The sequence below is a fragment of the Rattus rattus genome, chromosome 3 (assembly GCF_011064425.1).
Source record: "Rattus rattus isolate New Zealand chromosome 3, Rrattus_CSIRO_v1, whole genome shotgun sequence".
In the NCBI taxonomy this organism is placed as follows: Eukaryota; Metazoa; Chordata; class Mammalia; order Rodentia; family Muridae; genus Rattus; species Rattus rattus.
The window spans coordinates 144,230,448-144,302,245 of NC_046156.1; the positions used below are offsets into that span (position 1 = coordinate 144,230,448).

Here is a 71,798-nt window from a genome sequence, read left to right on the forward strand (position 1 = left end):
ATTTGTTACTCATTGTGATGGATGAAGAGAGAGTGGAGTTCCTAGTGGGATGCAGCAGTTGCCTGTGAGATGCTGAGATCTTGCGCAGTTCTTTTCAAAGAAATCCAAAGCATGTGACTCACACTGAGACCCAATGAGGAAAGGCAGTGGCTGAGCTGAATGATGAATGGCTCTTAACTCATACGCTGCCTATCCATGGATGAAAGAAACCACCACACAATGTCCCTGTGTCCATGAAAATAACTCAAAGTATTGTTTGAACCTTTAGAATATTTTTTGGCTCATTTTACATTGATAGGCCTGCTTAAGTCCTTCTATATACTATATGATTTTGTGTGTGCGTGTGTGTGTGTGTGTGTGTGTGTGTGTGTGCGTGTGCACGCACGCACTCACATGCATGTGTGTTGGCATCTTATTGACTTTTAATTCTTCACAATTAAGAGTTCTTTTTTCATATTATTTTTATTGATTATTTGAGAATTTCATATAATATACCCTGATCACACCCATTTCTAGTCCTCCCAGGTCTGCTCCCTACCCTTATGACCACTGCCCTTGAAGAAGAAGGAGGGGGAGGAGGAGGAGGGACAAGTCTAATTTGTGCTGTCCTTATATTCACGGAAGCATCTTGATTATAAGTTTTAAGAGCTCTCTTCAATGGTTTTCTGTCTAGGTTGTTACTTTTTTGGGGTGGTGGGGTGGGGTAGGGGTTGTCACAAAATTCTTAAAAGGGGGGACAGTCTATGAGTATTGTAATCAGAGTCTCAAATATGCTGTGGGAGGTAAATGGAGGCCTACAGTTTGAGGACACATTCAGAGGTGAAGGAGGCTTGGCATAGTTTACATATTCTGGGCAGGCAGAGTAGGCAGACAAGAAAGTCAGTCTGTCGTTGCAGAGCACAGAGTTGTATTCATGTCAGGATGAGAAGCAGCACTGTAACTTGCCCTTTAACTGTGCCCTTTGACCATGGTTAATATTTCATCTCTCTTTAGGAACAAACCTGAGGATAATTCTTAGTTTCTATGACAACCTTGAATTTAAAGCATTTTATAAAAGTCCACAGATTTATAGAGAGATGATTTCCTAAAACATAATTCTAATGAATTCTGAGAGCTCATGTAGGATGGTCCCACTGATATGCTTAGTTGAGATTGTATCTTAGCATCCTCTCAGCCCCACAAGAGACACGCAATATTGATATGTCCAGCTTGACAATGAGGAAAACTGCATCTTGAAGTTAGAAAACTTATTCCAAAACTAAAACAAAAGTCTAGATTTAAACTAGCATTGTTCCCCAGTGCTAGACCCTGACTCTAGACTAGCATCTCCCAACACACAAACACACACACACACACACACACATGCAAACATACATGCACATACAAACACACACATATACATACACATATAAACGTGCGCATACACACAAACATACACACCCATACATACAATGTGCGCATGTATACACAAGAACACATACATAGACACACAAGCACACACACGTACATGCACACACATGTGCATGCACACACATGTGCATGAACACACTCACATGAACACACACAGACCCTGACTGACAATCAGAGATCCTGATAACACCGTGGCTCTTTAGCAGTATTCTCTCTCTTCTCAATATCAAAAGCGACAGCCAAGTAAGTCAGGTGACATGTCCGAGTCCCAGTCTTTGACCAGGGGAAACAAATGTTGCTCCCAGAAATGGCTGGACAGCTGCCATGCCTTCCTAGGAGTTTTTCTATACTAGCATTAATTCTGGCTGAGTGCACCAAACTTTACATTTTTGGTATACAAGTTACCAGTGCTCACAGCCATGGAAGAAATACCCCACAGTCAGGTCACTTCTAACCCATAGACTCCTTGGCTTCAAAGGCTCAGACCCCCCAGTACTATAGCTGGATCGTCACTCTGGCAGTCATGCGGTTTGGTGGTTTGGCTTCATACTGACTGAGAAATGCAGAACTGCATAGCCTGGGCCATGTATCAACTTCTACTACCAGTGACTGGCTAACTCAACATGGGGCCTGATAGTGAACGGGAGAGTTCCTTAACAAACCAATCTGCTCCCAAACCCAAGGTGATAGAAGTGCAGAAAGCTCACTGTATTGGAATAGTGAGAAAAAATTAGTGATTAATGGGGCCATTGTGGAGGGTTAAGGCAGGAAGATCTCAGATTCAAGGCCTTTAGGATACACAGTGAGACTCTAATGAGGAATGAATATGATCCAGCTATAGTACTGGGGGGTCTGAGCCTTTGAAGCCAAGGAGTCTGTGGGTTAGAAGTGACCTGACTGTGGGGTATTTACTTCCATGGCTGTTAGCACAGGTAACTTGTATATCAATACAATGGTATCCTTCAGATTTCCAAAGCTTTTGTCCTTATTCTTTTAAGAAGTACAACAGTCAATTTGTAGTTTTTTTCTGCACAAGTCAGTGAAGGTTTTCACACCACCCTATCAGAGCTAAGTTTTCAGGCAGATTTTAAGAGAAAATCCATGTGAAATTCAATGGTCCCTGAGTAATAATAATAATAATGATGGAATTCATAATAAGCCATATAATGAATCGATGGTCAAATGATGATCAAAGCTGTTCATAGTCCTGCCATGGTAGAACATTTACAACACTGATGAAATTTTAGATCAAGAAAATAATCTCTTTTAGGCAAATCACCAATTGTATCTGACTGCCAAGGTTGACCGGATGAACTTGGATCAAGATGAGATTCTGGGGGCAATGTATGGGTCAAACATACAAATGGAAGCCATGGGGAACCTGGACTGAAGAGAGCTTGAGGCATTGGAAGATTCACTATAAATGCCTTAAACAGAAGGTGAAGAACAGAGATCAGAAACGATCGTGACTGGATGTGGATGGTCAGACTTAAACTTTAGTAAAGTAAATAAAGTTTTGCCATACTGTAGACTTGATCCTTTTCCTTTCAACAGTTGATTACCCGTGTTAATTCTTGTCACAAGTAAGGCTTTTGAAAATCACACAGAAAGACTCAAAAGATGTGAATGAGGAAAGCATGCTCATAAACATGTCCTCTCCTGTATGTCCTGTTTCCTGCTTCATTACAACCACTCACTTCAGATAAGAAATAATCATTGTGCAGCGAATGAACAGAGTATTCATGGACTCCTATGGGTGGCATGTTTCCCTGCCGTGATATTGCACTTGTATTTAACACACTTATATCTAATGTAGCACTGTGGGGGTGTTAGCAGTGCATCATTGGCTCCTGCCTTCATGAGTCTTATACTGTAATTGGGGGAACAGCTATATAACATTCAGGGACATGTGATAGAAAGTTGCTACCAAGGCAGTTAGCAGATGGGGACCATGAGAATGCCATTGAAGGGCCAGGTGACTGTGGCCAGCCACACAGGAAAGCTCTTGATACAGTTTTGTTTTTAAAATCTTTGCATGTGCATGTGCGTGTGTATGAGTGAGATCCATGGAGCATTTGCGGAGCTGAGAGGACAACTCTGGTTGCCAGTCCTTGCTGCCTGGGATTTTCTTGTCCCCACTTGCTATCTTGCTGTACGGATTCTTGGGTCACAGACGTCAGCTCGCATCTCTAGCTGGAGATTCAAACTCAAGTCCTCACTCATGCGTGGGAATCACTTCCCCACTGAATCACTTGTGAAGCCCTAATTTATTTAGCCTCTTGGATGTATGATGAGCAATAATCTGATTCATTCTCCTTCAGAGAGTAGTCAACTAGGCATCATGCTCTTCTCAGGCCTCATTGTGGAGCCAAATATCCAAATCTTCTTTCCTCTTTCTTGCTTCAAATAAATACTTCTTGAAGTTTAAGAATGATGAAGTTAAAACTGCTTTCTTGATGCAAACCATACCTTGTAGCTTCCTTGGGCACCAGTCAGTGCATAGTCTTTTGGTTACTATGGTGATAACTAAATTCATGCTATCCCAAGGTTGCTAATTGTGCTTTCATGGGATGGTAATAAAAACAGGGAAGAAGGAGCTGTGAACCCTCCAAATAATGCAATTAGCTTTGTTCTTTGCTAGAATCTAACGCACTCTGGATCTTCTCCAAAGCGCAGGATGTCACCTCATTATTTCTAATAGAACAGCTGAGAATTGAAGGTACTTGCTGGGAACGAATAAAAGACAGGGAGGGGCTTCTACATTCCAGCCTCTTCCCCAGCATTCCAGCATCTGCTGAGCTTCCCACAGCTAAGCTGCCTCCTTTGTCTTTGCTCTTGGGAAGGAAATGATGTTAACATTTTCCAAATACATTCAAGTAGGCTGACCTTTCTGAGATTTGCACAAAATGCTGTAGAAGACATTTTTAGAATGCAGCCTGGCCATAGTGCTGATAAAAGAAAAGGATATCTTTAAAACCATTCATTTGCACAACATACTGTGTGTGTGTGTGTGTGTGTGTGTGTGTGTGTGTGTGCAGGCGAGCTCTCATAGGGGCATCTGTGTGTGAGTGTGAGGCCCAAGAACAAGTTCCAGTGTTGTTCCTTGGGAGCCATCATTTGTGAAATAGGTCTCTCACTAGCCTGGGACTCACTGATTAAGCTCAGCTGGCTAGCTGCAGGCTTCTTCCTGCCTCTGCCTCTCCAGTGTTGGGATTGCAGCCCACCCAGTACACCCAGCTCTGTTATGCAGGTTCTAGATGCTGAGCTCAGGTTCTTATGCTTGGAAGGCATAAGAAGCCACTGGGACACACGTATATCCCTTCCCTGATGCCACTCTTTTATCTTTTATCCCTTTCTGTGCCTGAAGTACTGCTTTCTTCTACACCTCTAGGCCTTCAGATCTTTCTTAAGGCAATTGAAAGGTAAAGTAGGAAGAGAGCTTACACAACATATTTTTGGTGATGAGCCCTGCTCCACTGAGCAGGCAATAAAAACAAAGACCCACGGCCAACATTAGATAGAGCTTAGCGAGTCTCGTAGAAAAGTTGGGGGAAGGACTGAAAGACCAAAAGAGGACAGAGACTCCACAGAAAGACCTATAGAGTCAACGAACCTAGACATTTGGGGGCACCCAGAGACTAAACCGCCAACCAAACAGCTTACACTGGCTGGACCTAGACCTCCTTTCCCCAACACCCTGCACATATGTAGCAGAAGTACAGCTTGGCTTTCATGCAAGTCTCACAACAACTGAACTGGGGGCTCCTTCACGTGCTCTTACAATTTCTACTAAGAACATTTAGGGAGAAAATAAACTCTGTTTTGGGGTTTTTGTTTTGTTTTGTTTTTTAATTTGATTTTTCTTGGCTATTGTATGTATTCACATTTCAAATGTTATCCCCTTCCCCTCTTCCTGCTCATATGAGGATATTCCCACTCCCACCCATCCACTCTCAACACAAAGCCCTGACATTCCTCTACACTGGGCAAACGAGCCTTCACAGGACCAAGGGCTTTTCTTCCTACTGGTGCTGGACAACGCCATCCTTTGCTACATATGAAGCTGGAGCCATGGGTCCCTCCATGTGTACTCATTGATTGGTGGTTTAGTCCCTGGGAGCTCTGGAGGGTCTGGTTGGTTGATATTGTTGTTCTTCCTATGGGGTTGCAAACCCCTTCAGCTCCTTCAGTCCTTTCTCTAACTCCTCCATTGGGATCCCTGTGCTCAGTCCGATGGTTAGCTGCAAGCATCCTCATCTGTATCAGTAGGGCTCACTCAGAGCCTCTCAGGAGACATCCACATCTGGCTCCTGTCAGCAAGCACTTCTTGGCATCAGCAATAGTGACTGCATTTGGTGGCTGCATATAGAATAGATCTCCAGGTGGGGCAGTCTATGGATGACCTTGTTTTCAGTCTCTGCTCCACTCTTTGTCCCTGTATTTCCTTCCATGAGTATTTTGTCCTCCCTTCTAAGAAGGACTAAAGCACCCACATTATGGTCTTCTTTTTGAGCTTCATATGATCTAGAAATTTTTTCTTAGGTATTCCAAGCTTTTGGACTGAAATCTATGTATCAGTGAGTGCATACCATGTGTGTTATTTTGTGAATGGGTTGCCTCATTCTGGATGATATTTTCTACTTCCGTCCATTTGCCTAAGAATGTCATGAAGTCATTGTTTTCAATAGCTGACTAGTACTCCATTGTGTAAATGTACCACATTTTCTGTATCTATTCCTCTATTGAAGGACATCTGGGTTCTTTCCATCTTCCGGCTATTATAAATGATTCTGCTATGAACATAGTGGAGCACGTGTCTTTTTTATATGTTGGGGCATCTTTTGGGTATATGCCCAAGAGCGGTATAGCTGGATCCTCAGGTAGTCAATGAGCAATTTTCTGAGGAACCTCCAGACTGATTTCCAGAATGGTTGTACCAGTCTGCAATCCCACCAACAATGGAGGAGTGTCCCTCTTTCTCCACATCCCCGCCAGCATTTGCCATCGCTGGAGGTTTTGATCTTAGCCATTCTGACTGGTGTGAGGTGGAATCTCAGGGTTCTTTTGATTTGCATTTCCCTTATGACTAAAGATGTTGAACATTTCTTTAGGTGTTTCTCAGCCATTCAGCATTCCTCAGTTGTGAATTCTTTGTTTAGCTCTGAACCCCATTTTTAATAGGGATATTTGTCTCCCTGCAGTCTAACTTCATGAGCTCTTTGTATATTTTGGATATAACCCTCTATCAGTTGTAGGATTGGTAAAGATCTTTTCCCAATCTGTTGGTTTGCCGTTTTGTCCCTAACGACGGTGTCCTTTTTGCCTTACAAGCTTTGCATTTTATGAGATCCCATTTTGTCGATTCTTGATCTTGAGCATAAGCCATTGGTGTTTTGTTCAGGAAATTTTTTCCAGTGCCCATGTGTTCAAGATTCTTCCCCACTTTTTTTTCTATTAGATTGAGTGTATCTGGTTTGATGTGGAGGTCCTTGATCCACTTGGACTTAAGCTTTGTACAGGGTGATAAGAATGCATCGATCTGCAGTCTTCTATATGCTGACCTCCAGTTAACCAGCACCATTTGCTGAAAATGCTATCTTTTTTCCTTTGGATGGTTTTGGCTTCTTTGTCAAAAATCAAGTGACCATAGGTGTGTGGGTTGATTTCTGGGTCTTCAATTCTATCCCACTGGTCTATCTGCCTGTCTCTGTACCAATACCATACAGTTTTTATCACTATGGGTCTGTAATACTGCTTGAGTTCAGGGATAGTGATTCCCCCGGAAGTCCTTTTATTGTTGAGGGTAGTTTTAGCTATCTTGGATTTTTTTGTTATTCCAGATGAATTTGAAAATTGTTCTGTCTAGCTCCTTGAAGAATTGGATTGGAATTTTGATGGGGATTGCATTGAATCAGTAGATCACTTTTGGTAAAATGGCCATTTTTACTATATTAATCCTGCCAATTCATGAGCATGGGAGATCTTTCCATCTTCTGAGATCTTCAATTTCTTTCTTCAGAGACTTGAAGTTCTTATTATACAGATCTTTCACTTGCTTGGTTAAAGTCACACCGAGGTATTTCATATTATTTGGGACTATTATGAAGGGTGTCGTTTCCCTAATTTCTTTCTCAGCTTGTTTCTCTTTTGTATAGAGGAAGGCTACTGATTTATTTGAGTTAATTTTGTACCTAGCCACTTTGCTGAAAGTGTTTATCAGGTTTAGTAGTTCTCTGGTAGAACTTTTGGGGTCACTTAAGTATACAATCATATCACCTGCAAATAGTGATATTTTGACTTCTCCCTTTCCAATCTGTATCCCTTTGATCTCCTTTTGCTGTCTAATTGCTCTGGCTAGGACTTTGAGAACTATATTGAATAAGTAGGGAGAGAGTGGGCAGCCATGTCTTGTCCCTGATTTTAGTGAGATTGCTTCAAGTTTCTCTCCATTTAGTTTAATGTTAGCTACTGGTTTGCTGTATAAGGCTTTTACTATGTTTAGGAATGGGCCTTGAATTCCTGTTCTTTCCAGGACTTTTATCATGAAGGGGTGTTGAATTTTGTCAAATGCTTTCTCTCAGCATCTAATGAAATGATCATGCAGTTTTTATCTTTCAATTTGTTTATATAGTGGGTTATGTTGATGGTTTTCTGTATATTAAACCATCCCTGCATCCCTAGGATGAAGCCTACTTGGTCATGATGGATGATTGTTTTGATGTGTTCTTAGATTCTGATTGCAAGAATTTTATTGAGTATTTTTGCGTCAATATTCAAAAGGGAAATTGGTCTGAAGTTCTTTTTCTTTGTTAGATCTTTGTGTGGTTTAGGTATAAGAGTAATTGTGGCTTCATAGAAGGAGTTTGGTAGAGCTCCATCTCTTTCAATTTTGTGGAATACTTTGGATAGTATCAGTATGAGGTCTTCTATGAAGGTCTGATAGAATTCTGCACTGAACCCGTCTGGACCTGGGCTCTTTGTTTGGGAGATTTTAATGACTGCTTCTATTTATTTAGGAATTATGACGTTGTATGAATGGTTTATCTGTTCCTGATTTAACTTAGGTACCTGGTATCTGTCTAGGAAATTGTCCATTTACTCCAGATTTTCAAGTTTTTTTTTTTTTTTTTTTGGTTTTTTTTTTTCGGAGCTGGGGACCGAACCCAGGGCCTTGCGCTTCCTAGGCAAGCGCTCTACCCCTGAGCTAAATCCCCAACCCCCAGATTTTCAAGTTTTGTTGAATATAGGCTTTTGTAGTAGGATCTGATGATTTTTTTGAATTTCCTCTGATTCTGTTGTTATGTCTCCCTTTTCATTTCTGATTTTGTTAATTTGGACACACTCTCTGTGTCCTCTGGTTAGTCTAGTTAAGGGTTTATCTATCTTGTTGATTTTTTCAAAGAACCAGCTTTTGGTTCTGTTGATTCTTTTTATAGTCCTTATTGTTTCTACTTGGCTGATTTCTGCTCTGAGTTTGATTATTTCCTGCCTTCTACTCCTCCTGGGTGTATTTGCTTCTTTTTGTTCTAGAACTTTTAGGTGTGCTGTCAAGCTGCTGATATATGCTCTCTCCTGTTTCTTTCTGCAGGCACTCAGAGCTATGAGTTTTCCTCTTAGCACAGCTTTCATTGTGTCCCATAAGTTTGGGTATGTTGTACCTTCATTTTCATTAAATTCTAAGAAGTCTTTAATTTCTTTCTTTATTTCTTCCTTGACCAGGTTATCATTGAGTAGAGCATTCTTCAACTTCCATGTATATGTGGGCGTTCTTTCCTTATTGTTATTGAAGACAAGCTTCAGCCTGTGGTGGTCTGATAGGACATGTGGGATTATTTCTCTTTTTCTGTATATGTTGAGGCCTGTTTTGTGACCAATTATATGGTCAATTTTGGAGAAAGTACCATGAGGTAGTGAGAAGGTATATCCTTTTGTTATAGAATAAAACGTTCTATACATATGTGTTAAGTCCATTTGATTCATAACTTCTGTTAGTTTGTCTATGTGTCTGTATAATTTCTGTTTCCATGATCTGTCCATTGATGAGAGTGGGGTGTTGACATGTCCTACTATTATTGTGTGAGGTGCAATGTGTGCTTTGAGCTTTAGTAAGGTTTCTTTTATGTATGTAGGTGCCCTGGTATTTGGACCATAGATATTTAAGATTGAGAGTTCATCTTGGTGGGTTTTTCCTTTGATGAATATGAAGTGTCCTTCCTTATCTTTTTTGATGACTTTTGGTTGAAAATCAATTTTATTTGATATTAGAATGGCTACTCCTGCTTGCTTCTTCAGACCATTTGGAAAGTTGTTTTTCAGCCCTTCACTCTGAGGTAGTGTCTGTTTTTGTCTCTGAGGTGTGTTTCCAGTAGGCAGCAAAATGCTGGGTCCTCATTGTGTATCCAGTTTGTTTATCTGTGTCTTTTTATTGGGGAATTGAGTTCATTGATGTTGAGAGATATTAAGGAATAGTGATTGTTGCTTCCTGTTAACTTAGTATTTGGAGGTGAGATTATGTTTGTGTGCTTCTCTTCTCCTTGTTTTTTTACAAAAAGATTAGTTTCTTGCTTTTTCCAGGGTGTAGCTTGCTTCCTGTGTTAGGCTTTACCATTTATTATCCTTTGTAGGGTTGGATTTGTAGAAAGATATTGTGTAAATTTGGTTTTGTCATGGAATATCTTGGTAAAAATATGGAACGCTTCATGAATTTGCATGTCATCCTTGTGCAGGGGCCATGCTAGTCTTCTCTGTATCGTTCCAACTTTAGTATGTGTGCTGCCGAAGCGAGCACAAGAAGTTCTGTTATTATTGAGAATAGTTTTCACTATCCTAGGTTTTTTGGTTATTCCAAATGAATTTGCGAATTGCTCTTTTTAACTCTGTGAAGAATTGAATTGGAATTTTGATGAGAATTACATTGAATCTGTACATTGCTTTCAGCAAGATGGACATTTTTCTAGAGTAATTCTACCAATCCATGATCATGGGAGATCTTTCCATCTTCTGAGATCTTCTTTGATTTCTTTCCTCAGAGACTTGAAGTCCTTGTAATATAGATCTTTCACTTGCTTGGTTAGAGTCACAACAAGGTATTTTATATTATCTGTGGCTATTATGAAGGGTGTCGTTTCCCTAATTTCTTTCTCATTCTGTTTATTCTTTGAGTAAAGGAAGGCTACTGATTTGTTTGAGTTAATTTTATACCCAGCCACTTTGCAGAAGTTGTGAATCAGTTTTAGGAGTTTCTGGTGGAATTTTTGGGGGGGTCACTTAATTATACTATCATATCATCTGTAAATAGTGATATTTTGACTTTCCTTTCCAATTTGTATCCCTTTGACCTCTTTTTGTTGTCTAACTCCTCTGGCTAGAACTTCAAGTACTATATTGAATAGGTAAGGAGAGAGTGGGCGGCCTTGTCTACTTTCTAATTTTAGTGGGATTACTTCAAATTTCTCTCGATTTAGTTTGATGTTAGCTACTGGTTTGCTGTATATGGCTTTTACTATGTTCAGGTATGGGCCTTGAATTCCTATTCTTTCCAGGACTTTTATCATGAAGGAGTGTTGAATTTTGACAAATGATTTCTCAGTATCTAATGAGATGATCATGTGGGGTATTTTTCACTTGAATTTGTTCATATAGGAGATTATGTTGATGGATTTACATATATCGAACCCCACTCGCATCCCTGGCATGAAGCCTACTTGATCATGGTGAATGATCATTTTAATATGTTCTTGGATTCAGTTTCCAAGAATTTTATTGCATATTTTTGCGTCGATATTCACAAGGGAAATTGGAGTGAAGTTCTCTTTCTATGTATGGTCTTTGTGTGGTTTAAGTACAAACATAATTGTGGCTTCCAAGAACAAATTAGTTAGTGTTCCTTCTGTTTCTATTTTGTGGAATAGTTTGAAAAGTCTTGGTATTAGGTCTTTTTTGATGGTCTGAGAGAATTCTGCACTAAACCTGTCTGATCCTGGGCTTTTTTTTTTCTCTTTAATTTGGTGACTTTTAATGACTGCTTTTATTTTTCAGGTGTTATGGGACTGTTTCAATGATTTATCTGATTCTGATTTAAGTTTGGTACCTGGTATCTGCCTAGAAAATTGTCCATATCCTCCAGATTTTCCAGTTTTGTTGAATATAGGCTTTCATAGTAGTAGGAACTGATAAATTTTAAATTTCCTCAGTTTCTGTTGTTATGTCTCACTTTTTATTTCTGATTTTGTTAATTTGGATACTGTCTCTGTGCCCTCTGCCCTCTGGTTAGTCTGGCTAAGGGTTTATCTATATTGTTGATTTTCTTCAAGAATCAGCTCCTGGTTTTTTTGATTGATTCTTTGTATAGTTCTTTTTGTTTCTACTTGGTTGATTTCATCTCTGAGTTTGATTATTTCCTTCCTTCTACTCCTGTTGGGTGTGTTTGCTTCTCTTTGTTCTATAGCTTCCAGATGTCAAGCTGCTGATATATGCTCTCTCCTGTTTCTTTCTGCAGACACTCAGAGCTATGAGTTTTCCTCTTAGCACTGCTTTTGTTGTGTCCCATAAGGTTGGGTATGTTGTGCCTTCATTTTCATTAAATTCTAAAATGTCTTTAATTTCTTTTTTTCTTCCTTGACCAAGTTATCATTGAGTAGAGCAATTTTCAGCTTCCATGTGTATGTGGGCTTTTTGTCATTTTTGTTGTTATTGAAGACCAATCTTAGTCTGTAGTGATCTGATAGGATGCACAGGATTATTTCAACCTTCTTGTGCATATTAAGACTTGTTTTGTGACTCATTATATGGTCAATTTTGCATAAGGTACCATAAGGTGCTGAGAAGGTATATTCTTTTGTTTTAGGATGAAATGTTCTATAGATATGTTTAAATCCATTTGGTTCATAACTCGTTAGTTTCTCTGTGTCCCTGTTTAGTTTTTTTCCATAATCAGAGAGTCCATTGCTAAGAGTGGGGTGTTAAAGTCTCCTACTATCATTGTGTGAGATCCACTGTATGCTTTGAGCTTTAGTAAAGTTTCTTTTACGAATGTGGCTGCCCTTGCATTTGGAGCATATTCAGCATTGAGAGTTCATCTTGGTAGAATTTTCCTTTGATGAATATGAAGTGTCCTTCCTCTTTTTTTGATAACTTTTGTTTGAAAGTTAATTTTACTGGATATTAGAATGGCTACTCCAGCTTGTTTCTTGGGACCATATGCTTTTTCCAGCCTTTTACTCTGAGGTAGTGTCTGTCTTTGTCACTGAGATGTGTTTCTTGTATGTAGCAAAATGTTGGGTCCTATTTATGTATCCAGTCTGTTAGTCTATGTATTTTATTAGGGAATCAAGTCCATTGATGTGAAAAGATATAAAAATATGGAATGCTTCACTAATTTTTGTGCCATCCTTGTACAGAGGCCATGTTAATGTTCTCTGTATTGTTCCAATTTTAGTATATGTGTTGCTGAAGAGAGCACTGTTGTCCTAGAGATAGAGCCAACAGATTAAGATAGAGGTCACCTACCCTTCCTTGGAATTCCCCTAATGTGCTTTTAATTGGACCTGCAAGTTCACTGGGGCACGTCCATCTTGGAAGATGGCAGACCCCAGCATGCTGGACTTCTGCAGAAGAAAAGGCTCTTTGCTTCTGCATACTATTTGAGTCCAGGGTATCATTCTTCAGTGAATCATGGACCCTTACAATTGATTTTGGGATGGAGCAACTCAGAGCCCTGAATCTGGGCCAGGAAAGTAGCTGAACTGGTTAGAGCCAGATCTGCTTTATCCACAGCACCAGGGCCAGTTCTTCAGCACTACTGCAGCTAAGCCACCCAATGGTAGCATCGGCCAGAGGCAAGGCCAGCTTACTGATCTTATGCCCTAAGGGCTGGCTTATGAGTACCTTCATCATCAGGGCCAGCTACACTGTGTTGCCCTGATGAAGTGCTGGGCATGCTCTCCCGAGTACTACCACCAGTGAGGGAGCAAGACCAGCTCTCTACCTCTCATGCCCTTGGTGTCAGCTCTCCCAGCTTCAGCAGGTGTCAAGGGGGAGGACATCACCCATACCACCTCACAACAGACAAGTGGTGGGGCTGGCTCACTGGCACTAGGGTCAGTTTTGTTGTGCTGTCTGGAGTTCTGGCAGACTACAGCTGGTGAAGGGCAGAGATGGCTCTCCAGCACTCCTGACCCTGTGGGTGCACATGACCCTTTGAGCAGCTTTCCTGTCTGTTGGGGTCAGCTATCACATACTCATGACCCAGCCGGGATCACCCACACCCCTGCTACCAGGAGCAACTCTACTATGCTGCCTGTGTGAGGCATGAGGTCCTCTCTTCTGAGTGCTGCTGCAGGTAAGAGTTGGAACCAGTTCTGCACATTTACGTACGTCCTTTTATAATTATTGCATTTTTGGTACAAATGTGTAAAAATTAAAGCCTGTTAAGGATGTTGAAAATGGCTCCTGTCAGTGATTTATTAAATATTTTTGTGTAACAAAAAGAATGTGATGAACTATTCTTGGGTGGTAGTGCTAACAGTAGTATAAGTGTAATTGCTGTCTGGATAATTAATATTTTCCTGTAGACTTAACATGTCTCTCAATGTAATAGTTTGCTACTGTTATTTTGGGTACATAACTTTCAAAGTAAAACATATTTTTCTATGTGGGCTATAAAGCCTACTCTCATTTGTATTTCAAATTCTCTCGAAAAGTAAGTAAATGACTTTACCTCAGTCTCTAGAGTTAACATTGTTATTTTTCTTCTGTACGCAGTTCAAGGGAACAAAAAAGATTATGAACATGTATGCATGTGTGCCTGCATGTATTTAGTGTATGTGTGCCACATGTGTGCACTTACGTAAGGAAGCTAAAATGGTGTCATCAGAGACATGAGCCACTCCTTGTGGGTGCTGGGAACTGAACCTGAGCCCTTGGCAAGAAAATCAAGTGCTTTTTCCTCCTTCTTTCTCCATATTTTGGGTAACTCTTCCTACCCCTACCTACCTCAGTTAACCTAATAAACTCAGGGGTTTGTCTTCTGGGTGACTAGATGTCGTGTTAATAGACACTTCTGTCTTACCAATTCTGCAGACCACTCCTGTAGTGATTTGAACATGAAATGTCCCATAAAGACTCATGTTTTTGAACACTTGGTTTGCTGATAGTGATTCAATTTCATAATGCTATGGAAGTTTTAAGAGGGTCTTTCTGGAAGAAGCTTATTACTACCGGCTGATTTTGAGGTATTATGGTGTAGCTCCACTTCCTGTCCTGGCCCTGAGCCTTCCTGTGTGGGGTTTAAATGAGATCTCGCTGGCTCCCAACTACCAGGCTGGTTCCACACGTCTGCTACCATGCCTTTCCCATCATGACAAAGAACGGTGGTGCTTCCCCTCCAGAACTGTAGGTTAATATAAACTCTTGCCCCACTGGAAGTGGCTTTCTGTCAGAGTTTTCTACATAGCAGCAGAAAAGTCATGCTGACCGACCATAACCTTCATTATCAAACAGTCTGAAAACAACTTTCAATTAGTGCTTTTATTGAGCAAAACTTATGTTGGTGATATTTTAAATCACTGTCCCTGGAGCTGAGTTTCTTCAGCAGCAAGTTCTCTGTGGTGGCCAAGTTCTTACTGGCGTCTACCCATCTGCTACACCCTTTCGTAGGTCCTAGTGCTGACAACATTGTTCATGGTGCACTCCTGAAGGTAGAGAGATTTGTTAGATGTGACTATTGACAGGTTAAACCTTCTCCCTCATCTTTCTGCAGAACAAGCCTTCAATTCAGGCCACAGAGAGTATCTTGGTGGGTAGTCACTCAAAAAATATGTAAAAATGTAAACTTAGGGATCACTCACCACTACCATTCTTCCATCCACAATTCTTCTTTTAATTGTTGTCTGTTTGCCAAGCCATCTTTGGATCTGGATCATTGCCCCACCATCAAAAGTTATAAGGCTCTATAGATGCAGAGACAGTGGTTAGAAGGAGTTATTCAATACTTTGTACCTATTACCACACTAAACACCTACCCTTTTAACTTCAAGTCTGAAATTCTGTTCTTCATGCTGCTCAATTCAATTCCTGTTATGTTTTAATGCAGTCAATCTAGAAGTCCCAGGAGATAACTAAATTCATGTTCTCATAGACAAGAATTCATAAGCTATTTAACCTTAATAATTGTTCTATTCTGTATGATTTTTCAGACAATAACAAAAGTTGGGGGAAGGTGAGGAAGGAATGTCATATGCTAGGTTTACATCTGTAACCCTGGTACTTGAAGGTCAGAAGCAGGCCTAAGATAAGAAGCAGGATCCTAAGTTGCAGGCCAGTCTAGGCTATATAGCAAGGCCTTGTCTCAAACAGCAGCAACAAAAGGACTAGTAAGAACATTTTAGCTCCATTAAGCTATCTGAATAATTAGCAAACAAATGACTTTATGCACAGATTTTAAACAAGCCCAACCAGGCTTAGTAATAAATGAACTGAATTAAATTGAATCAATACAATAAACTGAATGACCCACACCTAGCCAGCTATTTTCCTTAGTGATTGAACAGAGTGAGCTCCAACTAACCTTTACTTTCCGGTTGTCTGCAGTGGTCTCTTCAAACTCTTCCCCCAATTTGAAGGAGATCTCCGTGTTCCTGCATGCACTTCCTGTTTGGATGTCCATCCTTTCCCCATTGAAACTAATGCTAACACTTGGCTTTATTAAACATGCAACTTTCCGGGGTTCACATTCCACTCCTGGAGGACAAAGAAAAAATATACCTTACTCACATGTTTAGGAAGATATGTCAAGAACCATTTTGAGCACCAGCTCTTAAAGAATGCTTCCTCTTCCACTGGAGTCGACTATCATACACCCTTGTTTCTTCACAGGCAAGGACTCATTCTGCAGCCCAGGCTGGCCTTGAAGTCAGGGTCCTCCTGACTCTGCTTTGACTTGCAGATGTGAGCCACCATGTCCAACCTCAATGTCTTCTTTGATGTTTTCTGTAATCTCTAGATCAAGTCAAGGTACAACTAGTAATTTTGATATCTTGAAAAGCTAAATTCACTTTCTCAAACTTTTGTGCTTAGTGTGAAGTGTGGATTTGCAGGATGGCTTTCAAGGGAGCAAATGCTTGCATTTAGCCTTGTGGAAACTCGCAAAGACAATATGTGAAGCCCTCGGCTCAAAGCCTGGCCCTGGTGCTTTGGTTGGGCACATTCTACTGTCAATATGACTATTGACAGTAGGTAGACAGATGCTGACTCTTCTCTCTAAATACATATTTTTGTCTACTGCCCATTCCAGCTGTGGATGCAACAGACCTCCCTATAGGAAAACAGATCTGTGGATCTCAAGGAAGAGTAAGGTGGTCAAAATCTGGGCTCCAATCCTGACACTTGACAGTTTTGCTCCCTTTGAGCTTTCTCCATAGTAAAGTGTGGATGACTTGGCCTTCCTTACCCTTGCTTTGGAAGAGTACATGAAAGGTTTAGAAAGGCCCCAAAGCAGAGTAATTTCAGTGACTCTTCCTCCTTGCTCCAGACTTAGCCCAACTCCTAGTCAACACACAGTGCCATTCTGGTCATAAGCCCACGGTCCTCCCATTCCTTTCCCATCTCCTATATCTATCTATATTTATATCTCTCTATCTCTCTATCTCTCTATCTCTCTATCTATCTATCTATGTCTATCTATCTCTACACATAGAGATAGAAATAGAAATATATAATATATATTTTTCCTATAGGTCTCTCAGTGTAGCTAGGCTGCACTTGAACCCTCTATCTTCCTGCCAGAGCCTTGTAACAGCTGAGATTGTATGTGTGCACGGCTACATCCACTCCCAAGTTTCTTACATCCCTCAAATTTTTATTCAAAACAAATTTGTCTATATGAAAATTTCTTTATTACTTCCTGATATGTAAATGTTGTCTTTGGGAGAAGAGTAAATATTACATTTATGATATTGCTAACTTCTTCTTAGGGTGTAAAACATTGCTGTTTCACTGCTTACAATAAGTACATATATCAATAACTGTCAGCAATCGCTGAATATTGTAAGCAAAATGTAAAAAAGGGAAAAAAATCTGCATTTCATGTGGTTTAGACTTATAAAAGAGGATGTTAATAATTGTGAAAATGAACTGTTGTTCATAGAGAGGTGTTCATATAGAGAGGTGTAGCTGTTACAGGCACAGCTTGTTATAACTCATGGTTGATTGCAGAGCTTGACGTAGATATCAAGGACCCATCCTCCTGGGAGACAGCCAATGGTGAGATGGTCAGTCAGTGAAGAGAAACCATTCTATTTCTCCTCTCAAAAAAGAAAATCTTCAAAACTATGTACATGAGTGAACATTCTAGAAAATTCTAGCCTCTAAATTGGTGGTGCTTACAAACATCAAATATCAGATGTCCTGCAAATTAGATATTCACATTATGTTTCATAACAAGTTATAGTTATGATGTAGCCACGATTATGTTTGGTGGCCATGACAACATGAGGAACTGTATTAAAAGGTCCCAGAGTTAGGAAGGTTGAGGACCACTGTGGAGAATGTTATTTGTTGCCACTGTGCTTCTAAATTTATGATTAAAATAAATCCCTAAACAAATTCAATCCATATACTAATTACAACGATTCATTTACACAAATTTTGGGGTCGAACAAAAGCTGCTCAATGAAATGATCCTGCTGTGGAGAAATTTGTGCAGGAGGTCAGCATGATGATCTTCCACCAGGAGCCTGGGCTATAAACAGAGAGTGAGCTGTAAGCCGAGTTCAAAGATTTTTTAATGTTAATTATTAGTTATTATAGTTAAAAGAAATAATAATAAGCAGACTTATAAACTTTGTCGAGTATAACTCAAGGTCACAAAAAGAGAATCATTTAAAAATTCATCGTCCGGTACAAAGCTAGCCACAACACAAAAGCGTCTTGCCACCAATTCCCTACTCCCGTAACGGCATCGCTCACCCAGTTCCCTCACGTAATTCTCGAAGTTTTCACTGGAGACCAGTTTCCAGGTCCCCAAGAAGGGCTCAATCATCGTGCACAGCTTTGCGGTTAGATGAGACACTCACAACCGAAAACCTCGAAGTGTGGGCATCACTGTGCCGCCAGGCCCTTCCTTCGAAGAAGATCTTTGTCACGTGGCATTCCTGAAGCGGCCAATGAGCTGCCAGGAATCTGAGATTCCAGGCACCGGCGGTTGACTCACTCTATATACCACCAACAGAAAACTAACCCGCAAAGCTTAACTCAGGGAGCCTCTCTAAGCCTCCGGCAACGGGATTTATACCCTAGAGACCCCTGCTAAGTCAACTGTCAATGGAGACGAGACTTTGAACACTAAATGTCGACTATCCCTAAGGGGATATCTGACAAATGTCTAACCAACACCAAATCAGATGTTTCCCCACCTCAAACAAGGACACCCTTGCTTGGTCTGACTCAGCTATTTTACTTTTTGTTTGTGCAAGTCATGGTGTAAAACCTTCCCCTTCATTAGAAGAGTGTTGTCCCTTCCCTTGCTTGCAGGGTTGATGTGTTCATATCGTTAATGCAATTTAAAATGCCTACAGTTGCTTGGAGTGAGGTTTAGGTTATTAACATAATTTTTGTCAATCAAGGATAGGTGGGGACTGGGAAGAAAGGTGGCAATTATTACTGGGTAGAGCTGCGTGGTGTGAGCCTTACAAGGGAAGGATACAGTGAAGTCAGTGCCTAGAAAACTCATCTTTTATGTTAACAAAGTAAACTTCCCTCCCTGCTCCCTCCCTTTCTCTCCCTCTCCCTCTCCCTCTCCTCTCTCTCCTCTCCCCTCTCTCCTCTCGCCTCTCCCCTCTCTCCTCTCCCCTCTCTCCTCTCTCCTCTCCCCTCTCTCTCCCCTCTCTCTCTCCCCTCTCTCCTCTCTCTCTCTCCCCCTCTCTCTCTCTCCTCTCTCCCTCTCTCTCTCTCTCTCCTCTCTGTCTTTCTCTCCTCTCTCTCTTTCTCTCCTCTCTCCCTCTCTCTCTCTCTCTCTCTTCTCTCTCTCTCTCTCTCTCTCTCTCTCTCTCTCTCTCTCTCTCTCTCTCTCTCTCCTCTCCCTCTCTCCTCTCTCTCTCTCCTCTCTCCTCTCTCTCCTCTCTCTCTCTCTCCTCTCTCCCTCTCTCCTCCCCACGTAGCCTGGCTGCCCTCATATTAGCAATCCTCCTGCCTCAGCCTCCCAAATGCTAGGATTACCAGATGTGCTACACCACGGCTAGTTTTCAAAATCATTTTTGTATTAAAAGATGCAATTTAAGATGTTGCAGGTAAATTTTTGTAAAGTTTTAGGTGAAGGAAGGAATGATACCTGATATCTATAGTCCAAAAACGTAAAGGGGGACACCAGAAAGTTAAAGCTCGCTGTAATTTCTCCTTGCTTCATGTTCTGCACTCCAAGCAAGTGAGGTAGATTCACAGGTCCCAAGTTTTCTACCACACATTAATTGAATAGATTGATGTGGCTGCTCATAATTCCAGCTACTAGAAAGCCAAAAGTTTAGATGGTCAGGGACAAGAAAATGACTATTTTTTTTTCATCTGTTCTATGTCAATTCACCCTTCAACTCTGAGGACTATCTCTTCATCCTTGTGTGTGACAGCATCTCTTTCCACACAAAGCAAACAAGATATTGCGGTTTTGAGTGCCAGAGAGACGTGACAGTTTATTCGGGACAAAGAATTGCTTTTGGAGAAAAGGTATTTAGAGAAGTGGAATGTGTTGTATTTTTGTGAATTGGAAAGATATTCGGCTATCCAGGAGGGCAGAAGGAGGCAAGCAAAACCTCAGGGAAGATCATGCTAACAAATGCCTCAAAGGTCAATGACACAATCAGATTCAAATACAGAGTGAGTCGCACAGGCCTGCCCTATGGCATGGGTCTGCCTTAGTGCTTGCATCTGTGTTCTCCAATTGGAAGGCAAAGAACGTATCTGTGCATATTGGCCAGTAGGGTAGCGGGTCAAAAGTTACCCCCTGGGCAGCTGTCTTTGTTACTCTCCTAATATTTATTCAGAAATGAATACTGCAGCTCCTTGTAGAACTCAGTTGGTGTGTGTGGCAAAGGGACAAGTCAAATTTCCAGCTTCTGTAAAATTCCCCACTACTGGGAGGGAGTCAGAGGGAGAAATGGCATGGAGTCTTCCTCCACTCACTAAGGTTTCTCCTGTGATATTGCACAATGTCATCCATTGTGATGTAAATTCAAATTTGGAGCCAGAATCACATTTGTAACCTCATGTAACCTCTGTCACATGAGGTCACAGTGCCATTGTTACTTAACAGTCTTGTGCCTAAGATTTGAAACTTGATGATTAAGCCTTTGGCTGCTGACACACCTTTGTAAATGGCTTCATTAAATGGTTAATGTGGCTCTGGCCAATTACGTGTACTACAAACAGCTAATTTCATGCACACCTTCACAGACCCAACTCTAGCATGTGGTAATCTGGTTCAGAACTCTACACCACCCATGACAGCACATTTAGACCTTAGAAAGAAGGGTATTAGAGAGCATGGTGTGTAGAATTGCATTTCTATCAGATATCTGAGAGCAATTGTAAAAATGAATCAAGAAAAGACAATTCTTCAGACTCATTTCTGTTCCCAAGACAGCATCTGGCTTAAATGACGCTGTAGATAATAGGCAATGCATTTATACGTGAGTAACAAAAGAAATGGGGACCAAAGGCAGTTATGGGACATGGTGAGTCTCTGGTACTGGAGTAAGCCTTCCTGTTCTCAATGGATGCAGTGTTGATACCACAGGACCACCACACCTGACAAAGCACAGCTTCAGCAACCAGTGGTTTATTTTGGCCCTCAGTCTCAGAAGTTTTAGTCCACGACGGAGAGGAAGGCATAGTATAGCTCACAATGGTGGGAATATGTAGGCAGTGGCTTGCTACATCTCAGTAGACCAGGAAGAAAATAAAAGCAGGAACTTGAAGCCAGGTTAATGGCCTTCACAGACCCATCTCTAGTTGCCTGCATCTGCCAGCCAGGATGCACTTTCTGAAGTTACGCAGCCTCTTGACCAGCTGTGTAATGCTTGAGCACATTCCAATCTATGAGCCTGTAGAGGACATCAAAGAGTCAAAGCAGAATGTTTGGACTTGGCTTCCAAAAACTCATGGCCATTTCATAATGCAAAAGGCATTTAATCCAACTTCAGGGATCCCAACACTTTTGCATGGTTCAGGATTCTGAAATCTAAACTGTCTTCTAAGACGGAAGATGATTCTTTAGCTGTAAAACACTCCCTACTTCCAGTATCCAACAACATAGTGTAGGCATTGCCATTCCAAAGGGGAGACATAGGAAACAGACGAAAACAGACTGAACCAAAGCGAGGCCCGATAGTTCTATGTCCAGTATCTAGGCCTCTGTCATATGAAGCCCCACAGACTTAGGCAGCCCCACACTCATAGCCCTGCTCCTGTAGCACATGGCCTGTGTTAGAAGCTGTCTTCTCTGGTGACTAAAAGTTTCATCAGCAGGTACTCCACATTCCTAGTATCTCTAAAACAATATCCTCCATTGTAACTGCAAGGTCTACTGCTTGCATGGTTTTGACTATTTCAGGGACTCTCTCCCTCCCTCTCGTCTCCCTCCCCTCCTCCCTCCTCTCTCTCTCTCTCTCTCTCTCTCTCTTTCTCTCTCCTCTCTCCCCTCCCTCCTCCCTTCCCTCTCCTCTCTCTCTCTCTCTCTCTCTCTCTCTCTCTCTCTGAGAGAGCATCACATATTAGCTTATTTTGCTTACCCTATCTTTAAAATCCATCCATCTTTTGCCTATCAAAAATGTCCTTTTTAAAAAAAATAGAGAGAAGGAAGGAATAGAAGTATAAAGGAGGGAATATAGGAGGGGTCAGCTAGCACTAAAGGTCATTTGTAAAGGCATATAGAAACCTACTACTGTAGAAGCTTCCTACAATACACACAGAGAGAAAATTAATCTGAATGGAGTCACCAAATAAGAGGAAAGCTGATTCACCAACTAGACACCTTATGCTACCAAGTAAAACTTCAGGTTCCAGGAGTGAGCTATATCGTGTTAGGCCAAGGGGACCTCATAGAACAGTCCAAACATGGCGGGCTGTTGTCAAGGCTATTAGTTGCACCCCACAACCAGCTAGTAAGATTTCATTGCAGAAGTCAATGAAGAAGTTGAGCGCGAAGGTTGAGCTCTCTTGGCTGGCATGCATGGCACTGGAAGGTATTCTATATGATACTAGAGGCAAAGGACGATTCCCCAGCATTTTAAAACAGTTATATTGGAGACATTCCTCCAAGGTAATTGTTGTCTGTATGGGGAGGCTCCCCCTTGGCTGTCTCCCCAGAGTCTACTTGAACTCTGTCTCTTTAGGTTTTGTCACCACTGATGCCGTCCAGACCTGTGTTCGGCCAGGATAATGGCTGAACTTCATAATTCTACAGTCGTGTTCTGCTTTGTCTTAGTGCTCTGAGCTCTGAGCCTCCATTTTCTCATCTCATCTCACAGAGACAGCTCCTGCCATCAGCTCACTCTGGTGATCACTAATGCACACCCTGCAGAGTGCCCGACGCCAGCTTGTTCTTAACGTCCACTGGTTTGCCACACCTTGCGAAGCATCCCTACGCAGCTCTAGTGAGTCCAAATACTGGGCCTCACTGTTTTCGTGATTAAAAAAATATTCTTGTAACCAGGAACCTTCCGTGTTAGTCCCTTATGTGTTACCTCTAAACCATGGTGTGACATATACAATAGTTGTGCAGAAAATGAACAGCTGTAGAAGTATGTTCCAAAGAGGATATCCCAAAGATGATAATGCATTTAATACATCTGATATTTTTACTAACATGTATCAATTACACATATTGGTTGAGGTCAGTGTGAGTTATTGTGACACTGGAACATATTCATACAGTGAGCTCTGGTCCAATCCATATTTTCTCCTCACCCTAAGCAATCTCTACCCCACACCCAGGTTGGCTTTCCTTTAACTTCTGCAGATAAGACAGGACAGGTGACATTTATTTTTCTGTGTCTGGCTTATGTCACTCAACACGCTCTCTGTACTATAGATGTCTCTGTACTCTACACTCTAAAGGATTTCTGTTTGACTACAAAATATAAATCTCATGATTTAGGGATTTTACTCTATCCCTGCAAAGCCTCATTGTAGAGGTGTTCATGCCTCCCACAAAAGAGACATGCAATACACACAAGTACATACATATGTCTACACACGTACACTGCCTGGGAAACCTGACTGGTGTGTGTGTGTGTGTGTGTGTGTGTGTGTGTGTGTGTGTGTGTGTGTGAATGTGTTTCAAACCTGTTTTATAGTTGCATGAACATGAGTTTTAAACTTCACTCTTACTGTATGTGTGTATGCATACATTTCAAACCTTACGATCATCATGCCTGTGTGTGTGCACAAGTGTTTGTGATATAGGGATCCCAGGGAGGTTTAAATTTGAGTAAAAGGTACTGCTGATAATAATCATAAATGTTTAGAAACTACAACATTGCATCTTTATTCATGAACAAACCTGTCACATGTCCCTAGTGTGAACCTTATGACTGGCATGACATCTACACACACTGTTTCTAGGTACAGCATACTGCTGTGGTTTGGATGAGGTATGTTTCCTGAAGGTACAAGTCCTGGAAGTCTGACCCCAGCATAGTATGTGAAGATGCTGGGGCATTAATGGATGGGAATTGCTGATAGGTCGTTCGCTCAGTGTGAATGAGCCGGATGGGCTTCAGGAGACAATCTTCTTGTTACAGATGACAAGAATGCTCCTCCCTGCTCCTTGTCAGGAGCATTCTTTCTCATTTCCTCATGACACCACCTATCAGGAGCTCAGTCAAGTCTCTGGGGCTGTACTCTCTTGAGCACTCAGCCTCCAAAACTTGTAGCCAAGTAAATGTATTTCTTTATAAGTAAACAGCCTCAGGATTTTGTTAGAGTAATGAAGGACTGACTAAAACACCTGCTTTAGACTAAAAATTTTAGACTCGCTGAGCATGGTGGTACAAACCTATAACACCAATAGCACAAGAGGCTGAGCAGAAGAATTTCAGTTCAAGACCAGCCTGGACTACTTAGTAGAAATACACACACACACACACACACACACACACACACACACACACACACACACACACGTGCACACACACGTGCACAACACGTGCACACACTCATGCACACACACATATGCACACACACATGTGCACACATACATGCACACACACACACACACACACACACACACTGTGGAGTCTGGAGCTCTTTTCTACAGCATTGTAGGTACTGCTGAATCACAGTACTCTAGGACAGGGTGGATACAAACCTGCACGCTTGAATACATGGATAATTCGCTGTGTTTAGAATTGTCCAAGGTCTTGTATGATACAGAAGGGCTTGGTGTTCAGTTTTGATAAGTTCATGGACATTGGCTTTTCTGGCATGCATTATTATGAAAGATTAAATTATTTGAATCAGAACGATAGAAAAATAATGTAATTTTTCTATTGTCTTCACTCAGTTACCAGTACAAAATTGTTGCACAATAAAAGTATCATTACACAACTTTCTAAGTCTAAAAAGGTTTTATTTAACCAGCATAATCATATCCAATAAAATCCCAGCTTCAGAAAAAAAGTAGTTGCTTGCTAATTAGTGGAAAATCGTATCTTAAAAAAAAAAAACCAACAAATCCCACCAACTATTGTAGAGTTTGATGCAAATTTCAGTCCAGGGCCTCTTCCCTTGGCTCATGCCCTTTCGTAAACTCTTGTAGAAGTCACGCCTTTCATGACACATTCCTAAACACAGGCACAAAATTGACATGGTAAATCACAGAGATAATAGCAGGGGCTTAATTTTTTTTATCTCTTGGTCTTGGAAAGGAAATGGTATTCAACAACAACTACAAACCCATGTGTTCTAGAATCTTCTATCATATTGCACATCCATCCCCAAGTATAACAGGTTAGGGTGATACAAAGACCAAGAAGATAAAGGTCCTCCCCTCAGGGAACTGGAAATTCTGCACAGGAAGTGAGTGCCATGAGCAGAAATGCAGACTACAGTCCCTTGAGGATGTTGAGGATGTTGCACTAGGCTTCCTATGATGCCACAGAGGAGGCAGGGATTGCTTTCTAGGGGGAAAGTGTGCATGGGTGGAGCCTGACTTCATGACAGGGTGGAGCCTGACTGCATGAGAGGGTGGAGCCTGACTGCATGGGAAGGTGGAGCCTGACTGCATGGGAGGGTGGAGCCTGACTGCATGGGAGGGTGGAGCCTGACTGCATGGGAGGGTGGAGCCTGACTGCATGGGAGGGTGGAGCCTGACTGCATGGGAGGGTGGAGCCTGACTGCATGGGAAGGTGGAGCCTGACTTCATGGGAGGGTGGAGCCTGACTGCATGAGAGGGTGGAGCTTGACTGCATGAGAGGGTGGAGGTGCAGCTTAGAGGGACAGAGTACATTAGGCAAGTTTGAGAACCAGCATTCAACCGTCAGCTCCAACTAAACAAATGCTACAAATGAACCTTTTGTTCTACACAGCAGGTGTGTTTTCTAGTGTGCAATAATGGTCCTGAGGCCCAGACAGTACAGCTAAGTGTGCAGCATAACTCACCACCACCAGCTTGTCACCATCTCGTCTCCTCTTTATGGTGGTCGACTTTCCATCCCACTTCTGCACATGTACCAGGACCCCGCCATCCAGGGTTATGATGCTCTGGGGGCACAGGGAAAAGAGATTGCAATTCGTGAAGGCCAAAAATCCGACTGAAATACGGAATCTGGGTTCAAAGGACTATTCTGAGGCCCTTAATAATACAGGACAAGAACATAGTACAACGAGAAAATACAAAGAGAAACACATCTTGAAGAAAGTAATGTAGAACTCATATATGTATATCTATTTATATATTCTGAATAGAAATAAAAAATAAAATTATGTCCCGTAGAAAAGGATATACTGTGAAAGAAATTAGATGGCGAAACATATGTTGGCACGGTGATATTACAGTGAGTTTTATTCTTTTAGCCTGTCTTTTGTAAACTTCCTTTAATCTTTTACTGCTCTAATTTACTTCGCACACACTATTGTATGACTCATGAAACACGTTAATCACTGTTAATGTTGGGACAACTTAGTAACAAAGGGAAATGCACCCTCTGTGCACTGACCGGATGGGCTAGGTATGGGAACCCCGAGGCCTGCCGTCCATCAATGGAAGCTTTTCTTCCCCTTGTCCTGAAATCGCTTCTTGCAGGCTGTGGCATTAAAAGCTTGGCCCCCCTCACACTGCACCTTGTTCTCACCTTCACTTTCCTGTCATCTGGAGTGATTTCATCGAATTCCACGCCCAGTTTGAAGGAAATCTCGGTGTTTTTAAAAGTACTTTCTGACCGGATGCTGATCAAGTCCCCTTCTACGCTGATGATCATGTTGGGCTTGGCCATACCGGCCACTTTCCTGGTGGCAAAGCCAACTCCTATAGAGAGAAAGGGAACGCATGTAAAGCTTACATTTTAGTGTGTGTGATGGAGGAGACACCAGGGTGCTGGGGCTCCTTTGAGACAGGCTTCGAAGCAAAGCACATTGCGCTAATCACTGAAGATATTCTCTCAGGTCCCATTATCCATCCAGATTTACTGTTAGCGTGTCCCTTGTCTGCCAAATACAACCCTCAGGAGAGTCGTCCTTAAGTTCAGCAAGAATGTACAAAGAGATTAAATTTCCATACCTCAATGTCTACGTGAGATATATATATATATATATATATATATTATAGTATGATATATTTGTTTGTATGCTAACTCTATTTTCTAACTATGATTGAGGTGGTTTGACCATTTTATTCTTTCTTAATTATTAAAAGTTATATTAAAAAAAAAAAAACTAAGTCAAGGACCAGGCCTGACAAAGAGTTATTGTGTTAAAAGGTCATCTATTTTGAGGGAACAAAAATCACATTTCACAACAGTTGTTGCCAAGTTTAATTTTCTTCCCATATTACTCCCTCATGAAATGAAGATATTTGATTAATTTCTCAAAAGTGAACAATGGTATTTTACACATGTCTTTTTAGAACGGCGACAGCATTCTCAACAATGAGGAAAATTAAAGGGGACTCACTAAGTATCTTTTGAACTCAGAATGTAAGGTAGTTTGGAAACTAACACTGCATCTCGGCCCCTCAAGTTGTGGGCTTGGTTTGTTTAGATGATGGACACGCTCCCCTGTGGAGGGTCAACAACCTATAGCCTTAGCTGCTCTCTGCATATGTTACTCAGAATCCTCCTGTCAGGGTGCTCCGACTCCTTCAACACAAATGCTTAAATACAGGCTACGTCTTTGATCCAGGTGACCAAAGGCTAGAACTAAGGATGAACTGAGAGAGCCGTAGCACAGGATAGATGATGATGCAGAGGGTGTGACTTGGTTCTCTGTCTAAACATTAGCCACCGTGAGGAAGTGGTGTGTCTCTGCCTTGAGTTGTCACCGCAGAAAGGCACATCGTTCGGTACACTCAATCAGCACAGGAAAGGGACGAGGCAGTGGGAAATGATTCCAGAGAGACCATGACAAATGACAGCGTCACTTCTGTCTTCCTTTTTTATTTGACTGCAGAAGCCAATGCCTGCCAGCTCGGCCCTGATTACAGTTGTCAGTTGCATTCAGGAGATATCTTGTCGCCTTTAAATATGGGTCTCTCACGACTTAAATAGGGCTCTTATAATTTAGAGATGAATGTTACCAGTGCAAAAATGTGTCAAACAGTCAGGAACCAAAAGTGGCTCAAACCCTGTGGCTCAGTGCACAGTAACTACCACACTGGGCAGTAAACAGTCAATGGACTAAGAGGTCAGTCATGCTGAAATTCCTGATATTCTTCTTATCTGCAAACAAGACAACAGTATTGACAGACAACCAAAAGTTCCCACTGTATAACTGAGGGAAGGTTAAGCCTTTGGAGATCCAGGGGATTCTATCCTAATGGAGACCACTCTGTCATATGGGAGGGTCCCGGAGAGAAGGGGTTCAATACAGAAGCTCCCTGATAAAGTGCACTGGTTGATGGCCCCTGTGTACTGCCAATGTCTGGTGACCACTCCCACAGCAGCCTGTGGGCAGTGTTGACAGAAACCTAAGCCATTGCGAGCCTCTGTTATGGGAAGGGCACGTTCTATATGTGCCTCACGCATCCTGCTTTTTTTTTTTAAATTACTCACAAATCTATAGCATCACATATCATTCTAAACCAACGAATGTTTGATCCCTTGAAGAAAAACAAACATTTGTCTACTGTAAAACAATCACACATTCTCACGCCTTGACATTGAGACAGAAATGAATTTGCTAAAATATATCTTTCAGCATGAAGTTTTTTTCTAAGATGGGCAATATCATGGCTTCAGTTTTAAGTAAAAGTTACCCCCATCCTTTTTTTAAAAAAACATAAAGGGATATTTTTCTTTTAAGTTGTTGCAAATTGTTCGTGTAAAAGGAGATGTTAAAAACGGCCAAAGAGCCAAAAAAAAAAAAAAAAAAAAAAAAAAAAAAAAAAAAAACACGCTTGGCAAATGAAGGCAACATCTTGTCATTCTACAGACAGAACAAGATTTTCCTTTAGGCTCTTCCCTGCTGGTCTACCTGGAGGGAGCACCGGGTTGAAGCTTTGATTGAGAAAACTGGGACAGACATTTTCCTGTGGCTTCTATAGCCTCAGTGCTGAAAGCAGCGTTTCCTCTCAGCCACAGCTCCCTCGCAGGCTGAATGAAAGGCAGCTACAAGCCCTCTCCCCAGCCAGGGAGACCCTGGTGCCCACAGCACTCACCCACTTCCTTCATGTAATCATCGAAGTTCTCACTGGAGACGAGTTTCCAGGTTCCCACAAAGGCGTCGCACATTTTGTAAACCTTCGAGGAGTTCTCTTCCAGGTGAGAAAGGCTGCAGGATGGGGAAGGTGCTATGTGCCTCCTGAGTCCAGAGAACTCGCTTTTAAAGATGTCCCAACCATGTGACTGGAGGAGTGACCAATGGGGGATGACCCCAGATCATTTCCTTCATGACCAGACCCTGTATTTTTTCCTCTGAGTCATGTTTTTAATATAAATTTCTCAACTTTGGTTCTCCCTGGCAATGATCACTGGACTTAGAGTACAAATTATTTTTAACTATGAACAGAGTATTTTAAACGTTCCTGTTTTGACTGTTAAAAGCTAATGCATTGAACTTCCCCCTATTATTCCGTATGGATTTACCTCATTGTGGAGGAGACAATTACCTTGGGACACCCTTTGACCCTCTTATCTTGAGTTTTTATTTTATGAATACTGCAATAGGGTGTTTGGTGGTTTGAATTTGGGAACATAAAGACTCTCTTAGAGATTCTTAGTCTCAATGTCTCTTTTGTTAGAATAGTGTTATCTCACGAATTATAACAAAATAAATAATGACATTTTAAAGTGGCCTAAATTTATTTATTTTAGACAGTGTCTCTCTACACAGCCCTGGTAGTCCTAGAACTCACTACCTAGACCAGGCTGGTCTCTAACTCACAGAGATCTGCCTGCCCCTGCCTGTGAGTACTGGCTATAGTGGCCTAGACTTACAATTTCAAATATTCAATTTATTAAAATGCATTCAGCCCAATGCTCAGGAATGTAGTGCACAGATTCAATTAAAAGTTAAAAGTTAAAAGTTAAAGTTAAAAGTTAAAGTTAAGCCTTACTCTTCCCATTCCTAAATAACCATGCAGTATTGATTTTTACAAGCCCCTTAAAAATGGGTCGCAATCCAAAATATGTCCCTCATTCCATTTCTGAAATGTATTGTAAGTTCTAAATTTACGCAGCTCAAAGGTTGTAGGTTTATGTCACTGATCAGAAAAAACCTGGTCACGAGTTATCAAAACCTCTTTTCTTCTTCGACACAGTGACTTATCTGAGATAGCTTTTATAAAGTAATCCTGGTTCTCAGTCTCCCTGCCTCATACCAGAACAATAAAAGATATTCACATGTACACCGGCACCTGGGAGCAGGGCCACAGTTCAGGATATTGGAGAGAGACGGAACCTACCTGCCACCAAGTCCATGTCAGCCCCCAAAGTCTGGGGAAACGGATGCTGCAGACATGGTATTTTCTGCAGGAAAATAGGCTATAAAATTTGATAGATTTAGCTTACAGAGACAACTTTTAATCGCATCTGCTAATGCCATGTGAACAGCTTTCCCCCTCTATGGACTATTACTTGAGCACAGTGCTGCTATCTCAGATTCATCCGAGTCCTACTGAGTAAGGATTGAAACTCAAATAAAGTAAGTGATCTTAATACAGGGATAATTTTGATAATATTCTAAATTGCTTTATTTGGAAACATACAGATCCCTAACAGACATGCCCTCAAAGGATTCTCCCGCCCTGCTTGCTGCATGTGGAGTATAACACTGTGGGTTAGACATGGAGAGAAAGCCCACCCAGTTCACGCTTCCGTATTTACACAAAACTCTTCTGCCTGTGCCACGTGGCTAATAGAAAGACAAAGCTCAACTGTAAATGCTACTTAATTTCAATGAAAAGAAAAGCAGTTATTCTCAAGTTGGTGGTTATAAAAAATTTAAATGTAAAAATGAAATGTGTCGAACAAGTCGAATTCATCAACCTAAGTTTTTTTAACGATGAGTTTTGTGAACTTCAAATAATGAACAAGTATTTCAAAAGAAATTGTCTGAATCAAGATATCTATTGGTGTACAATAAATATCACAGTTGAAGTTAATATAAAAATGCAATGTATAGTGGAAATGTTTTACATTGAATATATGTGGAATAACCATAATTAAGGCAAGCTAAGTGAAATATATTACTTAAAGTAATCTGTTTTTGTTTTTTGGGGGGGAAGATGGTTTTTTCTTTTTTAATGTGGTTGCTACAGAATTTCACATGTGCCGTGTGTTCTGTCTCTCTTGAGAAGGGCAATGCTTACACAGCACGGTGACACCAAGTTCATCTGTTTATTCACACGCCACTTGGGCACTGTGCTGACCCCTGGGAATCCAACAGCGAGCTTCGCTTGCTCTCACGGAGCAAGGAACCTGCTTCCCACACTGGGGAAGACGGTGTCCAAGGGGACCGTTAAGAAGGCCACTGTCCGAGGCATCAGCATAGCTAAGCTGGCATGATGACTACTGGGGGAGGGGGTGTGACACCTGAAGGACCTTTCAGAACAAAGGAATTGTCAGCTGACACCACTAGAAGACTGGGGGATGGGGAACAGGAATGCTGGCTCAGCACCACTTCCAGTTAATTTCACTCACATGGCCATGGGTGGTATCTGTGAATTTGTTCCTAATAAGCAATGACCGATTGTGAGGCAGTGAATTTATTTAGATTCGTTGACTGCGAGATACAGATATCTAATCAAATACACCAAGGGAATCTTAATTGACCAGGTTAGAATTCCAAAGCAAAACAAAACAAAGAAACACCACAGGAGACCGAGTCAGGAGAATAATGTAGGTTCAAGGCCTGCCTGAGCCTCCGAGTGAGTTCAATGCCATCCTAGTCCATTTAACATGAGTGTGTCTCAAAATTAAAAATTAGAAAAGAACCAGGATGCTCCACAACGACAACAAGGACACAGCAGGCTGAATATTTCCTCAGAGCTGTGGGGAAGGGTCTGCAATGAGAACGGCCTGGCTTTGCTTTGGGGATGTGGGGCCTGAGGTCACATCTCAGAATCTCGGGGCTGACAGGGCAGGCACCCTGGTCCAGGCTGTTTGCCTTGCACTTTGCTCCTAAATGGGCAGCCTCTATGGAATGCATCCTTCTAACCTTTGCCTGTGTTTATTTCTTTTGGAGGAAATGACAGTGGTATTTCTGACAATTTTTAATTAATGAGGAAACATCCCTGTCCGGATGATAAAGAGTAATGACGAGGTCTCAGTGGCAGGGAGAGTTTTCGGCTTGTACAGACCAGCTAAGATGAGGGTTCATGCCCAGGCTCCCCTTTGGAAGAGCAACTTCCTTTGTGTGGAGGCAAACTTCCCTTGTTACTGCTCAATTTCTAAGTGCATTTGGGTGTTTGTTAGCAATTGTAAGATGAGCCCTTAACAGAAAATGTAGGCACATGCTCTTGGGATCACTTACCATGAGAACTGTTCTGGGTCCCCTATCCAGCTAGGCCAGTATGTTCTTCTTTGCATGTATGGTTACAATGACTGAGTATTGACTCTTTGACCTCAAAATGGCAACAGTTTTGCAGGGAGTGAGTAAGCCTGGGGTAAAGGGCAGTGACTAAAGACAGACTGTGAGCGCCTTGGCAGCTCTTAGGTAACTTCTTCATTTGCCTTCCTGCTCGTAAAAGAAACTCTCCACACACAGTTCAGGGTGTGCAAGCAAGGACCCACAGTGGGGGAGGGGCATGGCAAAGTGCTTTCTGAATATAAACTGTGACCTACTTGGTCTTCATTTAATATAGCAAACCCCATCAGGAACTAACTGGAAGCAAAGGTGAAATTCTACCAGAAAAAGCAGAGAACTTAGCGACAGGCCAGCTGCACCATCATCAGAAGTAACCCCCTGCCTATACACACACACACACACACACACACACACACTTCACATTTGTTCTCTTCTTTGTATTTGTGTCTTATTACCTTCACCAATCTCAACTGCTTGCATTTTATATAATTTTAAGACTGTGCACATATATAATTTACTTTCTAGGAATAGAGCTAAATGCAAAGAAGATATTAAATCCCTAATAAGTGCCAGTTGTGCTTAGTACATGGTGATGCTCTGATATAAGAAAGATGTTACATGTTAAATTTTTAAAAAGAGTCAGAAAACAAATAAAAACAAACAAACAGACACCTAACACAACAGAGCCGTGGAGAAGGGTCTACAATGGGAATGGCCTGGCTTTGCTTCAGGGATGTGGGGCTTGCGGACATATCTCAGAATCTCAGAGCTGAGCCAGGGCAGGCCTGATATTTGAAGATATTTAATATCTTAAATATACCTAAGACAGGATGGTTAGGGCTGCAGAGATCACTATCGGGGCGTAAAGATCTTAACAACCAGTTGGAAAGTGGTGACGCATCTGAGGGAGGTGGATGTCTTGATTTAGAGGCCAGCCTGATCTACAGAGTTCCAAGACAGCCAGAGAAACCCTGTCTTGATTAAAAACCAAAACCAAAATCTAAACAAAGCAGAAAAGGTCTTAAGAACCTCAGGGTACTACGGGAAAACATTTAGCAAGGGGGTGACATGTATGAACTGCTTAAGGGTGCTATAAGTAGACGTCAGGCCACCACCATGTGAAAGGTGATAGTTTAGTAGGAGAAAGAGCTTGTGTGGGTTTCCAGAGAAAGGAAACAGCCATTGGAGCAGCTCTGCCAATAATCCTAGGCACTCTGAGTCCCTCAGTGGCCTGTAACCTGAGCCCCTGTTCAGAAAAAGGAACTTAATAAGTAAAAATATGTAATCACCACCCTTTAGGGTATAACCTTGGACTGGACTTATAGATCATGGGGTTTCAGTTCATTTATTTTTGTCCATTACAGTTGTGGGTGGGTGGTTATGGTTCTGACTCTGGCCTGAACTTCTAGTAGGAGGAACTTGGGGGTCTCCTGGCAAACAATGGAAATAGCTCATGGTAGATGATTCAGAGATGAAACCCGGGAGAGTGAAAAGGAAGGAAGTTTAGCAAGAGAAGGGATGAAAGGAGAGAATCATAAAGGAGGGAAGGGAAGGAAAAGAAGGGCTCTCAGATACTCTGGTGCCCAAGGTTTCAGAAATCATGAAAATCACAGAAAGAAAGCCATAGAAGGCTGCTCAGGCCATAGTGGGCTCCAACTGCTAAAGAGACAGAGCCCGAGCAGTTCATCCGGGGGTGGCTGATTGTTGCAAGGCAAGGAAGGGCTGAGCTTTTGGGGGAGCGTAGAGATGTGACACTTCCACCAGTGAACTCTGGTCCAGTGAGAGAGCACAAATGGCAAACATCTGGGAACTCTATTTGCTCTCTGGGTGGTAACTTCCCTCTTGACTACAATCCCTTCTCTCTGGGTGAAATGTGCATTTGTCGTATGGCTTGCCAGGAATCTGCATGGCTCTGCGAGTCTCCAGCTACACGATTCTTGCTGGGAATTCTGGGCTCTAAAGATACCAACCAACACTCTAGAGCTGCTGTTACATTTACATTTGTATTCAGCGGGTGATAATATTTGTTATTGTCTTATAAATCACCTTGCAGACTAGAAAGATTCTCGAGCCTTGCAGTTAGACATGCTGAAATCCTACTTCCACTGCGCACCAGCTTGCACACGTCGGTGGGCTGGTTGGTTTTGACAACACTCTCCTTCCTCATCTATAGAACTGGGCAGCTGCATCATTTAATTAGCTATCTGAATGGTCAAGTTCGTTAGCAGGTTGCTAGTTCAACCTCACTTCACATGTGGCAAGCTGCATGGTATGGTAGGGCCGTCGACCCAGAAGAAAAATCGCACCCTTGGGAAGCCTGGGCTGGGAAGAATTAGAAATTTTTCCTGACCCAAAATATCCTTGCTTGGAAAACATGCTCTGCAGTCTTCGAAGTTTCAGAGGACTGGGCTCTCTGCACTGGTGACTGCAGAGTGAGGGGACATTCTTCAGATCTTGAGAACAATCTCAAGAAATTAATGAAATGGAAGATAATTTGTCTTGATATGCATGTGTCCTAAGAATTACTTTTCCCCAAGGTTGGGGGGTGTTATTCAGTCCACTAGCTGAGCCATGTTCAAGACTAAGTCAGTCCCTACCATTGTAATAAGGAAAAACACTATTGGTCCCAAGAAGCAACACTGTGTTAAACACAGCATTGTCCTGAGTGGGGGGGAAATACAGACATGTAGACAGACATGTAGACAGACTGACACTTGTTAAGTACATCAGCCGGAATGATTGAACCCAGAGCCCTGCACAGGCTGAACAAATACCTCACCATTCAGCTACATCTCCAGGCCCCGGACGGGAATATTTGAAATGCTTTAAAAAGGAGTAAAGCCTCTCATGTGATAGCATATGTGTAAGCTGGGATTCTCTAGTCTCAAATTTCAACATCTAAAATACTACAAATACCTTCTGAGTGCCGACATGATTCCACAAGTGGAAAATGCCACTTCGTGTAACAGCTCACATAGCCCACATGCTGGTGCCTTCGAAACTTTCCTACAGAGTTACCTTCAGGTTCTGTGTGGGAGATGCACATGCATAGGGAATGAACTTTTGACTTAGGCTTGCATCCCACTCTCCTGAGAGCTCATTGCTTACAATAAAGCAAACATTAACCCCCCCACCCAAGATCCAAACTCTGAAGTACTTCTGATTCCAGAAATTTTATTTATTCATTTATTTTGTGTTTTTCAAGACAGGAGTCTCACTATACAGCTCTGGCTATTCTAAAACTCACTATGTATACCAGGCTGGCCTTGAATGTACAGAGACTAGCCTGTCTCTGTCTCCTGAGTGCTGGGATCAAAGGCAAGCACCACTACCCCTGAACATTTTAGATAAGATAAGATTTACATAAGAGGTATTTAATGTCTAATGTTACATGTTGATGACAGAAATCTCCAGGGAGTCTCATCTAAGGCAAAAGCAGCCTGACTCTATAATATCTGAGTCAATCAACCATCCATTGTCTAATGTGTGCTAAGAGCTAGGAATCATTTGCTATAATAAGTTGATTAGGAATTTTGTGTATTCCACCGTTTTTGTTTTTTTCTGAAAAAAATCACTTAATACTTTTGGTTAAAAAAATAGTGTTTGCAAACTCATTGTATATTGGAGGCTGTGTTTTTCAAATACTCGTTGATGTTTAACTATATTCTTTAGAATATATTTCCATTGGACTGGGAGAGGGCCAGTGGTCCCACTGTATTGCCTGTTATTGTAGCATTTCCTAAGTTCTCAAAGGGAAGAGTACCAGCCCAAGGAAAACGTCCTCTGCTCAGAGCCTGTTCCTTACTCTTTGCTACAATGTGTAAGTATTTTTACAAAACGTTTTCTTTTCCTCTCTTGGGTGAGTCAAGGAAAGAGTCAGCATCCTCTCACAGCATTAGCAGACAGGTCTATGAGTACAAGCAGAGATGCTGTAGCCGAGGAAGCCGAAGAAGCCGTTTCCACACATCTCCCCACCACCACCACCACCCCGCCCCCGACACCCCTCCCATACCATTGCTCCCCCCCTCCGCCCCTCCCTGCCCCGCAGCTCTCAGCTGGTTTCCTTAGAGCACAGGAGCTGTTGTCCTAGCCCCTGCTCTTTTCCCTACTAGCCTTGCCAAGCTATGCAAATAGCATTCTTGCTTTCTCACATATCATTCCCAGGGACACTGTCCTCACGAGGTGACAGATGGCTTTTTTTTCCCCTGTGTCCTTTGACATACTTCTGAGTTCCTCTTAAGTACAGAGCAGGGACTATTTTAAATCAAGTCAGTGAGACACCCCTCAGTTCCCATCTTCATGTTTTGTACTCAAGTTCATGGATTGTCTTTATCTAAACATATGTTTATAAAAAAGAAAATTAGGGTGCAACGTTGGTGTTTGGTCGCTGCAAATATACCAGAAACATCAAACCATAGTGAGTAAACACTAAATAAAAAATTTTGATTAGTGAATAGCTGCCTAGAGCTATGATTTTAAAATGGGAGTTTAAGATATTTAATTAGAAGGTATATAAAGTTGTATGGGTAGCATAAATTCTATGTCACCTTTCTCAAAAAAAAAAGTCATCACTCCCTCATGGGATATAAAGTATATTGTTGCTAATAAATTTATTACTGTTTTTCTCTTTGTTATACTCCTTTAATTACTTCAATTTTACAGTGACATTTAGAAAATAATTAGAAAAGACATAGGTTATATTGGGCTTATAAAACCAGCATATAAGCGCTATAATATTCACGAGTGTATTATTTTAATGTCTTTTTGCTGTGTTTCCTATTGAAGCTTGCAATGGGAGAACTAATTCTCAAACAAACAAAGAAACAGTTCAAATCTTCCCTCCCCCTCTCCACCCCTACACCTGGAAATACTGTCCTGAGTCCCTGAAGAAACTTTATGAATCACGATAGTCAAAATTATTTAATTTTCTCAAAGATCCCTCGTTATAACAGGTATTTAGGAGGTGCCTCTGCTTTGTATAAAGCACCTGTATCGGATGGGACTCTCCCCTCTTCTCACATCGGACAGCTGTTTTCCGTAAGTACAGATGTATCCATTCACATTCAGGGAACTAATGCATATATACCATAAAGCAGAGCACCTTGTCATGACAGAATGTCTACCACTGTGACTTTTACTCTTGATGATTTAAGGGACAATAACAGAGTCTAGTGCCCTCCATTGTGGAGGATAAGGTTTTAAGTAAGCAAATGTACTATAGAGTAATACTTTCAATACCCAAGAGTTAGGGGACTGACACTCCTACAGGAGAGGGCAGGCGATCCTTCACAGGATGTCCCGCCTTAGAGTAAAGTTGGAGTTGAAAAGTGTAGCAAGTGGTCACTGAGAGGATGTTGCAGGCAGAGGAGCTTCCTCGTGCCACCCTCTGATCATCCATGAGTCAGCACAGAAGACGGCTGCAATGATAAAAATCTTCACATCCTAGGCTCCTGTCTGCAAGCTCAGCATGGCGTCAGCAATAGTGTCAAGGTTTGGTGCCTGTGCACGGGATGGATCCCAAGTTGGGTCAGTCACTGGATGACCTTTCCTTCAGTCTCTTCTCCATTTCCTCCCTGCGTTTCCCTTAGACAGGAACAATTCTGGGTCAAAACTTCTGAAAATGTGTGGGTGGTCCCATCCCTATGGAAGAGTTACAGGAAGGATTGAAGGAGATGAAGGGGAGGGCAACCCCATAGGAAGAACAACAGTGTCAACTAACCCTGACCCATCAGAGCTCCCAGAGACTGAGCCACCAATCAAAGAGCACACATGGACTGGTCCCTGGTCTCTCGCACATATGTAGCAGAGGACTGGATTGTCTGGCCTTAGTGGGAGAGGATGCACCTAATCCTATAGAGATTTGATGCCTCAGGGAAGGGGGATGCTGGAGGTGGGGTGAGGTGGGGGGTAGGTACGTGAGGGGTGGATAGCTGGGAAGCACCCTCTCAGAGGGGAGGAGGATGGGGTGAAGAACTCTGGGAGGGGGGACTGGGAAGAGAGTCAACATTTGCAATGTAAATAATTTAATAAAAGGAAAGAAACCCTTCTCATCCTTTGCACTGTAATCTTCGTTTTGGCATGGGAAACTTACAGTGCATTCTTGAAAGTGGTGCATAACGGGAAACCAAATCTCACCATATAAAAATAATCCCGGGAAAAATGTAAAACGTGGAGCGAACACCAAAAGACAGAACTAAACTGGAAGCAGAGAAGGCACAGGGTCGTGAAAGGCAGGAAGGTCACGGGAATGTCCGATAGCAAAGCACAGCAGCGTGAAGGTACATCAGGGAGATTCTGAGACAGGGGACTGCTGAACCCCACAAATGTCCTGTGTTCCTTTCCCCTGCCTTTCCTTTCTGCCACACAGAGCAGTGTGGTACTCTGGCCGCCTGTCCCAGCAGCACCTTGTAGGTTGTTAGGAATGTCCACTCGTGGACCTTAGCCAGCAACCGGAATTGGTTGTGCAAAGGCCTGACACAGCAAGGGTGTTGCAGGGGCTCGATGCTTACTCAGACTCAGAAACCATCGCCTAAGATTGCCATCCTGGTGAATTATCCCTCTGCTGCTTGACTAAATGAAATGGTTAGTCCTCTGGTCTTCCCTGGTGTAATTACACAGGGGTGGCTGGGTTGTAATTTCATGGCATGAACCACAGAAAGATCTTGGAAAACAAAGAAGATGAAAGATGGTCCCTCTCATACTCTGCTGCCAGTAACTGATGGCCTTGGGACTGAACAGCCAAGATGCCCACAGCACTTAACAACTTGGTGTCTAACAAGGTGGACATTATGCACAAAACCTCCTGACACAGGGCAAAGAATTTCCTTTGATCTAATCAATTGCATCAGAATCGTTTTCTCCCTCCTCCCTCATTGGCCTCAGAGACTCAGGGAACTCCCTTTGCCCCGGGGAATGCCAGTGTTTCCAATTTGGAAAGACAGATCATCATTTCCTACTGCACATCTGCCCGGGTGCACAAGGTTGGCTAAATCTGAACAGGATCTCATCTATAAGAACCTCATGGGGTGTGGGATGAGAGGTAGGCAGAAGTGGAAAAATTCCCAACGAAGCAGCTTAAACAGGTGAGAGCTTTCATTCTCCGGCACACTTTCCTAAGGCTCACTCTCTATCAACAATATTCTCAAAAATTTAAACAAGAACAAAGTCAGGGTGGGGCGTGCAGCTCAATTATTGAGGGTTTGTTCCCCAAATGTGTGCAATTCTGGGTTTCATCCTCAACATATGTGCAGGCACACACACACACCAACACACAGACACACACGTGCACACGCACATACATATATGAAACCAGCAACAAAAGAGACTTTTTGTCCACGGTATTAGGATCTAATGAGACCTTGTAGCTCATGTGGGAGACACTGGATCCTTCAGAATGTTACGAGCGCAAGGTCATAGTTCACAGGACTTGCTATGAAACGGAAGCGTAGAGGTGGAAAACAAAATCAGAATGAGCGTCATTCCACTATGTCTCGCCCCTTAAAGCAGATCGAGCCCTCCTTTTTGGACGGTGGCTGTGCCTTTTAGATCATTTTTCTGTCAGATATATTGTGAGAAGGGCTCTTGGCTTCTAGATGGAGATGACGGAAGAAAATTTTTACTGGAAGTTTTTCAGGGAAGCACTGGTTACAGCTCCGTTTTGTCTTCATTCATCCTGGTTTCTAGTAAGAGACAAGGGGAAGGGGCTCTTTCTGCAGTAGAAAGTCAGTCTTCTCTCCTAGTCATGCATTTTGAGAAACCCCCACCTAAGCCTCTCCACCACTTGAATCTCCCTTGTTTTATTTTTCTAATCTTAAAATTTGCATTTATTTCCTGGGGGTGGGGTATGCCACAGTGCATGCAGCATGTGGAGATCAGAGGAAAACTGTGGGCATCACTTCTCACCTTCTGCCATGGGGGTCCCAGGTACTGTACTACCCCCAAAAAGAATCTTTGAGAGGGATAAATAAGGTGACAACAAGAAAGTGCTGAGTCAAAGCACCAACGTAGGCCACAATAGTCCTTGACTTGTATTCCTTTGGGTTTTTCTTACCCTGTTTTTTCTCTCTCTCTCTCTCTCTCTCTCTCTCTCTCTCTCTCTCTCTCTCTATATATATATATATATATATATATACACACACACATATATATGTATATATATACATATATGTATGTATATATATATATATATATATATATATATATATATATACACATTTGTGCCAGAGAAATGTTAGTGGTCCCCCCAAAAAACAGACAGGAGCCAATTTGATGCAACTCACAGAAGAGTCTTTATTCGAGCTATCTCAGGTCCCTACAACGCATCACCATCACGCAGAACAGTTTTGGTAGTGGCAGAGCCTTGAATGTCTATCAGGCAAGGCTTTATAGTGAGCAGCAATCAGGGAGTACGTGTGCAAGCCTCTAATAGGAAAGCTACTGTAGTCTGTAACATAATTGGCTGGTGCTGGGAGTCATATCATAAACTTAATTTCTGTTCCCCTCTGCATTCGTGGTCGTTAGGCAGGGGTGACCTTGTAACCTGGGGGTGCAGGTTTGTTGGGGGAATGACCTGGAAATGCTGGTCTTGTTGAGGATTAACCTAGAGATTGGAGCTAGGCACAGGTTTTTGGAGGAGACAACTTGAGGTACCAGCCTGTTAGTTTACCTGAGTTCAAACTTAGGTCAGGTTCTCTAAAATTTAGTCTGAACTTAAAACATTTGGCATCTCAATAGTTCCAACACTGAAGCAGGAGGATTGCCATCAATTCAAAGCTACCCTGGGCTATAGAGTGGAAAACACGTTCTTTTTTTTTCTCTCTCTCTCTCTTTTCTTTTTTTTTTCCGGAGCTGGGGACCGAACCCAGGGCCTTACGCTTGCTAGGTAAGTGCTCTACCACTGAGCTAAATCCCCAACCCTGAAAACACATGTTCTTAAAAACAAAACAAAACAAAACATGGCAGCAGCCAATCCCACACCTCCATGTCTCTCACTCATCACACCTAAACATGGACTCTTAAGAAGATTTTTCCTTCTATTGCATGGCCTCTAAATTTGGATGAACTGAACCTGATTAGGATGCCACCCACCCCCAAACTCAATCCAAAGACACTGGATTTCAAGTCAGTGTTCACAATGCATAGCACTGCCAAGTCTTCCTGAGTTTCACTATGCAAGAGCTGTAGGTGAGGAGGCTGGAGTTAGGTGGGTGGACCCAGCAAATTCCGGGAAAGCAAACCTCTATGCTTTGGAAAGAGGTTCTGGAAACCAGAAAGATGGGCAAAATACCAGCCATGAGATAAAATAAATATTTGTCTACCCAGAGTTGAAGAAAAGTTGAGATTTTTTTTCCTGACATAGGAATGTGGAGTAGTCTTTTCACAAATGACCTGTTTCAAATCACCACCTCCCCAGTGAGACTTCCCCACTTAGAGACTGTGTGAAGACCCTGTAGAAAATGGAGACCTCAGGCTTTGTCTCCAGCTGTTGATTTTCTAGGATGCGAGCTCCAAATCCTACATTTTTTTTTTTTTATTAACTTGAGTATTTCTTATTTACATTTCAAATGTTATTCCCTTTCCCAGTTTCCGGGCAAACATCTCCCTAACCCCTCCCCCTCCCCCTCTATATGGGTGTTCCCCTCCCCATCCTCCCCTCATTACCGCCCTCCCCCCAAAAATTACGTTCACTCAGGGTTCAGTCTTGGCAGGACCAAGAGCTTCCCCTTCCACTGGTGCTCTTACTAGGATATTCATTGCTACCTATGAGGTCAGAGTCCAGGGTCAGTCCATGTATAGTCTTTAGGTAGTGGCTTAGTCCCTGGAAGCTCTGGTTGGTTGGCATTGTTGTTCATATGGGGTCTCGAGCCCTTCAAGCTCTTCCAGTCCTTTCTCTGATTCCTTCAACGTTCTCAGTTCAGTGGTTTGCTGCTGGCATTCGCCTATGTATTTGCTGTATTCTTGCTGTGTCTCTCAGGAGAGATCTACATCCGGTTCCTGTTGGCCTGCACTTCTTTGCTTCATCCATCTTGTCTAATTGGGTGGCTGTATATGTATGGGCCACATGTGGGACAGGTCCTGAATGGGTGTTCCTTCAGTCTCTGTTTTAATCTTTGCCTCTCTATTCCCTGCCAAGGGTATTCTTGTTCCCCTTTTAAAGAAGGAGTGAAGCATTCACATTTTGATCATCCGTCTTGAGTTTCATTTGTTCTAGGCATCTAGGGCAATTCAAGCATTTGGGCTAATAGCCACTTATCAATGAGTACATACCATGTGTGTTTTTCTGTGATTGGGTTACCTCACTCAGGATGATATTTTCCAGATCCATCCATTTGCCTATGAATTTCATAAAGTCATTGTTTTTGATAGCTGAGTAATATTCCATTGTGTAGATGTACCACATTTTCTGTATCCATTCCTCTGTTGAAGGGCATCTGGGTTCTTTCCAGCTTCTGGCTATTATAAATAAGGTGCTATGAACATAGTGGAGCACGTGTCTTTTTTATATGTTGGGGCATCTTTTCAAATCCTACATGTTTTTATTATGTTCTTCTTCAGGGCCTGGAGCGATGGCTCCTGTGTAAGAGTGCAAACGTCTCTTGGTCTGAACTCCCAGGTCAGAAGGCTCACTGTCACCCATAGCTTCAGCTCCAGGGGATCCAGAGTCCTCTTCTGGCTTCCAAGGACACTGCCATTATTCACAATCTGTTCCACTAACCACATAGAGAATTATTTACAATCTTATGCAAAGTTTTATTGATGATTACCTATTTGCAAGTCTATTTGCAAGGACTACATAGTGAGATCTTGAGTCAAAAAAATAACAACAAAGAATCGTCTATTCAATGAAAAATACACAGCTGAGTAAAGGCTTAGTCACTTAATTTTATCTTTCTGGGTATTTTGGTCTTAGTTATCTTATCTCCCTAGATATATTTTAGTTGCAAAACAAATGACTTTACCTTCCTAGAGCCCTAAAGTTAGATCTGATTATCAAGTTTTATTTGATAACCAACCTTTAATCTAGTTTCTAGTGCCTACCACTCAATTATATATTTCTAATTATGAAGTCTTCTATGAATCCTTTCTGAGGATTCATTCCTGCTTTGTAGTCTTCATACAAACTCTTTCCCCAGAGTGTAATTTAATATCCATTGTCTCTGCAGAACTGACCCTTCTTGGACTTTACCGTCTCTGTCCTCTGACATCTTGATACATTAGGGCATCCATCCGTGATGTGTGGCCTGAGACAGCACTGGCTTTGTGCTGATCAAATTTGCTAACACTAGAGCAGGACACATATTGAGAGCAGGGGCTGTTTTTGTTGATAAAATTGACCAAAAAAGTTATGTAAAGTATCATTTAAACTAGTTTTACTCTAATGTGGTCATACATTCCTATAATCCCTGGTATTTGGGAACCTGAGGCAGTGTGATAAGCAGTTTGAAGTCACCTTGGCTACACAGTCAAGAGCAAAGAAGCAAACCAAACCGTGATTGCTCAGTGATCATGGACTAGCCCCGAGAAGCCTGCTACACAAGCACTTCAGGCTCAGTTCCCAGTGGGTTTAAGTACCTAGCACTTTAGTTTTCATAAGCTGAATGGAACCAACAGTCCAGTGGCTATACCCTAGCTTCTCAATTCAGAAATAGTGTGGAGTATTTTAAACTACTCAGTTTTAACTATGCAGTTTTAACTATATATATATATATATATATATATATATATATATATATTTTTTTTTTTAAGCTAAGATTTGTGCTTGACTGTGGCTTATGAGGAAAGTGACTGTGACTGAAGTACAGACGAGGCTGCTGAGATGGTTTAGTGACTAAAGCACCTGCTGCAAGTGTGAAACTGTGGGACTGGATTCCACCACACACATAAGACCTGGGCATGGAAGTCGGTACTGAGCCCTGAGGGGCTGGAGACAGCTGGTAGGACACTGCCACTCCATGACCAGCCTGCCTAGGGCACTTGGTGAGCTCCAGACCAGTGAGAGACACTGTATAGGGCACCTGAGGAGGAATGACATGCACGAGCAAACATGTTCACCCACCCACCCATACACACACACACACACACACACACACACACACACACACGTTCCCTTGATGTGAGATTGAGATAAGTAGTCACTACTCTTAATTAATTTGGTATCAGAATGTACTTAAATATTGTCTATCAGCTTTTTCATTTTTAGAGATTTTTATTTATTTTATTTATGTGAGTACACTGTAGCTGTTTTAATACACACCAGAAGGAGGCATCTGATCCCATTACATGTGGTTGTGAGGCACCATATGGTTGCTGGGATTTGGACTCAGGACTCTGAAAGAGCAGTCTTAACCCCTAAGCCCTCTCTCCAGCCCTCTATTTATCAGCTTTAACCAATAGAGTTGTTTGAAATGTCTCTGCCTCCTGATTTGGAACTCATATTTCTAAAATATGTGGCCCTCAGGTTTGGAACAGGAAAAAGAACATTAACCTCCTTAATGGGCAATTACATAGAGAGTGGAGGTCAAGGGTGCACAGAGTGAAACCCAGTGTCTCTCTGGAAGTCCTGTGTGCCGTGTGCACTTCAAGAAACAAACTCGACAGGCAGAGAACCTAAGAGCAGCCCCTTGTCTCCCATTGTCTTAACATCATCATTCCCCCTAATCACTCAAAAGATTGAATACTGAGACAATTTACAAGTGCAGAGCTGTTTTTATCCCATGACCAGGTTTCTTGACCACCTACTTGGCATTATGTGTGTGTTCCAGAATCTACTGTGTGAGAAAGGGAAGCAGGAAAGGGTGGGGACAGGGGAGAGGGAGCTAAGAAAGCCAGGGATGTGAAAATATTCTATTAGCCATGATCGAGCAAGTAACTAGAAAACAAGGAAAGGTTACATCCTGCAGCTTTGCTGTTCTAAAGAGTTTACCAGAACATAGCACCTTAAAATATTAGAACCAAGGGTTTAGTGATAGGTGAATCAAATAACAAATATATTAGCAGTTACTAGGTCAATAAAGCATTATAATTGTAATGGGTCTTAGCAATTTTTGCCTTCATAGGTCCCTTCTATCATGGTAATGTTAAAAACTTCTTTTAATGTAACTTTAAACACTCAATTTTTTTTTCAATCATGGACAAAATTTAATAGACTTGTTTAGAAGCCTCCAAACTTTACCTTTTCCTGGGAAAATGTTATGGGGAAATACATATTCCAAGAGAGAATAGTTGAAAGGTTCTTCACAAAGTTTGATTTTTTTCATTTTAAGACACAAAGATTCTCACAGGTTTCAAAATGTATGATGAACTATACACACTGCTTCTGTACCTAGTAAGCCCTGCATCACTGAGACGGTGGCCATCTCCCATCTCACGGAGAAAAGGGAGAGAGGATGTCTTTCTGAGCCCTTATTAGCTTCACCTGGTAACAGAACAAGAAGTCAGATCAGAAGTCAGAGGTAAACCTCCTCTTCATCCTTCCTTCTCTTACAGGGTAGGCCTTCTAAGTGGTGGAGAATCTTGAATCCACTTACTAACTAAATTGTGGCCAAAGGTGGGAAGCTGTGTTTATAGCAATGACTGTGATTTCCCAGTGTTCTCTGGTTCAGTTAGCTTCTGAGTTCTCTTCGTAACGTATTTGACCAGCATTTGCTCTCACCTTAGAAGATTCCAGTGAAAACTGTCATGGACTGAGATGAATGAATACACCGAGTGACTACGTTAGAATTGATGATGGTGGTGCCTCCAACGGCCATTATGAGTACTTACATTGCTTATTCGTTAAAAAGAGAATACAAATATCAATAGACTTGGCATTCCCTACAAGTTATTTAACAATATTATTTCTATCCTCAAAAGAAAATAATAATTACAAATGTTTTATAATTTCATGAACTACTGCACATTGGTTTTAATATAATGAAATTAAACTCAGAATTTAATTAAAATAAAACAAGAAACACTGCATAGTGGTTGGTAGTAACCTGGGACTTTCAGTCTCTTCTGATGATGATACTAGAGCAAACAGGAAAACTGATCAAAGAAATTACAGGAAATAGACAAGGCCTCTTCTAATGCTGCAGTTATGCAAAACTAATACCAAGCTTATCATCTCTAATCACAAAAATATTTCAACACTATGCTTCAGTGTATCTATCTAAATGACAGATTCTTCTGAAAATTATGGGACTTAAGCCCCAGTTGTTGCCCAAGTCACTCCTACTTCAGTAGTTCTAATGTTATGAGGCATCCCAGAATTGGAAACATGAATTAAGTAATAGAAACATTGTGTCTTCATGTCATGAAAGGTCTAAACTGTTCCCTAACTAGTAAATATTGAAAGAATTGTTTACATTGGGCCTTGGATTTATGGTTCAGGTGCTTGCCTAGCATGCATGAAGCCCTGGGTTCAATTCACACCATTCTATTACCCAGGCACACCTGCAATCTTAACACTCAGGAGATAGAGGAGGGAAGATTAGGGGTTCAAGGTCATCCTTGACTATATAGTGAGTTTGAAACCAGCCTGAAATATGTGAGAACCTAAGAGAAAAGGAAGGAAAAGGGAGGAGGGAAGAAGGGAGAAAAAGATGGGATAGCACATAACCATAGAGCACAGAAAAGTGCCAAGGGCATGAACAAAGCAAAGCAAAGTCCTAGGACAGAGGCAGAAGAGTGCTCATAAAAATAAGGTGGAGGGGCAGGGAAAATACCTCCGTTGGTAAAGACATTGCCTTGGAAATATGAGGATCTAAGTTCAATTACTCAGAACCCACATAACCATTATGGGTATTGCTGGTCAGTAGTGTTACACTCTTTTGATCCCAGTATTTAGGAGGCAGAGGCAGGTGGATCTCTGAGTTTAAGGCCAGCCTGGTCTACAGAATGGGTTCCAAGACAGTCAGAGCTATACAGGGCTACCTTGTCCCAGTCTCTTGCCCCTCAGCAAAAAAATCAAACAAGAACAAAGAAAAGAAAGGAAAAAACAAAATTAAGGAAAGAAGCAAGAAAGAATGAGAGACAGAAAGACAGAAACCACACACTAACAACAGTGACAGAGCCACAGAGTTAGAAATATGAGCAACAGGCAGGGGTGGAAACTATTCCCAGCTCAAAATTAGGTATATAAGGTATTTTTAAGGTAGGAGAGAGTTTAGTTTCATCTGTTTGAGTTTGGAGTATTCTCTCATTCACCCATTATATTTCTGTGTTACCATTAGAGCTAAGACATAATAAATAAGTCATAGTTGCTGTCTAATAATAGCTATATGCCAAGTGAACATAGTATGTCCTATGTACCACGACACATTCTAAGTGTTTTCATGTCTTTATCTTCACAAGAACACTATGATGCCATTAATTGTCAATGCATTTTTACCTAGGTATAGAAATGTTTGCTGGTTTGATTCAGGTGACTCAGGGGGATCGCAACAGAGTTCCTGCACGTAACCCCAACTGTCAGTAGCAAATATTCCTCTAGTTTGCAAGGGACAAAAAACACCTTTGTGGAGTGACTACCTGGTATTTTGGTCCCTCAGAGGCTACACAAAATACCCTGAGGCCAGCTGAGCTCTACACGCCCACTCCAAGCTGGAGCTCTATGCAATGCTCTCTGTGAGAGCACCATGGACAGCCCTGCTGGGGCTGCTACAAAATGGCTTCTTAAAGGGCAGGGAGCGATAGCTCTAAGTGGTGAAAGGCTCCTTTCTTCATGCTCGCTGCTGTTCCTCTAATACACCTCTAACGTGGACCACCTTTGATCCACAAAGCAATCAATGTCCTCCTGCTTCTTAGTAGCATTTCATTTCTTCATAGCCCAAATTTTATCTAAGTGCTTCCTGGATCTGAATCCATGTTATCTCCTAAATTTGAATGTTAGCCAAAAAGAAAATAAAACAGCAGTTCTTAACCTGTAGGTCACAACCCATTTGGGGTTGCATATCAGACATCCAGCATATTAGATATTTACATTATGATTCATAATAGTAGCAAAATTATAGTTATAAAACAGCAACAGAAACAATTTTGTGGTACGGAATCACCACAACATGAGGAACTGTATTAAAGGGTCATTTAGGAAATGTATTAAACTGTATTAAAGGATCCCAGCATTAGGAAGGTTGAGAACCTCCAAAACAGAACAAATTATTTATGACCTAGAGGCAGAGGATGGTATCTAAAGAATAAATTGAATATACTTCTTTTCCTTTTAAAAAAGATATTTATGGACATCCAGGGACCCGCCTACCACCATGCCACACAGTGGCACGGGGTAGACATACAAAGGCTTGCCTACAACCACACCACAGTGCCGGGGCAGGAGGAAGACACTGAGAGACCTGCCTGCTGCCATGCCATGAGGTGTGGGCAGGTGGGGACACCCAGAGGCCCACCGACCATGCGGCCTGCCCACAGCAGGAGCCCTGCAGTGTGTGAGCATGTGGTGAGCAGATGGGAGAGGAAGAGAAACGGAGCTGCTTGAGCACCGTGAGGAGAGATGGAACTGGAGAGTAGAGGGTGGAGAGGAACGGCCTGTGGTGAGCAGCCTGCACCGCCCCCGGGGTCATGGTGACGTCCCAGCCCACGCTGCTGCTGAGAGCCATGTCTAGGCCCATGGCCATTCAGCAGCAGAGGTCTATGTCAACGTCTGCAGCTCATATTACCACGAAAGAGCATGTGGACATCCCTGATCTGGTCTGCTGCCTGAGATCATGGTGATGTCCAAGGGCTGTGCAGAGCTGGCCCTGGCCCTTATTGGCTGTGACACTCTGGTGAGTTGGCCCTACCTGGAGAGTGGGCCATATACCTGGCCTGAGCAGCACAGTGGAACTAGTCACGCCACTGGGGTAGGGTCTAAGTGGGCCCTGAGGACATGAAGGAGGAAGAGCTGGCCCTGCCAATTCCCAGCTGTGAGGTAACTTGGGTACAGGAAAGATGCTCCCCACAACACTACCTTAGGCAGCTGGGAGAGCTGGCCTGACACCTCACCCGCTAGCACAGTGGAGCTGGCCCTAATGGCGAAGGCTGCAGTGAACCAGCCCCAAAAGCATGAAAGCAAAAGGCTTGAGCCTGCCTCTTGCTAGCTGTGGCATTGAGTGAGCTAGCCTGGGCAGTGCTGGGGAGCTCACCCTGGTGGCACAGGTGGAAGAGCTGGCAGTCTGAACACACAAACCCAGATCCGGAACTTTGAGTTGGGCCACTGCAAAATCTCACCTTCTCTATGAACTGCTGGAGCACAGGAAGGGGCTGGCCCTGCAGATCCAAAGCTGCAGGGTCTCCATGACACAGAGCAACAGCAGGATATCTGAGAGGAGTCCCGGTGAGGCTCCAGTATTGACAGTGTAGCAGAAGACAAAGGCCTCGAACCAGACCAATGACTCACTGCAATGAACATTTGCAGGTAAAGATGTGTGGACAAAAGTGTATACTATGGGGCATGGTGTGACCCACTGCGGCTTCCATGATGAGAAGTTTTCTATGCTTTCTTTTGTTTTGTTTTGTTTTAAAGTTTCTTAAGTGCGGAGGTTACAAGGGCAGAGAGGACAGATAGGGAAGAAGAGGGAGATGAGTGGGGTGCATGATGTGAAACCCACAAAGAATCAATAAAAAGTTACAAGATATTTTCTCTCTGAGCGCAGAGTCGACAAATACTGCCGTACTCTGTCATAGTCAATATACTTACTTTATATTTCTGTTATTTTTTTTGATTGACAATAATGTGGACATGGGAGTTTGAAAATGCAAAGGCCTTGGCTGGCAGTATCTTCAAAGCTGGAGCAGTTCCGTTCCCACCAAACGTTCTAATTTAAGAATAACCTGAAATCTGTCCAGTTTTGTAAGAGGGTAGAGAGGAGAGAAAATCCTCCCAAGGTACTGCTTGCATCAATAGCCCCACCCTGCCCCCATTCTGTCATAGCTGTCTACGTTCCATCCCCCAGGACCTGTGGAGCCTGAGCTCAGTCAATATTCAGAAATTACTGAGATTAACCTAGTCCTTTTCCCAGCAAGGTCTTGCTTTGAAAGAGATATCAAAGACAGAAAGCCTTTTGACGAGCCAGAGAAAACAGTGTCATTGGAGGACTCCTGATAGGAGCTGTCAGGGAGGTGGAAGAATTAGGAAAGGCGAACACTAAATACATGGATCTTACAATTGGAGTAAACTTTTTGGAAAACAAGCAACTATGATTTTACTTCATGCACTCATCAGAAAACCTATTTTTTTTCACTGACCTGTTTTTGCTTTTATATATGAACCTCTAAGTTTTTGGGAATTTGTAAAATATTGAAAAATGTACCAAACCTAAGAAATGGATGGTTTAGAAAAGTCTGGCATGACTGGAGGCCTATTAGAACAGATCAAAGTTAGGACTATTCCATCTGTTGGCAAGAAGGTGATAAAATTGACATTTCACACAGTGCTGTTGGGAGTGTCTGAGAGCATGTCCTTTAACATTAAGTGTGTGTTTATAATCTACTCAGTCATTCCAGTTTCACGTATTTATCCAAGAGAAATGAGATACAGAATGTGTCTAGCATAGCCAATAATCAGGGTCCAATCCTAGCATGGGGTGGGGGAAGGAACATGACAGATTCGAAAGAAAAAAGAAGGGAAAATTCTTTAAAGACAAAGGATCAAAGAAAAATGGTTCAGATACCAAGGCTGTGTCAGGAGTGACACAGGTGACCCTTGCTACTGTAACAGCGCCACCTTGAGAAAAACTGTGGGAAATACTACTTCATGGTTAAGGAAGCCCAAGAGTAGTTCCTTGATCCACTTGCCTAGTATTTACAGAGCACTTCAAGACAGGCAAAGCCTCCTGTGAGTGCAGTGAACCCAAAACAAAACCTCCTCCTTCTCGGAATTTATTGATGAATGTCAGTTTTGTTTTTAAATAACATAAGGTCACGTGCAAATTAATTTGTAAAATTATAAATTATAAAAAAAAATGAAGAGAAACATTAAAAAAAAACCTTTTCTGTATCACAGATAGTAAAACCTGTCACTCATTTTTATTTTTTGATGACTTTTATAGAAGACATTTGTATAAATCAACATTTCTTTGTATCATTAAATTTGGATTATTCCAAGAATAATTTTTGGTGGCTGGTGTGGCACACTACCTAATATCCCACTCTGTTAGGGGCTTCTGAGGACTTAAGCTGCAACCCCGCACCTTCACAGCAAATTATCATTGGCTATGGCTTCCTGGAAAATGCTTACACTTGAAGAAGGGGCTCTCTTTAACCCAAAGCACTGCCCAGGCTTCACATCAGTATGAGCTGGCTTCCGTATTATTTTGCTGTGTCTTCAGACCTACTAACTTCTTTCTTAGGGGCCTGACCATTTTTAGCCAATGTTGCAAGTGCTTCTTTCTCATATTCTATAGGCTTTAGTTCGAAATGTTTTATCATCTTCCACTAATCTCATTACGCCCAGGTTCACTAAATCCACCAGCTTTTGAGCATATTTATAACTTAAAGTCTGCATCTGCTAATTCCATCATCGCTGACATTTCTGGATCTGTTTCAAAGTAAGACGGTTTTCTATTTATGGACTCTGTTTGCCGGTCTCTTGTCTTGTGTAACAGAGTTGGGTTGGTGATGGATACAAATGTAATCTTACTGGGTGCCTGCATGCCCTGGTCCTACTTAAGGAATGTTGCTTATTGTTCTGTTTTCTCTATTCTTTTTAAAAGTTATTTAATATAATATTTTTATTTAGACTTTAATAGAAGCATTCGATGTATTTAGATCATAATTAACTCTTCCAGTACAACTCACCTTACTCTTTCTCAGCCTCAAGTTTAATTAAGCTGGCTCTCGCATAGCTTTTACTCTAGGAATAGGTTAGCCCTGCTGCCCAGACAAGTCAGTCCTGGCTCTATTCTAGACCTGGGTGCTCAGTCTGCTCTAGCCGGCCTCAGCTCTATTGCCTGCCTCTTGGAGATCTGTCCAGGGCTCGTTCCATAGCAGTTTGACCATCTGTCCCCTGGCTTTGCAGAAGTTCACATTGTGTACACACACACAGTGTACCCTAAGCGCACCCTAACCACTGATTGGGGCTCTTCATTTTCTGTAGCCTCCCTCCTTTCCAGAATCCTTTCTACCTCTCCTAGGTGCCTTAACATTCTAGTCAAACTGCCATGGGTCTCAGCACCGCCATTAAAGCTGTGCCTAAGCAAAAGGTTGTGTCTGTGGTGGACCCATTTCAAATGTTTCCCTCTCCTAAGGCATCATGGTCTTGGATTTCCTATGTTCTAATCTTCAAAAACATCTGCTTCAAGTATTTTCGCCTATGTTCCAGCTGTTTATGACACAAGAACAACCCTAACCCTTGTGACCATAATGGCACTGTAAACAAATCCCCAACTCCCAGAGCTTTCCTTTGTGCATCCTGCACGTTACTGACTGGTGCAATCTCCGGAGTTCTCGTCCGTGTGTGGGGCACAGCACTGGTACAAGCTCCCGTCAGGAAGGCGAGGCTTCCGGCTTATGACATCCTTAGGATGCTTTGTTTACTTGGTGCTAGGGGTCAAGGCCTTGAACAGGCTAGACAGGTGCTCTTCCACTGAGCTGTGTTTCCAGCCTAAATCTCGCTCATTAAGATGTATCTGAGAGCTAATGTGGGAGGGGCATGCTTTCTAGGAAGTAACAGACGATGCAAGACAATGTTGCAGAGGAAAGGGGCGCCACAAGAAATTCTGGCTGGGCTGTTCTGAATTAACCAAGTGTTTGCAGTTCCGCACATAGCAGAACCTCATTGTTTTGAAACATACTTTAGTCTCTCCGTAAAGGAGTAAGCAAGGCAAAGACTTTCAAGCACAGTACTGTCTTTCCCAGCATTCCACCCTTGACAACTGGGTGCTCAGCGTTCAAAAAGACCACAAAATCTATTACATTAAATCAAGAAAAGCAATACACCCTTGATTCATAACAATACAGGTTTCTGCAGACAGAGGAGGTGTGATAATAACATTTTACAATTAGATTATGATTGAAAGTTTTATAAATATGCTAAGTATACCATTGAGCTGCATACTTTAACAAGTGAGCTTTATTAGGTGTGAATTGTATCTTGGTAAAGATTTAAAAAAAAAAAAAAGACCAGCCCTTTATATGAAGTAACGGATGTGGTTTTTATCTCATTACTTCACTACAACATTACGCAATAATTGTATCTTCTTCGCTGTCACTCTGCATCATTGTTACAGCAATGGGATGCAAACTACCTAATTCCTGGCAATGACTGTGACAGGTAAATCACCATAGGAAAAGGCTGGGTCAACAGAAAATGGAGACTATTGGACAGGAAGTGATAGGAAGGTGTTTTCAAGGTGTTCTCTGGAACCCACTCCGGCCATGATGCAGCATGAAATTCTGCTTGGGTTCTGTTGTTTGGTTTGGTTTGGTTTGGTTTGGCTTGACTTGGTTTGTTTGTTTGTCTGTTTGTCTCTTTGCATCTGCACCTTATACACTGGATGAGAGGTCCACTGCTAGAGAGGTGATTATTGTTAGCAATTAAAATTAAGCTGTAAGTTTTAGGCAAAGAAGGCCCATCCCCTGAGTGAGGAAGATTCAGCTCTTTTGCCATAAAGCTTAAATGAGTCCCTGTCAGCAAGACCCCTAATTGTACCAGCCTTTAGACTGGCTTGAGACAATTATTTACATAGTTTTCTAATCAACCACTCCAGCTTCTCAGGAGACTGAAAAGGAAGACAGCTTGATCCAGAAATTCAGGGTCAGCATGAACAACATATTGAGATTCCATCCCCTAATGCCCCCCAAATCTAGCCAGCTGTGGTCATGCACGTGTGTGGTCCTCACATACAAGAAGCTTGGAGAGGAGGGGTCTGAGAGTTTGAGGCCAGACCAGGCTATGTAGAAAGATCCTGTCAAAAAATTAATAATAATAAAATAAAATAAAAACAAAATACAAAATAAACAAACAAAACCTATTCTGCTTAAAGTGGTCCAAAGCTGCGCCTCTGTCTTTCTTTGCTTTTATCCATAAGAATGAGAAATGGTTGATAGCATTTGCTAAGAGATCACACAATACAAAGGGGATCCTGGCACCTCACTCTCTGGGACAACCCAGTTCTCTACTTTGTTAAATAAAGAATTCTACTCTGGGATCCCCAGAGTGTATTTCCAATCCATGCCTCACTCTGTCAACGCAAACGCTTTCTAAATATATAATACCCACAATACCCAACAGTCTTCAAGAGACAAAGCGCTAAGCAATACCTGCTAATCTGCTGCCTAGGAGCTCTCTCTTGTCTGACTTCATGCCTCGTGCCCTTAGATCTGATCGTTTGTGTGAGGTGGATTGGAGCAACAGTTCCTGGAAAGTGTCTCACACAGGTGACTGACGACTCAAGGCGTGGCCGTCTCTACTCTTGCATCTACAGCTGAGGCAGATTATTTCCCCGACCCCTCCAGGACATGAGAGTTGAGGTAGGGTAGATTTCTCAGGCGCTACAAGTCCAAGTTAATACTTTCAGGCTTTAAAATGTTTCCCTATAATTATCTATTCTGTATGTATGGCTGTGTGCGCACCCACATGCATGCATATAACAGGCATGTGTGTGGAGGTCAGAGGAAACCTGTCAGGGATCCCTTGTCCCTGTTTATCACTGGATCCTGAGGAAAGAACTTGGGTCATTAGGCTTGGTGGCGAGTCCCCTTACCTGCTGAACTGCCTTGCCAGCACTCATAGTTTGAACTGTATTACTGCCATTATGCACAAAGACACCAATAGAAACTCCAATAGTTGTTGTCACTTTTATTTCCGGAGCAGCATCTCCCACCACTGCTGAAGAACACAAATTTTCAGGTTGCAAGCTTAGTTTGTAACAGCCCAGGTATTGATCAGCTGAGAATGTTTACGCCAAATATTTAAGCTCTCTGACCCTTAGTCCATGTCTTTATAAATGTCTCACAGAGATGAGCTTACTCAGAAGAAATGTCTAGCATGGTAACTATTGCTGAAGCACAGCTCAAAAACCAATTGGTGCTATGATGTGGATTGTGAGTTAGGCCCAAATTCTCATGTGAATATGGTGGCTCTGTCTCCAGGCTATTAGGAAGGGGTGCGACTAGGGTCCAGCTGGAAGGCGTTAGGTTACTGGGTGCTTGCTCTTCAAGCCCTTGATTCCCCTTTTCCTCCCTTTACTCCTTCACCCATGAGGAGAATAGCTTTACTCCAGTGCACACTCCCTTCCTCAATGTCCCCCCTTGCCACAGCCTAAAAGCAAAAGAACCATTCAGCCATGGACTGAAGCCTCTGAGACTGTGAACCAGACTAACTGATGGGCAGTCTATCATCTGTGTTGACATTTATTGTTCATTCCAGGCTATTCTCTACCCACTCACTCAAGCAGGACAATGCTCTTTCAGATTCACTAGATAGAAAATATACAACATTAATCAAATTAATTAAATAAATTTGTATCCATTTATTTGTTTGTTTGTTTTTGTTTGTTTATTCTTGGTTTAATGAGATGGGGTCTTGCTGTGTAGCCTAGACTTATATTCTGAATCTTTCTGCTTCCTGAGCTGTTATCACAGGTGTTTGTGGCCATGCCTGCATCTACCTGGTTTTAATGTGAGCATTTTTTCTTGCTTTTCTAGTAATACGTTGAGAGCATCTAGCTTGCAGAATATGATCTAAACGGAGAAATCAAATCATCCAGAGTATGAAGAGCTGGTTATGCCCCCTTTAGATAATTCTGTTATCACTTAAATATCCTAAATGATGATTATTGATATAAGCTAGGCTTAAACATTGTGTTAAGGCTTTGGTGTGGAAAGATGATTTCACTAAATGTTGAGAAGAACTGAATCTTTGCTTCTCTTCCCAGACAAATGTCTTTCTCATTGATTCAAATGCAACCCTTGTCGCTAATTACAAAATTAATTCACAAAGTAATGTCAGAGCACTCTGTTAGCAAGTGTTATAAACACTTGTTTTGTAAACTTTTGCTTATGAATTCCCCAAGGTTAGAGCTGACAATGAACTGATTGGGGACGTTTTAGTCCATCAACAAAGTTAGGTGTCAGATCCATGTGGGTCTGACATAACCCCAGGCCTAACCTGAGCCCACTGTGGGTAGAGCAGATCACACTCCATCATGGCTGCTTTCCACAGTGTGACTTCACTTGCAAAGCCCTCCATAACAGAGGAGTGGAGTGTCCCTTGGTTCTAAGTGTGCCTTTCATGTTCAACCCCAGCATAACACTATGCTGAAGCAGTCAAGATTACATTTAATTAGGATAGGCGTCCTATGCCTATTGGGAAGATAAAAATGAGCATTGGTCCTCTCTGAGTGTCTGATGTAAGCTGTGAATTGTGCCAAGGAGTCTTTCCCCTCTCACGGGTTCCATTGCTAGACTCTGTCACCGCCGTAACTTAAAAACTGAGCCACACGTTGATATTTGTGCAAGCATTCAAAGATTTTACATGGGAGATTTATTGGAACAGCATCATTGGTTTGGGTGACAATTTGAGAGCTCCGAGACCTTGAGATGGAGTGTTCTTAAACTCTCTGGTATGTCCGAGTACAGGTGACATTATTCACTGCACTTTCCTAAAGGATAGAAGACGGAATATTTCAGTAAAGCGACCAAACTGACACCTAGAAAATATTAACTAAGTGCTGTCCACATGCGACAATTTGGAAAGAGACCTTATTAGATTATATGGATAGGTACTGCTTATATACATGTTATGCATATTGGGTCTATAGGTATGGAATTTGCAATTATATTTTCAGAGACATGAAAAAGAAGGAAATAGTTTGGAATCCGAGGCTCTTATTTAAGTATTTTATGGCTCTACATTGAAGCATCTTTGCAGTCTTACGTACTGCCCAGTTTTTTAAAAAGTACTAACTTACACAAATGTAACCTTGCATGGGTTTGACAGACAAATTCACATGGTGTTCAGTTCTCTCAGGAAGCCCTCTGAGGAGGTACTGTGTACCCCTTAAGGAGGTGAATGACTTGCCCAAAATTCTGATTCACAGAGATAAAACCTTGGAGTCTGAATTTAGCATTCTTCTCGGTGAACTACACATTAGTTGCTACTATTGAACCCGTTGTTCGCCTATTAGCTAATGTCGTTACAATAAGTTATAGACTAAATCCTGTCCTTTCAGTAAAATGATTAAATTTTTACAAAGAAAAAAAAATCAACCTTTCTTAGAGAAAGAAAAATGTTGCGTCTTGAGAGTGAGGAGAACACTTTTTGTTTTCCTTAGTGTGGTTTGCATCTTTCCATTGAACTACATTACATTACCTCAGAGGTTACCAGAGATAGCTTTGTTTCTTTTCTTTTCTTTCATTTTGGTGCTGGTAGAGTCTAGGTTAAGAATCAGACCTGGCTTCCCTCTCCTCTGTAGAAGAGGGAAGGGTGACCTGGAAAGTCTTCCTGAAGGGAGGAGGAAGGATTGAAAAGGAGGCAGGGGAGGGGAGGGGTGAGGTGAGGTAGGGTGGAGTGGGATGGAAAATTGGCATTGAGTGACTGAGCTCTAATCCTAACACTCCACACTTTCTAGCTTTCTCTGTGTAGCTAAGTTAGTGAATGAACCTGTTTCCTGAACTCTTAGACAGGACAGTGCGCCTTACCTCACGGGATTAGTGTGAGGATTGCGTCAGTAATAACGTGGGAATGTGTAGAAACACACCCTTGCCCTGACTTGCTGGTACTGATCCGTACACTAGAACCACCTCAGCACTTCAGCTCCACACCTCTCTAACTTAAGACTCTCTTTTCTCCTACAAAGTGACAAATCCGGCGAGCCGTGGGGCAGAGGAACACAACCTTCTGTCAGTGTTGAAACCCTGACTGCACAAGTGTTCACGTGTGAGTGGGAGGTGAGGGGACACACTATTTTTTAAATTCTTTTTAGAGCTTCAACGTCTCGATCCAAACGAGTTTCAAATTCTTAGGAAGATATGGTTATCTGCAAATGTTTCCTTTCATCTCTTGTAAGAGAAAGGAAGCCAGGGGCATTTTCCAGCTTTAGGGCAGGCACATGGGTGCTTTTCTGGTAGATGAGGAAACGCCAGAGCACTTACCACCACCATCTTCCCGTCCACCAGCCTCCTGCGGATCGTGGCTTCTTTGCCATCCCAGTCCTGAACTTGAACCAAGGAGTCGTTATCTAAGACTACTGTACTCTGGAAAACAACCAAAGTTAGGTTGACGCATAGGAACCCTGATGTCTTAGAAGGTGCTTCATTCTAAGGTGACTCTGAGGATTTAAGGTTTTTCAGTTTTGTTTTTTGGTTGTTTTTTTGTTGTTGTTGTTTTTGTTTTTGTTGTTGTTGTTGGGTGGGGGTTTTTTTGTTTTGTTTTTTTTGGTTTTTTTTTGGTTAGATAATTCTTTTAGGGAGAGGAATATTTTAAGAACTTTTTAAAAAAAATACTTATTTATTTATTATATATAAATATAATAAATAAAATATAAAAAAATATAAATATATTAAAAAAATATAATAAAAAATATAAATATATTCTGGTCTGTCTTCAGACACACCAGAAGAGGGCATCAGATCCCATTACAGATGCTTGTGAGCCATAATGTGGTTGCTGGGAATTGAACTCAGGACCTTTGGGAGAGCAGCCAGTGCTCTTAACCGCTGAGCCATCTCCTAAGCCTGGGATAGCAACAACTTAAGAAGGAAAACTTTATCTTTTACAGTTTAGAGAAGGTCTTATTGTTATGCATCGCAAGTAAGTGTCCTTTACAACCACAGGAGCCTAGTTCACTGTCCCAGTGAGGCTGAAAGGAGAAAAGTCCCCTTTCTGATTCTCACCGGACACCATCCCCCCAAGGTTGCGTTGTCTGTGCTAACTGCTCTTGCTTCTTTAGTCTCTCTTTACAATTTTATCACAGATAGCTGAGATCCCTTTATTAATTGTTTCAGTAAAAATTCTTTCAATTTACATGTACCGGCATTTGAAGTCTCACACTTATTAAACCTCTGTCAAAAGGGTATAATATTACCCTTAGCAGAGATCAACTGAGGTCATTAACTCAAGAAAGAAAGAAAAAAGAATTTGTTGATAAACTCTTACATAGCAACCACTGGGTGCTGGGAAACAGATGAAAAACTATCTTGAGATGATACAATCTACTATGGAGAAATTGATAATACACAATTAATAAAATACAGGCAAAGTATATAATATAAATAAATGCTGCATTTCATTTGGAGGTATGAGATACAAGGAAAAATTATGTGTGCCACTTTCTGGCTATGAATGAAGAGTCTGGAGTCTCTTTCTTTACCTTGTTCACTGAGGACACCAGGCTTGTAATGGTGCAGTTGCAAGAACAAGGTGTTTAAACCTCCTTTGGCCTGGGTCCTTGGAGATTAAGTCACAAAACTAACTGATCTCTCTCTCTCTCTCTCTCTCTCTCTCTCTCTCTCTCTCTCCTCCCTCCTCCTCCCTTCTTCCCTCTCTCTCTCTCTCTTACAAACACACACACACACACACACACACACACACACACACACACACACACACGCACGCACAATTTCCTCATCTCCACCCCCAACACTTCATACGTATTCTGAGTTACAATAATTCTCCGTTGTTTTTAGCCTTTAAGAGCCTTAGGCTCATTTGTCACAGGACCATAACCTCACTGATATCAGCTAATACAAACCGTGCTTATTGTAAAAGTCCACGTGAGAAATGAAAGGGAGCACTTTTGTTTCTGAGAGGGTTGAATACCAGGTTCGGTAGATCGCTCTCCAAATGTGGTCCACTGAGGACCAGTGCCGGACTGTTAAATATCTTGTGTGCATTTTCAGGTGCCCACCAAAGAATTTGTCTCCCACCCAGGGGCAAATGTACCTGGCCAACATCTCAGGACCTACAGCCACCTCGGAAGAATCTTAAGGAGGAATTGTCTTGATCAGATTGGCCTGTTGGTACGTCTGGGGGGTTGCCCTGATAGTTAACTGATGTAGGAAGCCCCGGCCTCCCTTGTATGGTATCATTCTCTGAACGGTGTAAGGAAGAAGAACACCTACTACAGAAGGAAGCAGGCAAGGATGTGTTTGTTTTCTCTCTGCTCTGGACTGCGGCTGTGATGCGATTAGCTGCATGACTTCCTGCCTTGACATCCCTGAGTGATGAACCCCGACATGGAATGGTGAGTGAAATAAACCCTTTCTTCTCTGAGTTTCTTCTTGTCAGGGTGTTCAGCTCGTTGGCAGAAATGAAACTAGAACAAGTAATAGAATACATTTCACACTTCCAAGGGAGAGAATGCAAGAATCCGAAGGGATCATAGTGCTTATTTGCTTTTGAGATCTCCAAGCTTAGTGTTGAGGCAAAAGTTTGTCTAGGAGCCCCTTGAAATGAGTGTTGGCTATTGCTGCCTAGTAAACCTCTCTAATTAACATCCACACGCAGGTTCTGGAAGGTCCTGTGCAGGCCTCACCTTGCTTTTGCGGCCACCTGGTGTGATTTCCTCAAACTCCTCTCCCAGCTTGAAGGAAATCTCCTTGTTCTTAAAGATGCTTTTGGTTTTGATGGTGATCCGATCTCCGTCTGTGCTGATGGTCACAACAGGCCTCGCCAGACAGCCCAGCTTCCTGATGGCTCTTCCTGCGCCTGGGAGGAGGGTGACAGGCAAATGGTTACATCTGTTGTCGACTTCAAGGACTCCTTCTGTTTGCACAGCTCTTCCCCAAGGAGGAGGTTTCTGCAGTAGGCAGGCTTCATCCTATATGAATTCAAATATCTATTTTTCGCATTTACTTATCTGTGTGTAGTATTGTGTTCATGTGTTTGGGTTGTCATCTATTTAATGTCATTATTTTATTATTTAAAAATTGCAAATAAATAAAAACATTATACATCAAAACTTACCAGACACAAAGTTTTATGCAACTCAGCACTATAAGACAAACTTACCATTAAATGTACAATAATTGGCACTGTGTGCATCATAAATGCTGTGCAGCCAATTCTTTATAGATAGGGGCTTAAACTTAGAATTAGTTCATTGGATATGTTGGTATTCGCTTTTCCTTTCTTCTTATATTTATGTCTTGAGGATTTGAATGCCAGTACATAAAGGTATTTTTCCTGCATGTGCATCTTCTATGAGATGCACATGCCAAAGTTCGTTTTTTTTCTATCCCCATCGAAGACTGATGCGTTTCTATTTTTGCTGCTGTAAATAATGCTTCAGTGAACTGCCTTGTGCACACAGTTTTTGGTAGTCCATGTAGGAATGCTTTCAACAGAAATAGAATGCCATGGGAAGCAATATCTAAGGTAGAGTCTAGCAGGTGACTTGGGGGAATGTTGTAATGAGTTTCTTCTGCTTCCTGTTTCACCGCATATATCAGGTTGGATAATAGCTTCCAAATTATTAATGTCCTAATTCCCAGACCCTGTGGATATTACCTCACCTGCTGAGGGAACTCACGAGGTGTGCAGCTCAGAGATTATGAGGAGGTTATCCTGGATGGTGAAAGAACCCTCTGTAACCATGGTACGCCCATAAGAGAATGGAGGCGTTGGAGAGATGGCTCAGAGGGGAAAGAAAAGCCTCGTGTCCTAAATCCCATACCAGAACACACACAACATGGAATGAAAAACCAAGATTCCATAGAGATGTCCTCTGACCTCTACACCATACCTTGACACATGTGTACGTGCGTGCACGTGCACACACACACACACACACACACACACACACACATACACACCGTGTTCACATACAATAAAACTAATAATGAAAATAATTTTTAAAGGAAAGAGACATTAGACTACAGAAGGGAAAAAGGCAGAGGGAACACAGCAGCAAGTGTAGTGAGGGGGCCGCCCTCCAAGGAGAGCCAGCAACCATCAGAGGCGAGAAAACAAAAGTCCCTAAACATTAGAGCCGGTGTCTATAAAAACAGTTACTATTTTAAAGTATGTCCTCATCATGAATTATTTACTAAAATAGTTTGTTTAATAAGTGATGTATAGTTGGGGATTTAGCTCAGTGGTAGAGCACTTGCCTGGCAAGCGCAAGGCCCTGGGTTCGGTCCCCAGCTCTGAAAAAAAAGAAAGGAAAAAAAAAAGAAAGAAAAAAAAAAGTGATGTATATGCATTTAGTTTCACTGGGTCCATGGCGATTATACCGATCTCAGTCGTTTGTACAGAACTGCATTTTGGTGGTGAATCAGCCTTTTTTTTCTATGTGAAAAATTAGAGGGACCATATGACTCTTATTTCACACACATGTCACATGTCACCAAAGTGTCTTTCACACTGGATATAATGTATACATAAACACTGCTCATGCTACATATAATGTGCACATAAACATGGCTTACCCAATTCCTTCATGTAGTTTTCAAAATTTTCACAAGAAACAGATTTCCATGTTCCTTGAAGCTGGTCCACCATCGCGTCTCATTGAAAACTGCTTCATATGGCTGTGTGCATTGGTGTTCCCTGAAATGGGTTTGGAACATGGTTTTAATTCAACTCTGAATACAGAAAACAGGAAGACGACTAAGAGAAAAATTATCTTATATCACAAGACTCCCGTGCCAGGTCTTTGTCCCTCAGAGGTGACTTGTAAAAAGCCACCAGGCTGGCTGACTGGTGCTTCTATATTTTTCTTGATACTTTGAACTAAAAGTCAGTGATTATGCTTACGTAGTATCTAACATTTGAAATTTTTGTAGTCAGAGGCCAGGCAGTGGTGGCAAACATCTTTAGCACAGGACCCTGTCATGAAAAACCTCCACCAAAAAAAGAGGGAGGGGGCGGAACCACCATTATGTGCTGCTGAGCAAAGGACTAACAAGCATGATAGAAAAGGACTGTTTCCCAAGCTTGTGGTCCATCTCCCATCAGCTGGTCTTGCTCCTACAGCACCAGACACTGTTAGTAAGCTCCTTAGTACTTGCACTGGCTCAAAATATGTGACCAGAAGTAGGACAGGAAACACAGCAACTAGAGAACAGGACTGCAAACAGCAATCCGAAGGACAAGCATCCACCCTTCTGTGCCACCAGCCTGTGTGGACTTCCCAGTGGGTTCTGAGCAGTGCTTGTCTAAGGTTGGTTTATGGCCATTAAGAAGCATAGGTGTTACAGAATTCCTTAAGACAGGAAAGGTGGCACAGCTTCTGTTTTTCCCATTAAAATGTTCAGTCCTCATCAACTGAAGATAATTAACCAGGCCGCAGTTTTTCTAACAATTATTCAACAAACCTAAATGGAGCCGCCAGTGTTGTATGCCGAAGAAGACCAGGATACTTTATGTACACTACTGACTAAATATCCCAGCTATCATGAGAAAGAGACAATAATATTTTGGTTAGTTCTTCTTTCTGAACCTAGGCAACCTCATATCATGGTTAACTTACGTTAATGTATAAACATTGTACGTTTATACCTACTCCATATAGTAGCCATGAGTAAGAGATGACCTGGTGGTTCTAAATAGAAGGCATTAAAATCCCCATGAAGAACATGGCACTGCCCATGTCAGGTGCATATTGTCCCTCCACCATAAGGACAGAGCTCCTTGTATGCTGAAACCTCCCTGAGCAAGACAACGCCACAGGGCAATGATGCTGCCCTATGTCTGGTAACTTACGCGTTTGGAAGACTGAACCATGACTCAGAGTTCAGGCTAACATCTGTCTCTAGCTCCTGACTCCTCTACTCATGAGGCAGTGCCTCAAGTTCAAGCAGGAGCTAACCCTCATGGGCAGGGCTGTTTTGCTGCTCCATTGTTCAAGTGATGGATGCCTTCTGATCTTCTTTAATAAGAGCCAAGCATCTCCGTTCCATTCTGCACCAGCCATGCTTGTTTGCAAACCTCCAGTCTATCCTAGCAGAGTCCCAAACAGCCTACGTTACTAGGCTACCTGGTATTGCATCTGTATTCCTGTACTAAGCCACTGCTCCCTCCACATGAAATAGGTGACAGATACAACTTTGTCTGTGGAAACAATTTCCCTCACTACTTCTTAAGCACCTTTCCAGTACCAAAGTAAATTAATAGCCATTACGACTCGTCCCAACACTGAGCTGGCTAACACATAAAGCATGCGCGTGCATGCACACACACACACACACAAACACACACACACACACACAAACACACACACACGCCCTTTAATTGGCTTATGCCTGTCTCCATATTTTCCCAGGTACCATCTGAGGCTTCTGGTATTGTGATTGGTCACATTGAAGTCAGGGATACTTGTTTACGAGATTACCTTGGGACTTTAGGAGTTACTAAGCTTGATCTCAGATGCACAGGTAACTTATGGTGGACTGCTACACAGGTAACTCTTATGCTGCTGGGCCTGTGTGGGCTGATGACTCTGCACCCGAAGAATCCGTCTCATAATGGGTAGTTCCATCCCTGTTGAGTCCTCTATTTGAGAATTCCATCACTACTTGACTCCAGAACATGGGATTATGTTTTTTAATTAAAAGGCACATATTGTCTCTGTTGCTAATGGTGTGACCTTGCCTTGAAACATCAGAAGTCTATCTTGTCCCATACGAACACTGGGCAATTCTATTTTTTTTTCTGTCACTATAATCCAGCATCAGAGGGATTGTCAGTCATGGCCCAAGTTGTTACTCTCTCCCCAACTTTCCCCAGATTGTCTTTATGAGTGCTGCTCCACTCAAAGCAAGAAGACTTTCAATGTAGTCTGGGGAATATTCCTTGATTATATCAATACCTTGAACCAAAGGTTTCTATAGATATGTTAGTAGTAGAGACAAAATACAGTAGTTTGTATTTTGGAGAGAAGGACCCTCAATAATGACCAATTTTGAAATTTGTTTTATTGTTTAGCTCTCCGTGTGTGTCCATGTGTGGCTGGGTGCACGTGAGTGCAGATGCCCTCCAGGGCCATAGCTGCTAGGTCTGTCTGGAGGGTGAGTAGTTGTGAGCCACGTGGCATGGGTGCGAGGAACCAAACTCAGATCCTTTAGGGGAGAAGTATATCTTTTTAACCACTGAGCCATCTCTCGAGCCTCAGAATTATGCTGCGTTGTTTGCTTTTGGTTTTGTTTGATACAAGGTCTCACTATATGACCCCGATGGTCTGAAAATATCTATGCAGACCCAGACTGGCCTTGAGTGCACAGAAATCCCACTGGGATTCACAGACATGCACCACGCCCAGTTCATCACCAATGTTAACTCTCCACACTCTGAATTACCATATCTTACCAATGTCTTCAGTACGCTAGCCTCTCCTCCATCATTCCTTCACACACACACACACACACACACACACACACACACACACACACACACACACACACGATGCCTACATACTTCCATCTCACTGGGCTATATCACAGCAGCAGAGGTTAACACAGCCCTGGAACGAAGGTGCAGACGCAACTGTCTGCTCCATGGAAATGCAGATTGATTAGCTTTTCCAGTCTTTCTTGGTTGGGATACAGAATGACTGGTCACTGTCTGCAACTGTGCAGTAAGGGGTGTTCATCTGTGCTTGGGAAATAAATACCCATCAAGTACAGCCAGCCATAGTTCTGGTAAGATCTGAGTTTGTAGCAGCCTACGGTCCCCCTCCAGGAGGTAAGTGACTTATGTGGCAAGCTAGCACAGTGGATTAAATAAGGTGTACACTGCTTTCTGTGTTTTAGGCCAGCTACAGAGTGGCATGAATATCTGTCACTTGTCTCCATCACCATTACCAAATGCAGTTTTATTTTTGGTTCTGCTAGGAATGAAGTGCGGGGTCTTAAATACGAGAGGCAGACATGCTACCAATGAGCCATCCTCTGAACCCCCAAATATGACATTATTTGGTCTACTATTATTGCCAGATCAGGAGAACGGGTGAGGCTGGGGAGATGCCGCAATGTGCCCCCTGTTGAGGGAATTATGCTCTTGGCTTTGGGCAGTAGAGGGCTGCCATCTGTTCCACTTCTTTCAGATTCTCTCCATTCCCTTTCTTATCAGTGGGCCAAGCTCCATGGCAACCCTGGAAGAGCAACTGAAACTTGGTGGCTCTGCAGTCCCTCCCATCGGTGCATTTCTAATCACCTCTTAAATGATGTAGCTTCTGGACTCATGGAACCTACTCATTTGAGTTTACACACACACACACACACACACACACACACACACACACACACACTTTCTATAGAAAGATATGGACAGTATACAGATGTACACTAGAGCTTCAAACCACTACAAAGAAGATGATCACCATGCAAGAGTTTCCAGCTTTGTGGCATACGGAATCTTGTCTAATTGATGTGAAGTAGAGCTGGGGAAACACTATGTGCACTCTAGTGCCTGCAGAATAAAAGATCCCCACCCTGTTTTCCTTCTCACATGGGGGACTTGAAGGAGACATGCAAAATGCCTCCAATGTTACAAAAGAATTTAAAACCGTGCTACATTGACCCGTGCTTTCATATGAACGCCTAACAATGTAGAATGAACCTATAGAAGAGGTATTTTTATTGCCCAATTTTTATTGAATTATTGGTTCATAACATTCATAATATTAATCTTATCAGCATAAAACATTTTATTTTAACTTTTAAACTATACTTGAAAAATGAATTTGTTGCTGTAAAATTATAAAAAATGCTGTCTTTTTCCCCCTCACGAGATCCGGCACCACAGTGCCCCAAGACATCTGGTGGACATCTTCATCTCAGTCAGCAAAGCGTCTCACCTGCTCTGCTCCAACCCATATCACACTGTGATGGCTTCTCTCTGAGCCTGGCAGCAATCTCTCTACCCATCTAGTTCCTAAGGCAGATTGCTACCATGCCAGAAATATGCATCCCAATTCCATGGCGGCCTAGTGTCTCCAGCCACTACACACTCTCTTGAAATCTCTTAAATCGCCACATAAAAGAACACACAACACAATAACTTCTGATCCAATTGATAATATATAATTGCCCACCTAGACATACAAAGCCCTGTACACATCCATCCCTTACGAATATTCATAACAGCCTGTAAACGTGCAAAGAGGACTCTTAACATCCGCCTCCATGTTCTCTCCACTGCTTCTCCACCTCCTCCAGTCTCCTCCCCTCTCTAAAACTTTTCTCCCACCCACCCTTGCTTCCCGTCCAATGACAGGCCTCGTTCTGTCTTGTACCTGCCTTCACCTGTATGACATCCTACATGAGTTCATTCAACAAAAAGTTGCATTTCGATTCTTTCTTTTAAACATCTATGAGAGCAGAATATCAGTTTATTATATTCCAGAGGATGTAAGACTCCCAAACCATGTACATTTTCAGACATAATAAATAACATCAAAAATGTAGAGGGACAGTGAAGAGAAAGAATTAGAGAAAAATATCATTTCCTTCCTCTTACTGGAAGTATACGTCTATTTAGTAAGACAGGGATCCTATATAACACCTATAAAAGATCTATTAGCAGTGTGGTATTTGGAAAATTATGATTATTCTACATCAGTTTTCTACATTTTCACTGCCATTTCTATAAAATGTAAGGCTATGTAAATAATTTGGGGGGCTTATAATGACATCATTTCTCCCTTCTTTTTCATCTTTCCAAACCTTCGAATGTACCATCCCTTCCTCTTTGTTTGTTCATTGTTACAAATGTATGTGTGCATGCTCTAAATACATAAATTCAACCTGCTCAGTCTGCACGATGCTCTGTGTGTGAATTTTTCAGGGCTTCTCTTCCCAGAAGGACTTCTCCCTTCAGAATTCCTTACGTGTCTATAATTTTTTTTGTGTGTGAAGGCTTGAAGTTTCATGAGCTTTTCCCCATCCATGTCAGCAAGTTTATTCATGTTGTGCTTGTTCAGGTCCTGTTTAAACAGCCGTGTTGGTGAAACTATATGGGTGTAACTTCTGACATTTCTTAGAGACATGTTCTCACAGCAAATCCTCTGGTCCTCCGGCTCTTAGTCTTTCTTCCCCTCTTCCACAATGATCCCTGAGCCTTAGGAACAGGAGTAGTCTGGTTTATCAGTTGGAACTGGACTCCACACTCTGCCTTTAGTTGGTTATGGGTTTCTGCGATGATCTGCATCTGTTTGTTGCAAGGAGAAGTTTCCTTGATGAGGGGTGAGGACTGCATTTAATCTGTGGCTATAGAGACGAATACTTAGAACGTAGTTAGGGGTTGTGCTGGTTACAGGTAAAGTGGCGATTGTAGGTTCTCCTCCAAGATTCATGACTTCACAACCCTGGGTGGATGTCTAGGTTTCCAGTACCTTGGCATGATTTTTCTATCTGAATACATCTAACTAGAGAGCAGTTGGTTACTGCCATGGTGTGCATGCCACTTCTACACGCTTAGGATTACCATGCTGTGCTGCTCCATGTGGTTTGTAGGCTCCTAACTGGGTAGGACTCTTGGCTGCTCCCCTCCTTTGGAAGCTTGCATGGCAACCTCTGTTACCATGAAAGCTCGTCCTTGGGGCCTTTAAGCCCTATGTCTGATGTGTATGGTGTCTTCAGAAAACCTTCTACATCTGGAGGGGGCCAAGGGAAATAGCAACAACTTGTAATATTTGGGGAGACTTTGTACAACTGTAACAAACAACTCAAAAGGGGAGGGGGGCTTCTCAAGCCTGGTATTAGAGCTTTTGTTTAATGATCTGTGGTTCTTGTGGGGAGTATTGTTAGCCCAGAATTAAGTAGGTATTTTTAAGAAAATGTTGGCAAACTGAACCATGTGAGATCCACCCAATAAAATAAGCCTGTTGATGCTGGTAAACTGTATTGGGCTGTGATTTCTTTCTGTCACAGGCTTGCAGCTAATTCAGGCTGGTGCTGGAATCGGCTGCCTGGTGCTTGCTGTGTGTCTCTAAGAAATCCTGTGGTTCAGATGAAGCACAGGGATGTGGAGGCTTCCTGCTGGGATGAATAAAGGACTAAGTGTCTGAGCCGGGAAGCCTGAGGCTTGTGATTCAGACCTGCTGGGTTCCCAAGCTTCAATGCCCTGGGTCCCTCAGCTCCAGGAACCCAGCTGCTGCCTAAGTACTGCCCCCAGGTGTCCCCAAGTGACTCCAACCAACTGTTGTGGGGTAGCAGTGGCTCCAGGGGTTCCCCAGCATGGCTTGCCTTAATGAACTTTCTAAGTCACCCTGTCTTCTTACTCAGAATTTAGGCTTGGGAATATACATTATATTCTAGAGTTACTCCCAGATATGTCTCCAATGTCTCTCTTGAGAGATGACTCAGGTCTAAGGCCCAGCAATTAGACAACTGCTCTAGACTCTAGCTTATGGGGTGGGGACATGTCTAAGGGTTTTAAGGGTGTGACCCTGGTGATTAGTGTTAATTGTCGCTTCACAATTATGATCACCTGGAAGACAGGACTCTGGGCATGCCCATGGGGTTGTTCTAATGTGGTCACTAGTGTGGGAATTCCTGCTGTACTTACTTGGGCAGGGGATTCGGGGCTTCATGAAATGAGAGAGGCAACTATAGCACAGCAAGCAGGCTTCTGTAGCCCCTGGTGCCACTGGGCCTTCTCTCATGATGTAATTAGAACTGTGAGCTAAACGAAACCTCTTCCTCAAGTAGCCTTTGTCAGGATATCTTATCCCACAGTAGGACAAACGTTCAGGCACTGATCTAAGTCCAACAGCAATGCCTACGAAGACAAAGGTCCTACTATGGCCTGCTAAATCAAAAATTCTGGGGAAAGGGCCTCAAAACTGGTATTCTTAGCCAGTTGTCTGGGTAATGCTGATGCATGATGAAGTTTGAGATCTCATCCTCCATACTTAGAGTCATTTACAAAGAGAAAACTAGTAACTTTAGAAACTGAGCAGACATCCATCACCTTCCCATGTGACCCATACCTGGCACCGACTGACCTGAAGAGGATGAATCGATTGGCCTCTGTATCTTCCCACTCATCATCCAGAACCCAGACTGTGTCATAATGTAATAGCTGACACGCAAAGAAGAAAGAGGAAATTTCCACATGAGCCTCTGCAAAGTGTCAACGTCGTGACAACGAAAATCTGGGAAATTGCCACAAAATGGAGGAAACCAGAAAGATGTCACCAAATGGGGCCTATTTGCCAGCCAAGGGCCCTGCCAATCATGAAAAGGGGGCGGGGTTTGAGGAAGTTTATTCATGAGTTGACAAAACATGACTGGGAGCTGGGAGTCTCAAATCTACCTCTCAAGTTGAGGCTGTGGAGATTTGGCGGGATAGAGAAGCAGGGTGATGTGAGACTTGGAAAGTGTTGGAGGTAAAGGGTGTTAGGAGCAGGTGCCACTTTTCTTTCCTGAATGACTGCTCAGAGGACAGCAATGTTAACATTCTCCGAGGATGGAGACTTGAGCCTCTTACTTTGGAAGGTCTTCTATCAGACACTTGCTCAAGGGAAGGGCCAGTGGCTTTTGCCTATTTGAGCTCCCTCCAACTTCCTCAAAAACAGAGAAAACAAACAAACACACAGGCAAAATTGTGACCTCAGCAAAATTGGCGAAAGTCTTAACTCCACGGTCTCTAAACCATGACCAGGAAGAAGCTAGAGGGTGTATTTGGTTTTTCCCTTGGTTTCAATGACTCTGTTCAAAGCAGGGTCCTGACTTGGGACCTAGAATAGAAAACTACGTGAATGAAAAACAACAAGAACAGCAACACAGAGGTTGGGGAAGCCTGTACTTACTTGTGTATGTGTTTGACAAATCCACACTAGCACGTGAAATGTTAGCAAATCGAGCCACTGTAGGAAGACTGTATGGGAACTCTACATTGTGTTTGCAAGTTCCCTTGTAAACTGGAACTCATTCTAATATTTAAAAATTCAAAAAGCAACATGACAAAAATTAAAAATAAAATTCAAGTGTGGTTGATAGACAGCTATACTGGTGTCCCCCAGAAGCTGCTGGCACAGCAGGTGATAAGAACTAACCCCCAGTTTTCGAAGAATGTGCTGCCCATATGAGTCACGCATGATAGAAATTAAAAAGTCCCCTCTTTATCATAAACCCAGAATTTATCCCAGTGCCCGTCAGCATCCATTTTGGCTTGACCACTGCAAACTCCCTCAGTTCTCCAAGTCAGAGCATCCCCTCTGATGCAGCTCAAATTGTATCTTGTGTTTACAAGACATTTTCTTCCCTAAAATCCTAGGATTTTGATAGCACACATCTGAAAT

The 71,798-nt window shown here is 42.3% G+C and overlaps 3 protein-coding genes and 2 non-coding genes across 7 annotated transcripts in view; all 5 read right to left on the reverse strand.

Moving 5' to 3' along the window:
- Positions 1-51, reverse strand: part of LOC116895584 (myelin P2 protein) — a 3,324-nt gene extending 3,273 nt beyond the window's left edge. The window contains exon 1 of the mRNA XM_032896809.1: positions 1-51. This exon is cut by the window's left edge and continues 60 nt beyond it. Within this exon, the coding sequence (XP_032752700.1) occupies positions 1-13 (13 nt within the window). The 5' untranslated portion in view covers positions 14-51.
- A 10,040-nt stretch (positions 52-10,091) lies between these two features.
- Positions 10,092-10,198, reverse strand: LOC116897401. The gene has a single exon (XR_004387444.1). It is a non-coding gene; the product is annotated as a U6 spliceosomal RNA (small nuclear RNA).
- Positions 10,199-12,764: 2,566 nt separating this feature from the next.
- LOC116897413 lies at positions 12,765-12,871 on the reverse strand. The gene has a single exon (XR_004387455.1). It is a non-coding gene; the product is annotated as a U6 spliceosomal RNA (small nuclear RNA).
- Positions 12,872-14,918: 2,047 nt separating this feature from the next.
- On the reverse strand, positions 14,919-29,402 carry LOC116895585 (fatty acid-binding protein 9). 3 transcript variants are annotated; one of them, XM_032896810.1, is made up of 4 exons: positions 18,376-18,476; positions 15,977-16,149; positions 15,258-15,359; positions 14,919-15,101 (listed from the first exon to the last, which is right to left on the reverse strand). In XM_032896810.1, exons 1-4 carry the CDS (start codon positions 18,446-18,448, stop codon positions 15,051-15,053), a joined length of 399 nt encoding a protein of 132 aa, XP_032752701.1. In that variant the 5' UTR covers positions 18,449-18,476; the 3' UTR covers positions 14,919-15,050. The 3 variants fall into 3 exon arrangements, with proteins under 3 accessions (XP_032752701.1, XP_032752702.1, XP_032752703.1); XM_032896811.1 differs by lacking the exons at positions 15,977-16,149; positions 18,376-18,476 and adding exons at positions 26,751-26,923; positions 29,270-29,402 and having other exon boundaries at positions 15,051-15,101; XM_032896812.1 differs by lacking the exons at positions 14,919-15,101; positions 15,258-15,359; positions 15,977-16,149; positions 18,376-18,476 and adding exons at positions 25,007-25,241; positions 26,059-26,160; positions 26,751-26,923; positions 29,270-29,402.
- A 27,660-nt stretch (positions 29,403-57,062) lies between these two features.
- Positions 57,063-71,798, reverse strand: part of Fabp12 (fatty acid binding protein 12) — a 15,621-nt gene continuing 885 nt past the window's right edge. The window contains exons 2-5 of the mRNA XM_032896813.1: positions 62,983-63,103; positions 61,089-61,261; positions 58,708-58,809; positions 57,063-57,215 (exon numbers count right to left, since the gene is read on the reverse strand). Of these exons, the coding sequence (XP_032752704.1) occupies positions 57,165-57,215; positions 58,708-58,809; positions 61,089-61,261; positions 62,983-63,055 (399 nt within the window). The 5' untranslated portion in view covers positions 63,056-63,103 and the 3' untranslated portion in view covers positions 57,063-57,164. The remainder of the gene's footprint in view (positions 57,216-58,707; positions 58,810-61,088; positions 61,262-62,982; positions 63,104-71,798) is intronic.

Coding starts and splice junctions, on each gene's coding strand:
- LOC116895585 (XM_032896810.1), bottom strand. CDS start 18,448: ATGATTGAGCCCTTCTTGGGGACCTGGAAACTGGTCTCCAGTGAAAAC. Junction 15,360..15,976: donor CAGACAACCGGAAAGTAAAG/GTTAGTTGGAGC, acceptor CTGCATCTATAG/AGCCTTATAACTTTTGATGG. Junction 15,102..15,257: donor TGGATGGAAGAATGGTAGTG/GTGAGTGATCCC, acceptor CTCTACCTTCAG/GAGTGCACCATGAACAATGT.